The sequence below is a fragment of the Pseudophryne corroboree genome, chromosome 2 (genome assembly GCF_028390025.1).
Source record: "Pseudophryne corroboree isolate aPseCor3 chromosome 2, aPseCor3.hap2, whole genome shotgun sequence".
NCBI lineage: Eukaryota > Metazoa > Chordata > Amphibia > Anura > Myobatrachidae > Pseudophryne > Pseudophryne corroboree.
The window spans coordinates 127,413,013-127,485,101 of NC_086445.1; positions in this window are offsets into that span (position 1 = coordinate 127,413,013).

Below are 72,089 nucleotides of genomic sequence, written 5' to 3' on the forward strand. Positions count from 1 at the left end.
CCTTGCGACCGATCAACTCGGAATGAGGGCCTATGTTTTGATCCACTGTATAAAGAGCCAGCTGCATGCCAGGTCACTATCACAGACTCTGAAGGTCATCTACCCTGATGACTGAGGACCAGACTGGGAAGCACAGGCGAAATTAAACACGTATGTACCATTGACTGTAGCCATTATTCTATTGTATTGTATTGCATTGTTATTGTAACCCCCTTTCAGTAATTATATGTTGGTGTGCCGGAACCCGGCATTTTAAATACAATCTGGTGTCGTGTTTCCTTTCCCTGCTAAGGTTTAAAGTGAATTTACAGCCACTCGGGCTGCTGCATTGTGCTAACAGCGTATAGGCCTGTGTACGCAAACTGTGTAGTCGCTACGCCCTTTAGGCGTACGTATGCAGAGTGGGTACACTGTGCGACCTTGTGTACGTAAGGTTTGTGAATAATATAAAGGTGAAAGGTTAATTACTGCGGCCGCAGCGGCTCAATAATTAAAGTGTATCAAGTGTGTTTAAGGTATATGCTTTTAGTCCTGTAAGTAAACTAGCGTTTACAGAGTAATTCCTGAAGATCCGGATACCAGCCCTCCTTGACCAGTCTGGAACAATGAGGATCACCTGAACCTTTGTTCTTCTTATGATCTTTGGAAAGAGTGGAAGTGGAGGGAACACATAGACCGACTGAAAAAACCCACTAGGGCGTCCACCGCTATTGTTTGAGGGTCCCTAGACCTGGAACAATATCTCTGAAGTTTCTTATTGAGGCAAGACGCCATCATGTCTATTTGAGGAATTCCCCAATGACTTGTCACTTCTGTGAAAACCTCTTGATGAAGACTCCACTCTCCTGGATGGAGAACGTGTCTGCCGAGGAAGTCTGCTTCCCAGTTGTTTACACTTGGAACGAACATCGCAGCGGAAAATCTTTCTGGCTTCTGTCATTCCTGCTCCGTTTTCGTTTGTAGGAAACCGTTATAAACGGCCCTTAACTCTAGACCGTTAATGTGGTGACAAGTATCCTAACTTGACCCTCTTTCTTGGAAGTGTTCCTCCTGTGTGACAGCTCCCACGCCTCGGAGACATGGATCCGTGGTCACTAGGATCCAGTCCTGGAACCCGAACCTGCGCTTAAGAAATGAGAACTGTGCTGCCACCACAGGAGTGAGATTCTGGTCTTGAATAACAGGATTATCCCAGGTGGGAACCGGACCACTTGTCCAACTGGTCCCGCTAAAAACACCCTGGCATGTAACCTGCCCACTGAACGGACTCGTAGGCCGCAACCATCTTTTTTAGCAATTGAATTGATGGATTGACACAGTTGCAGGTCTGAGCAGACTCTGGATCCTCAGAGCCTTTTCCACTGGAAGAAAACAACCATTTGGTTACTTGACCTTGCCGTAATCAGGCGAGCGTCCCCGTACAGAACAATAATGACTCCTTACTATCGAAGGACAACCATCATACCGCCCTCACCTTGGTGAAATTGGTAATGACAATCCTGAATTGCAAACCTCAGGTAAGCCTAATGCGAAAGGAAACCGTAGTTAGACCTCCTTCCTCCTTTTTCAGATTGGAGATCCCTGCCATGAGAGATTCCATCTTGGATTTTAACTTCTTTAAGCAGAAATTTTTGGATATAGGATTGGTCTGACCGAGCCGTCCGGCCTTGGGAGCACGAAAAAGCTTGGATAACAGCCCTTTTTTTTTTGTGTGTGACCGTGACACCAGGACAATGGCCTGATCCTAACACAACTCTCGTATTGCGTCGCATACTACCTCCCCGTCCGGAGGAGAATCGGTAAGGTCGATTTGAAAAATCGGTGAGGGGAAATGTCTGGAAACTCCAGTATGTCCCCCTAGGGACTCTATTCTTAATACTCACTGGTCCATGTCCTTTCCAGGACTGACTGAGAAGTTTTAGACGTGGTCCCACCGGTGTGGGCTCCCGCAAGATAGACCCAACGTCATGCGGTGGATCTTACCTTCCTTTTACCTGTAAAGAAAAAGGGGAATCCGTATCTATTCGCACAAAATGACTGCATCCTACAATAATGCGTCACCAACCGTTGTGAGGGAACATAGGGCACGAACATAGACTTACCAGTGGCATCTGCCGAGATCAACTTAACAAGGCCAACACCAAACCGGGCTTCACCTTCATAGGGAAGAGACTCCATTTCTTCTCGGAGTCAGCATCAGCATTCCATTGGTGAATCCACAACGCCCTCCTAGCCGAGACTGCCATGGAATTGGCCCGCGAACCCAAGAGTCCCATACCTCTTGTAGTCGCACGGCAGTATGCTGCAATGTTCTAGATATGACCCAACTTAAGGAGTATCCCATCTCTCCCCAGGGTAATTATATCAGATGACAAGGTAGCCGACCATTTCTGAATACAAGCATGTAATGCAAGTATAATCAAAGCATATAATTAAAAATAAGAATTTACTTACCGATAATTCTATTTCTCATAGTCCGTAGTGGATGCTGGGGACTCCGTAAGGACCATGGGGAATAGCGGCTCCGCAGGAGACTGGGCACATCTAAAGAAAGCTTTAGGACTATCTGGTGTGCACTGGCTCCTCCCCCTATGACCCTCCTCCAAGCCTCAGTTAGGACACTGTGCCCGGACGAGCGTACAAAATAAGGAAGGATTTTGAATCCCGGGTAAGACTCATACCAGCCACACCAATCACACCGTATAACCTGTGATCTGAACCCAGTTAACAGCATGATAACAGAGGAGCCTCTGAAAGATGGCTCACAACAATAATAACCCGATTTTTGTAACAATAACTATGTACAAGTATTGCAGACAATCCGCACTTGGGATGGGCGCCCAGCATCCACTACGGACTATGAGAAATAGAATTATCGGTAAGTAAATTCTTATTTTCTCTAACGTCCTAAGTGGATGCTGGGGACTCCGTAAGGACCATGGGGATTATACCAAAGCTCCCAAACGGGCGGGAGAGTGCGGATGACTCTGCAGCACCAAATGAGAGAACTCCAGGTCCTCCTCAGCCAGGATATCAATTTTGTAGAATTTTACAAACGTATTTGCTCCTGACCAAGTAGCTGCTCGGCAAAGTTGTAAAGCCGAGACCCCTCGGGCAGCCGCCCAAGATGAGCCCACCTTCCTTGTGGAGTGGGCATTTACAGATTTTTGCCTGTGGCAGGCCTGCCACAGAATGTGCAAGCTGAATTGTACTACAAATCCAACGAGCAATAGTCTGCTTAGAAGCAGGAGCACCCAGCTTGTTGGGTGCACACAGGATAAACAGCGAGTCAGATTTCCTGACTCCAGCCGTCCTGGAAACATATATTTTCAGGGCACTGACAACGTCTAGCAACTTGGAGGCCTCCAAGTCCCTAGTAGCCGCAGGCACCACCAATAGGTTGGTTCAGGTGAGACGCTGAAACCACCTTGGGGAGAAACTGAGGACGAGTCCTCAATTCCGCCCTGTCCGAATGGAAAATCAGATAAGGGCTTTTTCAGGATAAAGCCGCCAATTCTGACACGCGCCTGGCCCAGGCCAGGGCCAACAGCATGACCACTTTCCATGTGAGATATTTTAACTCCACAGATTTAAGTGGTTCAAACCAATGTGACTTTTGGAACCCAAAACTACATTGAGATCCCAAAGTGCCACTGGAGGCACAAAAGGAGGCTGTATATGCAGTACCCCTTTTAAAACGTCTGAACTTCAGGGACTGAAGCTAGTTCTTTTTGGAAGAAAATTGACAGGGCCGAAATTTGAACCTTAATGGACCCCAATTTCAGGCCCATAGACACTCCTGTTTGCAGGAAATGTAGGAATCGACCCAGTTGAATTTCCTCCGTCGGGCCTTACTGGCCTCGCACCACGCAACATATTTTCGCCAATTGCGGTGATAATGTTTTTGCGGTTACATCCTTCCTGGCTTTGATCAGGATAGGGATGACTTCATCCGGAATGCCTTTTTTCCTTCAGGATCCGGCGTTCAACCGCCATGCCGTCAAACGCAGCCGCGGTAAGTCTTGGAACAGACAGGGTCCTTGCTGGAGCAGGTCCCTTCTTAGAGGTAGAGGCCACGGATCCTCCGTGAGCATCTCCTGAAGTTCCGGTTACCAAGTCCTTCTTGGCCAATCCGGAACCACGAATATAGTGCTTACTCCTCTCCATCTTATCAATCTCAGTACCTTGGGTATGAGAGGCAGAGGAGGGAACACATACCCTGACTGGTACACCCACGGTGTTACCAGAGCGTCTACAGCTTATTGCCTGAGGGTCCCTGGACCTGTCGAGTTTTTAATCATGTGGAAGACTTCTGGGTGAAGTCCCCACTCTCCCGGGTGGAGGTCGTGCTGAGGAAGTCTGCTTCCCAGTTGTCCACTCCCGGAATGAATACTGCTGACAGTGCTATCACATGATTTTCCGCCCAGCGAAGAATCCTTGCAGCTTCTGCCATTGCCCTCCTGCTTCTTGTGCCACCCTGTCTGTTTACGTGGGTGACTGCCGTGATGTTGTCCGACTGGATCAACACCGGCTGACCTTGAAGCAGAGGTCTTGCTAAGCTTAGAGCATTGTAAATGTCCCTTAGCTTCAGGATATTTATGTGAAGTGATGTCTCCAGGCTTGACCATAAGCCCTGGATATTCCTTCCCTGTGTGACTGCTCCCCAGCCTCGCAGGCTGGCATCCGTGGTCACCAGGACCCAGTCCTGAATGCCTAATCTGTGGCCCTCTAGAAGATGAGCACTCTGCAACCACCACAGGAGGGACACCCTTGTCCTTGGTGACAGGGTTATCCGCTGATGCATCTGAAGATGCGATCCGGACCATTTGTCCAGCAGGTCCCACTGGAAAGTTCTTGCGTGGAATCTGCCGAATGGGATTGCTTCGTAGGAAGCCACCATTTTACCCAGAACCCTTGTGCATTGATGCACTGAGACTTGGCTCGGTTTTAGGAGGTTCCTGACTAGCTCGGATAACTCCCTGGCTTTCTCCTCCGGGAGAAACACCTTTTTCTGGACTGTGTCCAGGATCATCCCTAGGAACAGAAGACACGTCGTCAGAACCAGGTGCGATTTTGGAATATTGAGAATCCAATCGTGCTGCCGCAACACTACCTGAGATAGTGCTACACCGACCTCCAACTGTTCCCTGGATCTTACCCTTATCAGGGAATTGTCCAAGGAAGGGATAACTAAAATTCACTTCCTTCGAAGGAATATCATCATTTCGGCCATTACCTTGGTAAAGACCCGGGGTGCCGTGTACCATCCATACGGCAGCGTCTGAACTGATAGTGACAGTTCTGTACCATAAACCTGAGGTACCCTTGGTGAGAAGGGTACATTTTGACATGAAGGTAAGCATCCTTGATGTCCCGAGACATCATGTAGTCCCCTTCTTCCAGGTTCGCAATCACTGCTCTGAGTGACTCAATCTTGAATTTGAACCTCTGTACGTAAGTTTTCAAAGATTTTAGATTTAGAATCGGTCTCACAGAGCCGTCCGGCTTCGGTACCACAACAGTGTGGAATAATACCCCGTTCCCTGTTGCAGGAGGGGTATCTTGATCACCTGCTGGGAATACAGTTTGTGAATGGCTTCCAAAACTGTCTCCCTGTCAGAAGGAGACATCGGTAAAGCCGACTTTAGGAAACGGCGAGGGGGAGACGTCTCGAATTCTAATTTGTACCCCTGAGATATCACCTGAAGGATCCAGGGGTCTACTTGCGAGTGAGCCCACTGCGCGCTTAAATTCATTGAGACGGGCCCCCCACCGTGCCTGATTCTGCTTGTAAAGCCCCAGCGTATACTGAGGGCTTGGCAGAGGCGGGAGAGGGTTTCTGTTCCTGGGAACTGGCTGATTTCTGCAGCCTTTTTCCTCTCCCTCTGTCACGGGGCAGAAATGTCGTTCGGGCACAGAGATCTAACTGAGGCTTGGAGGAGGGTCATAGGGGGAGGAGCCAGTGCACACCAGATAGTCCTAAAGCTTTCTTTAGATGTGCCCAGTCTCCTGCGGAGCCGCTATTCCCCATGGTCCTTACGGAGTCCCCAGCATCCACTTAGGACGTTAGAGAAATATCACTTAGCTTCCTGTATACGATCCTTTGTGACAGGGCCACGTGCAGGACAGGGGTTGACTCTCACTTTATTCTATCCACGGTGGGAAAAGAATAAACACTCGGACTCCTCGTGAGGATTTGAAACCATCTTGTCATGGCTGACCTAGAGCTTTTTCAACAGAGCGACCAGCACATGAGAAGGAATAACTTTACATCAGCATTCATTATAAATTTTAATATGAATATACACATTTAAATACACATATACACACATATATCGATATATATATATCTCATATATATTTTTGTCAGGAACAGCAGGATCCCTAGTGACGTTCTTAATGTGTATGAAACATGTACTGAATGCCAATGTTGTGGATCTAATCAGGAAACATCATGGTTGACATAAGAAATAGTATTCGTGTCGATATCAGGGAGTAGTAACTGGGCAAAATAAAATTTTTGCGACCCCGAGGGGTCTGAGGGAAATAATAGGATTTTGATAGCCTACCGGTAAATCCTTTTCTCCTAGTCCGTAGGGGATGCTGGGGACAACATCAAGACCATGGGGTATAGACGGGATCTGCAGGAGACATGGGTACTCTAAAGACTTTTCATTGGGTGTGAACTGGCTCCTCCCCCTATGCCCCTCCTTCAGACCTCAGTTGTAGGAACTGTGCCCAGGGAGACTGACATTTCGAGGAAAGGAATTACTTAACTAGTGGTGAGATATCTACCAACTCACACCCTCAACCATGCCGCACACATGGCATTCAAAATAACACACGCCAACAGGCATGAACTAATTGCAGCAACATGCTGAAACCAAGATAACACAACTTGTGTAACTGTAATAACTAAACTGCAGGTAAAGTACGCACTGGGACGGTCGCCGAGCATCCTCTATGGACTAGGAGAAAAGGATTTATCGGTAGGTTATCAAAATTCTATTTTCTCATACGTCCTAGAGGATGCTGGGGATGCTTCAAGAACCATGGGGTTTATACCAAAGCTCTAGAACGGGCGGGAGAGTGCGGATGACTCTGCAGCACCGATTGACCAAACAAGAGGTCCTCATCGGCCAAGGTGTCAAAATTGTAGAACTTAGCAAATGTGTTTGACCCTGACCAAGTAGCTGCTCGGCAAAGTTGTAATGCCGAGACCCCCCGGGCAGCCGCCCAGGATGAGCCCACCTTCCTAGTGGAGTGGGCCTTTACCGACGTCAGTAACGGCAATCCAGCCGTAGTATGAGCTTGCTGAATCGTATTTCTAATCCAACGTGCAATAGTCTGCTTGGAAGCAGGACAGCCAATCTTGTTGTGATCATACAGGACAAACAGAGCCTCTGTTTTCCGTATACGAGCTGTTCTAGCAACATAGATTTTCAAAGCTCTAACCACATCTAGAGACTTTGAATCAGTGAATGTATCAGTAACTACTGGCACCGCATTAGGTTGGTTTATGTGAAAAGCAGAAACCACCTTATGAAAAAAATGTTGTCGAGTTCGCAACTCTGCCATATCTTCATGGAAAATCAGGTAAGGGCTCTTGTGAGACAAGGCCCCCAATTCAGACACCTTGCGGATGCCAATGCCAAAAGCATCACCACTTTCCAAGTGAGAAACTTCAACTCTATCTTTTGTAGGGGTTCAAACCAATCCGATTGAAGGAACTGCAATACCACGTTATGGTCCCATGGTGCCACTGGAGGCACGAATAGAGGCTGGACGTGCAGAACCCCTTTCACGAAGGTCTGAACCTCTGGAAGAGAGGCCAATTGTTTTTGGAAGAACACTGACAAGGCCGAAATCTGGACCTTGATTGATCCCAATCATAGGCCCGCCTCCACACCATCCTGCAAAAAATGTAGAAAACGTCCTAAGTGAAACTCTTCCGAAGGAGCCTTCTTGGTTTCACAGCAAGACACATATTTTCTCCAAATACGGTGGTAATGTTTTGACGTTACTCCCTTTCTGGCCTGAATAAGGGTGGGGATGACCTCCTTAGGAATACCCTTCCTGGCTAGGATACGGCGCTCAACAGCCATGCCGTCAAACGTAGCCGCGGTAAGTCTTGGTACACACACGGCCCCTGCTGCAGCAGGTCCTCCCGAGGAGGAAGAGGCCGAGGATCTCCTATGAGTAACTGCTGAAGCTATGGGTACCAAGCCCTAATTGGCCAGTCTGGGGCAATGAAGATTGCTCGAACCCTTGTCTTTCTTATGATCCTGAGTACTTTTGGGATCAGCGGAAGTGGAGGGAAAACATACACTGACGGAAACACCCACTGGGTCACCATTGCATCCACTGCTACTGCTTGAGGTTCTCTCGACCTGGAACAGTATCTCTGAAGCTTCTTGTTGAGACGAGACGTCATCATGTCTATTTGAGGAAATCCGCAAAGACTTGTCACCTCTGCGAAGACTTCTTGGTAGAGGCCCCACTCTCCTGGATGGAGATCGTGTCTGCTGAAGAAGTCTGCTTCCCAGTTGTCTACTCTCGGAATTAATATTGCCGACAGAGCTTGTAGATATTTTTCTGCCCAGTAGAGGATTTTTGTCGACTCTGCCATTGCCGCTCTGCTTTTCGTTCAACCCTGCCTGTTTATGTATGCGACTGCTGTTACATTGTCCGCCTGGATTTGCACGGGACGGTCTTGAAGAAGATGTACCGCTTGTTGAAGGCCGTTGTAAATGGCTCTTAGCTCCAGAACGTTTATGTGAAGGCAGGCTTCCTGTTGTGACCAACGTCCCTGGAAGTTTTCTCCCTGAGAGACTGCTCCCCAGCCTCGGAGACTTGCATCCGTGGTTACTAAGACCCAGTCCTGAATCCTGAACCTGCATCCCTCTAGCAGGTGAGAGCTGTGCAACCACCACAGGAGCGAAATCCTGGTTTTTGACGACAGGATTATCTTTGTGTGTATGTGTAGGTGTGACCCCAACCATTTGTCCAACAGGTCCCACGGGAATACTCTGGCATGGAACCTGCCAAACTGTATGGCCTCGTAGGCCGCCACCATCTTTCCCAACAACCGAATGCACTGATGGATCGACACACTTGATGGTTTCAATATCTGTTTTACCATTTTCTGGATTTCCAGACCCTTTTTTAGTGGAAGAAATACTCTCTGAACTTCTGTGTCCAGAATCATCCCGAGGAAAGATAACCTTGTCGTCGGTTCCAACTGTGACTTTGGGTAATTTATGATCCACCCGTGTTGTTGGAGTATTGACAGGAAGAGGGATATGTTTTGTAATAACTGCTCCCTGAATCTCGCCTTTATCAGGAGGTCATCCAGATAAGGGATTATATTGACTCCTTTCTGATGAAGGAGGACCATCATCTCCGCCATCACCTTGGTGAATACCCTCGGCGCCGTGGACAGACTGAAAGGTAACATCTGGAATTGGTAATGGCAATCCTGAATAGCGAATCTCAGATAAGCCTGGTGAGGAGGATAAATGGGAACATGCAGGTAAGCATTCTTTATGTCCACCGACACCAAGTCCCCCTCTTCCAGACTGGCAATCACCGCCCGAAGTGATTCCATCTTGAACTTGAACCTTTTCAGGAAGAAATTCAGATCTTTTAGATTTAAGATCGGTCTGACCGAGCCGTCCGGCTTCGGAACAACAAAGAGGCTTGAATAAAAACCCTGCCCTTGTTGTGACAACGGTACCAGGACTATGACCTGGTCTTGACATAATTTTTGGATTGCCGCTGTTACTGCTTCTCTCTCTGGCGGAGAATCTGGCAAGGTCGATTTGAAAAATCGGCATGGGGGAACGTCTTGAAACTCTAGTTTGTATCCCTGGGATACTATTTGCAACACCCAGGGGTCCAGGCCAGAAAGAATCCAATCCTGGCTGAAGAGTTTGAGACGTGCCCCCACCAGAGCGGCCTCCCGCAAGGGAGTTCCAGCGTCATGCTGGGGATTTGGCAAAATTAGGGGTAGACTTTTGCTCTTGGGAACCTGGAGCCGGTGTGGGCTTCTTTCCCCTTCCCCTACCTGCAAAGAAGGGGGAACCTCTCGTCTTTTTGTATTTATTGGGCCGAAAGGACTGCATTTGCGGGTGATAGGTCTTTTTTGCCGGTGCAGGCGCAGAGGGCAAAAATGTTGACTTACCTGTGGTAGCCGCCGAGACTAATGCATCCAGGCCATCGCCAAATAAGGCCTCACCTTTATATGGGAGAGCCTCCATGTTTCTTTTGGAATCTGCATCCGCGTTCCACTGGCGAATCCATAAGGCCCGCCTAGCCGATACTGCTATGGTAGCGGCTTGTGAACTCAAGAGTCCAATATCCTTCATTGCTTCCAGCATGTAGGCGGCAGCGTCCTTGATATTCCCTAACTTAAGGAGTATCTCATCTTTATCAATCGTGTCAATTTCTGATGACACGCTTTCTGACCATTTTTCAATAGCACGACTCACCCATGCGCAGGCAATAGTGGGCCTGAGCAGTGTACCATTGGTAACATAAATGGGTTTCAATGTCGTTTCCATTTTGCGGTCTGCCGGCTCTTTAAGAGAAGCCGTATCAGGAGCAGGGAGAATTACCTTCTTTGTCAACCTGGAAAGTGCACTGTCTAACACATGGGGTGACTCCCATTTTTTCCTGTCTTCAAGCGGGAAAGGATAAGCTATGTGAATCCTTTTGGGAATACAAATTTATTTATCAGGATTCACTCACATCCCTTCAAACAGAGCATTTAGTTTGTGTGAAGGAGGGAACGTGACTTTGGATTTCTTTTCCTTACATAAATAAGCTTTCTCCTGAGGTACAGGAGTGCTTTCTGTAACCTCCAACACGTCCCTTATAGCCACAATCATATATTGTATACTTTTTGCCAATTTATGATCTATCTCTCTGGATTCACTATCGTCGACACAAGAATCAGAATCCGTGTCGGTATCAGTGTTTACAACATTTGCAAATGGTCTCTTATGTGACCCAGAGGGGCCACCCGCATAAGAAATAACAGCATCCTGAAAAATTACATCTTCCACAGATTTTCTCCAGCATGCAGCCTTAGATTCAGACTTATCCAGTCTACGGTTAATCAGACGCATACTGTCACGTAGCTCTTTCACTCATGCAGGCTCTTGGTGTGCCGGTAGCGCCACCACATTACAACTCTGTGTCCCTAAAATGGCTTCCTCCGGGGAGGAACTCCCTGCCTCAGACATGCCTCACACTTGTACAGCAGTCACAGACACACTGGACCTTATTTGGGGACAGACCCACAGTAAAATCTGTCAGAGGGACACAGTATTGAAGCAGCCAGCTCACAACCCCAGTGCCTGTATTTAATGTCTGTGAACACAGAATGCCCACTGACATGCAGCGCTCTTTACACAGTAAAACACATTTGTAAAGCACACAAATCGCTTTGTGCCCCCCTTATTTAAACCCTGAATACTTGTAGTCAGAAGTGGAGGAGGACCAGCTATATCTCTGCAGCCTGAGGAGAGAGAAAATGGAGCTGAGCAGTGTGCTGGCTGCATGAGGAAGAAGCTCTGCCCTTTTTACCTCAGAGACTGTTTGTAATATTTATACTGGCGGGGGTAGGGCTGTGCCTGGGCATCTTATGCCCCCTATTAGCCAGTTTATAGAGGTATTTTGCTGCCCAGGGTGCCCCCCCCCCCCCCCGCGCCCTGCAGTTCCTGTGTGTGTGGGCAGCAATGGCGCACTGCGCTCCCGCCAACCGCGTCGTACCTCAGCCGTCACTTGCTTGATTGAAGTTCAATCTTCTCATACTCACCTGTCTTCTGACTTCTGGCTCTGTGAGGGGGGTGACGGCGTGCTGTGGGAGTGAGCATCTAGACACGGCTAGCGTTCAGTTCCCTTCAGGAGCTAATGGTGTCCTGTCAGCCAGAAGCAGAGCCATGAAACTCTGAGGAAGTTGGTTCTGCTTCTGCCCCCTCAGTCCCACGAAGCAGGGAGTCTGATCTCCCTGAAAATAAAAAACCTAACATAAGTCTTTTCAGAGAAACTCAGTAGAGCTCCTCAGAGTGCATCCAGTCGACCTGGGCACATTTCTAAAACTGAGGTCTGGAGGAGGGGCATAGGGGGAGGAGCCAGTTCACACCCAATGAAAAGTCTTTAGAGTGCCCATGTCTCCTACAGATCCCGTCTATACCCCATGGTCTTGATGTCATCCACAGCATCCTCTAGGACGTATGAGAAATATTATTAATATTACGCCCCCCACAAAAATTACTACATCTGTGTACGAGCCACAGATCTATGCAACCGCACCATACATACATATATATATATATATATATATATATATATACATACAGGTATAGCTTTTTGAAATGCATCACATTATCATGTCAATTTTTACTCAGTCAGATTTGTTGGTGCCGACAGGGTCACCCACACACGTCTGTGTCTCCCATATAGTTTTCTCTTTGGAAAAGCATACATCTACTGATATGTTGACACTTATTTACATGAACCAAGTACCATCAGGAGTCGGCGGTGCCGACAGAGACATTCCCATAGCCGTTTGTGGCAGAGCACTCAGCCTCAGACATGCCGACTATAAGGGATAGACCCCAGTACTTTCTGTCAGGGAAACACAGAAGATGTTTACCAGCTCTTTTACACCACGCTCATTATATATTGAGATTTATTTTAACATATATTGCACTAAACAACTGTGCCCCCCCCTCCCCCCCCTGTTTTTCACTGTGATCTGTTCAGCAGTGCTTTGGCAGGGCCAGCGTCTCTGAGGAGAAAATGGCGCTGGTTAGAGCTGTGAGAGCTAAGCCACGCCTGTTTTGTTCATATGTTTGGAAATCCAGTCATCAGGACACAGAGACATGTGAGTTCACTGCTGTGCTGTTTTTATTCCATCACCAACTCCAGACACACTGCACACTGGACCACCCACTTCCCAGCATCCCCCTGGTCCCAGGGACCATCACTGAAGATTCAGGCTTACACAGATTAGTAAGGGAGTGTCTGCAAATATTAAGCATTCTAATACACTAACATCACATCCTCTTTTCTTTAAAGATAAGCCCTATACGCTTCAATGCAACAATTAACAATGTCATATTAAGAACATCATCTAACACGTTTCAATGAGTCTCTCAGGTCTGCGTATTTCCCTTTTGGGTATTTCATACACAGTCTGTGTTTCATCAACCATGTTGGACCTTTCTAGAATCATGGTTGGTTCACCATTATCAGGATCATCATACATGTCAGATGAAGGGTATTCTTCAGTCATGTTGTCTTCATTATGGTTAGGTTGAGATCTTAAATCCACCCGATTTTTTCTTACTCCGTTCCACGCTCTGTACGTATAGTATAAGATCTTGGTGCTACTTGTGCTTGCACAATACCTTTCTGCACCCAAATACCTTTCTCGTGATCTCTGGGATGGACTTGGTCACCCGATTTTAGATCAGATAAGCTTTTTGCTTGCCTGTCATGGAACAGTTTTTGTTTCGCCTGTTGACGTTCCTTACTCAGTCTGACCAACGCTGAGTTATGTGTATTAAGCAGTTCATCATGTATCAGGAGATTTGCTCTAATCCTCCTTCCCATCAGCATTTGTGCAGGAGAAAGTCCATTCTGTAAAGGTGTACTGCGGTAGATTAAAAGACTTTTGTAGAAATCTTCTTTACCTTCTTGAGCTTTTTTCATAAGACTCTTTACAGTTTTTACTGAACTTTCCACCAACCCATTTGAACGTGGATAGTGGGGACTTGACGTAGTATGCACAAATTCCCACTCATCAGCAAATTGTCTAAATTAAGCACTGGAAAACTGAGGACCATTGTCAGTGAACACTTCCATAGGAACACCATGCCTTGCAAAGATTGACTTCATGCAATTGATTACAGCTTTACTAGTAGTTGTATGTAGTGTCTTCACCTCAGGGTAGTTAGAGTAATAATCAGTCATGACAATGTACATTTTCCCATTACAATCAAACAAATCTGCGCCAACTTTCTGGTACGGTCTCTCTGGCACTGCATGAGGACTCAGTGGCTCGACTTGTAGTTTCGGTCTATACGTAAGACATAATTCACATGTAGCTGTAGTCTGTGCTATGTCTTGGTTCATTCTTGGCCAATACATAACTTCACGCGCTCTCCACTTACATTTTTCTTCTCCTAAGTGGCCTTCATGTATCTTGCACAGCATAGTTTTTCTTAGTCGTGCAGGTATGACAAACCTATTGCCTTTGTAAATAATACCATCAACAACTGTAAGGTCACTGCGGTACATCCAATAATCATGGATAGACAGCGGGCACGCATGTTTTTCTGCTGGCCAACCTTTCAGAATGATATCTTTCAACACTTTCATTGTGTCATCTGTCTCAGTTTCTTTCCTAATCTGTTCTTGTCTTGCAAGAGACACTGGTAGAGAAGCTATGATCAAATTAACATAGGCTTCTATCTCTTCATCCATCAGACTTTTGGAGCCTTCACTTTTGTCCACAGCACGAGAAAGTGTATCAGCAATGTACCTGTATTTGCCGGGACAGTACAGCAAGTGTACATCATATTTCTGTAGTCTGATAAGCATTCGTTGAATTCTCATGGGACAGTCATGTAATGATTTAGTCATGATAGCTACCAATGGCTTGTGGTCAGTTTCCACTGTAAATGTTTGACCATACACAAACTGATGAAATCGCTCACATGCATAAGTGATCGCTAGAAGTTCTTTTTCTATCTGAGCATACCTTGTTTCAGTACTTGTCAGTGCTCTTGATGCATAGATTACTGGTTGCCATGTATCCTCATGTTCTTGTAACAGCACTGAGCCTAGGCCAAATTGCGAAGCATCTGCTGAAATTCTTATTCTTTTCGCATTACAATACGGAACATTACCACTACTTGATTTGCTTTTCACCACTGCAATCTGGGTCCTTGAGGCATATATATCAAAGCTTGGTGAGACATAAAGTGGAGGGAGATAAAGTACCAACCAATCACCACCTGTCATTTTTCAAACAAGTCTGTAAAATGACAGGAGCTGATTGGTTGTTACTTTATCACTCTCCAAACTTTGATGATACTGTACAATTTACTTACAGTACAACAATCAAACCAAGAGATGTCCCCTCTGAAGTGTTCACTTCACTCCAATTACGAGGTCCAACAGCATCCTTCACAAGGGGTCTGCACTTCCTTACCTTGTGGTCGATGCTAATTTGTCCTACCCGCACTGTCCCCCTACTTCTGGAAGGTTCCGGTATGAATGGTCGACCATGTTATGGTCGACAGTCATTAGGTCGACCACTATTGGTCGACATTGACATGGACGACATGTTCGACACATGAAAATGTTCGACACATGAAAGGTCGACATATGAAAAGGTCGACATGAGTTTTTTTTACTTTTTTTGGTGTCGTTTTTTGCGTAAAGTGACTGGGAACCCCAATTAGTGCACCGCGTCCCCTCGCATGGCTCGCCATGCTTCGGGCATGGTGCCTTCGCTTCGCTCGGCACACTTTACCGTTCCAATCGTAGTCCATGTGGATCGTAAAGTATGGAAAAGTTCCCCAAAAGAAAAAAAAGTTAAAAAAATCATGTCGACCTTTTCATATGTCGACCTTTCATGTGTCAACCATTTTCATGTGTCGACCATGTGTCCATGTCGACCATGTCAATGTCGACCAATAGTGGTCGACCTAATGACTGTCGACCATAACATGGTCGACCATGTGAACGGATACCCTTCTGGAAGGAAGGCGACACGCAGCACATTGGCAGACCTTACCTTGCAGTCACATAACTGCTGCCGTCAGGAAGGTGGTAAAGTATGTACAAGCAAGGCTCTCCTATATAGGCCTCATTCTGGCTTTTGCAGACTGCCAAAGTGTTATGCTGGGCGATATTTCGGCCATTTGGTCAGCGGGTGTATACACTCGATATGTCTGTGAACAGTGTTGTTCACAGAAATGTTGTGTTAGCTGTGCAGCACACTTGCTACAGGGCCTAAAGTCAAAGCAGGGGAGGCTAATTTGAAAGCCTGCCAAGCTGTGACATCACAACGACACTATGAACGGCCAATCGGTAAGTGTATACTCCTGTGTTTTTCCCAGCTTGTTCTCTGACCATTCTAAGTTATATCCCTATGGTTTTCTCAAGACTTCTCTGTATAGCAGATTTAGGCTTGTTTTCTGACCTAACAGTGCATTATCCCATGGTTTATATGTGGCAGCTCAGTGTACCAGTCCAAGGCTTGTTGACCATTCTATTACATTTACAATACCAGCCTATCATTATAGGAAACAGGGTAGGTGTCCCTGAAGAAGACCCACATTGCATTTGACTCTGCTCCTGGCAGTGCAACTTCCAGTCACAATACAAATCCTACACAGTTCAGTGACAATAGTGTGGTATTTATACAAATTCTCCCAGCGCTCGCTTAAAGACTAGAGAATTCAAACACTAGTGTTAATATATACACACATATATATATATATATATATATATATATAGACAAAGTATCCTTCCCAACCTGTGGCTCAGGTATTATGCGGCGAAGGAAACAGGCGGCACTCCAAGGACTTGTGTAGAAACTTGTTTTTGTATTCAAAGCATAGTGAAAAAAACAAAACAAAAATACAGGTATCTTACATATATATATGTAGCCCTATTCCACAGTGGGCCCTATTATGTGGGTAATGCTTTCAGGATTTAGTGCCTCCACCCAAACGTGGGTACCCTGGCTTGCTTGGGAAAGCCTTCCAGTAAGGGACTATGTGTTCAAATAGAACAATGAGGGCAACGGATGGTATCTATCAAAATAGCAAGAGAGTGAGCAAATTATTCCCAAGTACTCGTTGGTTATAGTGTGATGCGACAGCTATTACCTTTTTTTTTCTTTATGTTTAGTAAGTTACCTTGTGGTTTTCTTTTAGGTCCAACCGCTCCCCTCCGTCCAGGATGACCAACTATGTTACGTAAGTAAAATAAGATTTTTTTTTTTTAAATTGTTTATTTTAATCTTCAGGTTATAGATAATACAACAGCTCCCCACCTCACGTGGGGTGAGCTGCTCCGTGTAACAATATACTACCAGAGGCAGAAATATAACCTTAATACAAAGAACATGCGGTTCCCAACATGCGAAAAGAGAGAAAAACAAAAAAAACAAAAAACAAAAAACAAAAAAAAAAACAAATAAGAGCCAATACCCATAAATTTTTAGCGCGAGGAACAGCAGTAAATTATGCTTCGGGGGGAATAGAGGCTATTCAGTCGGGTTGGGAGCCGGGGGTTAAACTCGTGACTATAGCAGTATGAGGAAAAAGACTAAAGAGAGAGAGAGCATGAAGAGAGAGAAGGAGAGACGGGAAAGACGAGGAGGGAATAGAGTAGGGGGGGAGAAGAGACAGGGTTGGAGGGACCGCCGGTGCGCCCCCGGATTCTGCTAACCTCGTACAGGGCGCTAGTACAAAAAGGAAAGTGCTATTTGAGGGACACAAAGAGGACATATTTAGGGCGAGCCCATATCTACTCGTCTGGGTAGGGGATTACAGAAATCATAGAAGGAGAGCCATCGAGCCCCCGGGGGGTCGTAATCCACTTGCGGGAGCCTGAGAGTCGAACCATAGTTCCCAGCTCAGGAGAAACTGGAAAGATCTATTATGAAGGTATGCAGTGATTTTTTTCCATGCTTGCGAGGTACCATACTTTGTTGATGACCTGTTTAATAGGGGGGGGGGGCTCCTTCTGTTTCCATTGGAGGGCAATTGAGCACCGGGCAGCGTTTAGAATCTGTGTCAGTAGTTTACCGGATTTTGGAGGTGCGTTAGCAATGGGGAGGCCCAGTAGGAAGGACCAAGGGTCTTTTTTTACCTGGGTCTGGAGCACTGCGCTCAACAGGCGTGTGACTGCGTCCCAAAATAGCATGATTTTAGGGCATGTCCACCATATGTGGAGGAAAGAGCCATATCCGCCGCATCCTCTCCAGCACATGGACGATGAGGAGGGAAACATTTTGTGGAGTCTAGAGGGGACAAAATACCACCTATATAAGATTTTATATGCGTTTTCCTTTACTAGGGTTGAGATAGAGAACCTCGCGGCCGCAGTGAAGACATCCGCCCAATCATAGTCATCAGGCACCGGAGTATGAAAGCCGGGGGTCGCCGACTGGTCCCATGTCTGGAGAAGGGAATACAGTAGGGAGATGATTCCTCGAGCGAGCGGTTTGTGATAGCAGTAGGACTCCAGAGTGGAAAGAGGTTGGAGCGGGGACGAGTTCGAAAAAGAAGTGACAAAATGTCTTAGCTGGAAATAGGTAAAGGGGTTCGCTTCCGGGAAGTCAAATTTCGTTATGATATCCGGTAAAGGTGCACAGGCACCCTCGGACAGCACGTCCAGAGCAAAGCGTATATTCCGTTCCAACCATGGACGCGAGCGGGTCTGAGAAAGACCCGGGGCGAAAGAAGGGTTGTCCCACAAGGGGGTAAGCGCCGAGGGAGATGTCAGCAGGTGAAAGCGACGTGTACAATAGTCCCAGATCTGGCAAGTGAATTCCAGCACCGGGTGCAGTTGTAAATGAGGAGATCTAGTTCTAGGAGGGGATAATAGTAGGGACGACAAAGATGGAATGTGACTAAGCGCCGTCTCCAACTGGAGCCAACGTATGGACTGCATAGGGGCGAACCAGGTCACCGCTTGGTTGAGGTGAGAGGCCAAATAGTAAAGACGGATATCTGGAAAGCCTCTACCCCCGTCTTGTACTGGTTTGCGCAAAGTAGAGAAACCTATCCTAGGGACCTTGTTTCTCCACACAAAGCGGAGCAACCATGAGTGGACTTGTGCCAAAACAGAGTCCGGAACTTTCACTGGCAGCGTCTGAAACAAATAAAGTAGGCGGGGGACAATGTTCATTTTCAGAGCTACAATACGTCCCAGCCAGGAGATAATTAATGATTGCCATTTATGGAGGTCGGCCTTAAGGTTTTTAAACAATGGCGTGAAGTTTTCCTTATATAAGTCTCCGTATCGGCGCGCAATAAAGATCCCCAAGTAACGGATTTTAGAAGCGCACCAGGAGAATTTAAAGTTGTTTTGCATGTGGGACCGTCGGGGAGGGGGAATGTGGAAGGGGAGAGCTTCCGTTTTGGACCAATTGACCCTGTAACCCGAAACATGTCCATATTCAGACAGGAGGTCAAAAAGGTTCGGCAAAGAAGTGTGTGGCGAGGAAAGCGATAGTAGGACATCATCCGCGAACAGGGAAATCTTGTAAACAGAGCCCCCCACCTCTAGCCCTCCAATGTCGGGCGAGGCTCGTATGCGGGCTGCCAATGGTTCTATCACTAAGGCAAAGATCAGGGGCGAGAGTGGGCAGCCCTGTCTGGTATCGTTGGAGATGTCCAGAGGGTCCGACTGCACTCCATTCACAGATACTCTGGCGGACGGGTTCGAGTACAAGGCCTGGATTCCCGTGAGAAACTCCCACTGGAAGCCAAAATGAGCAAGAGTTTCGAACAAAAAGGGCCAACCTATCCTGTCAAACGCTTTCTCTGCGTCCAGAGAAAGCAAAAGAGCAGGAGTGTGTGTGAGGTTGATGTGGTGAGCAAGGCTAACAACGCGCCTCGTGTTGTCTCGGGCCTTGCGGCCGGGGATAAATCCCACCTGATCATTATGGACAAGGTGGGGTAAAACACTGTTCAAGCGAAGGGCTAGGATTTTTGCGTATATCTTGATATCCGAATTAAGTAGCGAAATAGGTCTGTAGTTGGCGCAATTGGATGCGTCTTTGCCGTCCTTGTAAAATAAGATTTTACTCACCGGTAAATCTATTTCTCGTAGTCCGTAGTGGATGCTGGGGACTCCGTAAGGACCATGGGGGGATAGACGGGCTCCGCAGGAGACTGGGCACTCTAAGAAAGATTTAGTACTACTGGTGTGCACTGGCTCCTCCCTCTATGCCCCTCCTCCAGACCTCAGTTAAGGAAACTGTGCCCGGAAGAGCTGACATTACAAAGAAAGGATTTTGGAACCCAGGGTAAGACTCATACCAGCCACACCAATCACACCGTATAACTTGTGATAAACTTACCCAGTTAACAGTATGAACAAACAACAGAGCATCAACCAATGGATGCCAACATAACATAACCCTTTATTAAGCAATAACTATATACACGTATTGCAGAAAGTCCGCACTTGGGACGGGCGCCCAGCATCCACTGCGGACTACGAGAAATAGATTTACCGGTGAATAAAATCTTATTTTCTCTAACGTCCTAGTGGATGCTGGGGACTCCGTAAGGACCATGGGGATTATACCAAAGCTCCCAAACCGGCGGGAGAGTGCGGATGACTCTGCAGCACCGAATGGGCCAACACAAGGTCCTCCTCAGCCAGGGTATCAAACTTGTAGAGTTTTGCAAAGGTGTTTGAACCCGACCAAGTAGCAGCTCGGCAAAGCTGTAATGCCGAGACCCCTCGGGCAGCCGCCCAAGAAGAGCCCACCTTCCTTGTGGAATGGGCTTTCACTGATTTTGGATGCGGCAATCCAGCCGCAGAATGAGCCTGCTGAATCGTGTTACAGATCCAGCGAGCAATAGTTTGCTTTGAAGCAGGAGCACCCAGCTTGTTGGATGCATACAGGATAAACAGCGAGTCAGTCTTCCTGACTCCAGCCGTTCTGGTTACCTAAATCTTCAAAGCCCGGACTACGTCAAACAGCTTGGAATCCTCCAAGTCACAAGTAGCCGCAGGCACCACAATAGGTTGGTTCAAATGAAAAGATGACACCACCTTTGGCAGAAATTGCGGACGAGTCCGCAATTCTGCCCTGTCCAAATGGAAAACCAGATAGGGGCTTTTACATGACAAAGCCGCCAATTCTGACACACGCCTAGCCGAAACTAAGGCCAACAGCATGACCACTTTCCACGTGAGATACTTTAGCTCCACAGTCTTAAGTGGCTCAAACCAGTGGGATTTCAGGAAACCCAACACCACGTTAAGATCCCAAGGTGCCACCGGTTGCACAAAAGGGGGCTAAATATGCAGCACTCCCTTAACAAACGTCTGAACCTCAGGCAGTGAAGCCAGTTCTTTTTGAAAGAAAATGGATAGGGCCGAAATCTGGACCTTTATGGACCCTAATTTTAGGCCCATAGTCACTCCTGACTGTAGGAAGTGCAGGAATCGACCCAGCTGGAATTCCTCTGTAGGGGCCTTCCTGGCCTCACACCAAGCAACATATTTTCGCCATATACGGTGATAATGCTTTGCTGTCACGTCCTTCCTAGCCTTTATCAGCGTAGGAATAACTTCATCCGGAATGCCTTTTTCCGCTAGGATCCGGCGTTCAACTGCCATGTCGTCAAACGCAGCCGCGGTAAGTCTTGAAACAGACAGGGCCCTTGTTGCAACAGGTCCTGTCTGAGAGGCAGAGGCCATGGGTCCTCTGTGAGCATTTCTTGCAGTTCCGGGTCCTTCTTGGCCAATCCGGAACAATGAGTATTGTTCTCACTCCTCTTTTTCTTACAATTCTCAGCACCTTTGGTATGAGAGGAAGAGGAGGAAACACATAGACCGACTGGAACACCCACGGTGTTACTAGTGCGTCCACAGCTATCGCCTGAGGGTCCCTTGACCTGGCGCAATACCTTTTTAGCTTTTTGTTGAGGCGGGACGCCATCATGTCCACCTGTGGCAGTTCCCATCGATTTACAATCTGCGTGAAGACTTCCTGATGAAGTCCCCACTCTCCCGGGTGGAGGTCGTGCCTGCTGAGGAAGTCTGCTTCCCAGTTGTCCACTCCCGGAATGAACACTGCTGACAGTGCGCTTACGTGATTCTCCGCCCAGCGAAGAATTCTGGTGGCTTCTACCATCGCCACCCTGCTCCTTGTGCCGCCTTAGCGGTTTACATGAGCCACTGCGGTCTGACCGGATCAGAACCGGTTGGTCGCGAAGCAGGGTCTCCGCTTGACTTAGGGCGTTGTATATGGCCCTTAGTTCCAGGATATTGATGTGAAGGCAAGTCTCCTGCCTTGACCACAGCCCTTGGAAATTTCTTCCCTGTGTGACTGCCCCCCACCCTCGGAGGCTTGCATCCGTGGTCACCAGGACCCGGTCCTGAATGCCGAATCTGCGACCTTCGAGAAGGTGAGCACTCTGCAGTCACCACAGGAGAGACACCCTGGCTCTGGGGGATAGGGTGATTAACCGATGCATCCGAAGATGTGATCCGGACCACTTGTCCAGTAAGTCCCATTGGAAGGTCCTCCTATGGAACCTGCCGAAGGGAATGGCCTCGAATGAAGCCACCCTCCTTCCCAGGACTCGAGTGCAGTGATGCACTGACACCTGTTTTGGTTTTAATAGATTCCTGACCAGTGTCACGAGCTTCTGAGCTCTCTCTATCGGGAGATAAACCCTTTTCTGGTCTGTGTCTAGGATCATGCCTAGGAGAGGCAGATGAGCTGTAAGAACCAACTGCGACTTTGGAATATATAGAATCCAGCCGTGTTGCCTTTTCACTTCCAGAGAAAGTGATACGCTGTTCAGCAACTGCTCTCTTGATCTCGCTTTTATGAGGAGATCGTCCAAGTACGTGATAATAGTGACACCTTGCTTCCGCAGGTGCACCAACATTTCCGCCATTACCTTGGTGAATATTCTCAAGGCCGTGGAGAGACCAAACGGCAACGTCTGAAATTGGTAATGACCATCCCGTGCCGCAATTCTGAGGTACGCCTGATGAGGTGGATAAATGGGGACATGAAGGTATGCATCCTTTATGTCCCGAGTCACCATAAAATCTCCCCCTTTCAGGCTTGCAATAACCGCTCTTAGCGATTCCATCTTGAACTTGAACCCTTTCAGGTATATATTCAGGGATTTTAAATTCAATATGGGTCCGACCGAACCGTCTGGTTTCGGGACTACAACATGGTCGAATAATAACCCCCTCCTTGTTGAAGGAGGGGAACCTTGACCACCACCTGTTGAAGATACAATTTATGAATTGCTGTTAACACTGTTTCCCTCTCGTGGGGGGAAGCCGGCAGGGCCGTCGGTGAGGGGGCATCTTCTCAAAGTCCAGCTTGTATCCCTGAGACACAATATCTATTGCCCAGGGATCTAACAGGGAGTGAACCCACTTGTGGCTGAACTGACGAAGGTGTGCCCCCACCGGGCCTAGCTCCGCCTTGCGGTGGATTTTTGTAGAGGCCAGGGAGGACTTCTGTTCCTGGGAACTAGCTGTGTTGCGCAGCTTCTTTCCTGTGCCCCCGCCTCTGGCAAGAAAGGACGCACCTCAGACTTTCTTGTTTCTTTATTCGAAAGGCTGCATTTGATAATGTCGTGCTTTCCTAGGCTGTGCAGGAATATAAGGCAAAATATCAGAATTACCAGCTATAGCTGTGTAGACCAGGTCCGAGAACCCTTCTTTACACAATCCTCAGCCTTCCACATGCCTCTTAAGTCGGCATCATCTGTCCATTGCATATTCTACAGGACACGTCAAGCAGAAATCGACATAGCTTTGACTCCAGGACCCAGTATACTCATGTCTCTTTGGGCATGTTTTATATATATATATATATATATATATATATATATATATATATCACTTAAGACAGCATCTTTAATATATATATATATATATATATATATATATATCCAAAATTTGCCCCGGCACTCCTCCTAGTAACTGGCTGAGGTGCCCTTCCTTGTGGACATGCTAGTCCACCAACATGCAGCAAAGAGAAACAGGTGGCACTCACAGACTTGAAAGAAATGTTGAACAAACTCCACTCCGTGAAGCGTTTAATGGAAACAACAGGTGACGTTTCGGGGACACATCCCCTTCCTCAGACATCAAAACAGTGCAAACAAAGTGTATTTATAACATAATATGACCCCACTTACCCCCACAATCACGACTCCCAGCTGCGTGGACCACGGAGTGCCCAGGCGTCTCCCGTCCCGCACTTCCGGTCTCGGCTCCACGGCCCGGCCGGAAGTGACGCAATCAGGCCTGCTGGTTCCTATGGCAACGCGCTGGGAGCCCTGAAGTAAACAAAGCAAAACAGAATATCATCGTGACTCCATAAAATATACCAGACAGGCACACAAATATATATTGCGCTCAATAGAGCTAGAGTGTGCCTAATAAAACTCATCTAACATATCATAACACATGTGCAAAAACTGCAATAGAAAATGTTATATGTTAAAATCGACCTGTGTGTAATCCGCAACCCTGGGAACAGCATGATCATAATGTCTATACTATTTAAACCCTCTAGTATATAAGAAGAGTACATTTTAATATCAACATCTCTAGAGGCCATTTAATGTGGAAGGCAAATCAACCGAGGGGATGGTAGAGAAATGCACCGTCCCCTACCTAGTATAACCTCTCGACTGGACCCTAACCTGCAATAGATATAAATAATGATAATGGGGTGAAACTGCACCGCATTTGTGGTCCCAACCACTATGCATATAGTTTGTAAACGACTCTCTAAGATAACAATTATAAACGAAAGTGAAAGTTGCAGTGACATCAACAAGATATTTTTATAGAAAATTAATGAGTCCCAAGGACTCATTTAACCCCCTAGGGGCCAGACAATCGAGGCGAAAAATCCACCTGGATTCAAGTTGGAGTAATTTTCTCCCCCTGTCGTTCCCCCGTGTAGATGCTGGCACATGGTCAATGGCCCTGTATCTCAAACTAGCCAAACTGTGTTTATGTGTGGCAAAGTGTCTTGCCACTGGCTGCTCACTAGTCCCTGTAATCAGGGCAGCACGAATAGCCGACCTATGTTGAGTTAACCGTACTTTCAATTGGCATTCAGTTTTGCCCACGTAATAGAGCCCACATGGGCAAACTATCACATAGACTACGAACCGAGATGTACAGGTTAATGGCCACCTGATTTTTAACCGTTGGCCCGTGTGTGGATGCGGGAATGACTCACCCACAATAAAAAAGGAACAAGTAGTACATCCTAGGCATTTAAAGCAACCATTTCTCTTGCTTAAAAAATGCCTGGATGCATTCTTGGCGTCAAAACCTGTGATGTCAGTTTTGACTACCAAGTCTTTCAAATTCCTGCCCCTAGAGTAACTCGGCATCAATTTGCTGTTTTGGAAACACTTCAGATCGGGGTCAGAAGTGACCATCTGCCACATCCCTTTGACTTGCTTCACTAAAGCCGGACTATTAGAGTTGTATTCAGTCACCCAAGGTATGGTCTCGTTAGGTAATGCTTTAGAATGATGTTTGGGTTGCTTCTGAAAATTGCACAGAGCTCTCTCTCGTGCTGTTTTCAGTTCCGATAGAGAATATCCTCTCTCAGAGAATTTCAATATCATCTCATCTAATTGTAACATCCGTGTACCTGGATTAGTGTTATTCCTGCATACCCTGAGTAACTGAGAATAAGGCAAACAGCGGATCATTGCTTTGGGATGTGAACTCTCAGCCCGGAGCAGGGTGTTCCTGTCCGTGGGTTTTTTATAAAGAGTCGTCCCCAACTGTCCCTCTTTCAACTGTATACATACGTCCAAATAGCAAATCTCTGACTCACTATGGTTCCAGGTCAGTTTAATGGGACTATCTGAGTTGTTTTGTCTATTGATGATCTCAATCAAAATCTGAATGTCGCCATTCCAGAAAATGAGGAGATCATCAATATAACGAAAATAAAGCAAAATGGTTCCTGAAATGCTCGAATCTTCAAAAAACAACCCCCTCTCTACCTCCCACATAAAACAGTTGGCAAACGACGGGGCCACTGGGGACCCCATCGAGCAACCCGTCAGTTGCTTGTAATACCTCCCATTAAATAAGAAGAAATTATGTGTCAGTGTGAAGGCTAAGAGCTCTATAAACAAATCCACATCTGGGCCTGTATATAGCCTATTACCCGTGATTAGCCGTCTGACAGCCTCCAACCCCGCCTCATGGGGAATACACGTGTAGAGGCTGGTGATGTCCAATGTCATCATGGTCATGTCACTGGGGACTGATCCTAGTCTAGCTAATCTATCTAAGGGTGGTCTTCTGTATGCCGGCGGTCGGGCTCCCGGCGCTCAGTATACCGGCGCCGGGAGCCCGACAGCCGGCATACCGACACTTATTTTCCCTTGTGGGGGTCCACGACCCCCATAGAGGAAGAATAAAATAGTGTGGCGCGCGTAGCGCGCCACCGTGCCCGTAGCGTGGCGAGCGCAGCGAGCCCGCAAGGGGCTCATTTGCGCTCGCCACGCTGTCGGTAAGCCGGCGGTCGGGATCCCGGCGCCGGGATGCTGGTCGCCGGGAGCCCGACCGCCGGCCAGCCGTAGTGAACCCCTATCTAACAACATTTTGGTGTCTTTTAAGTAGGAGAAGGAATCCTGGATGCATGGCTGCAGATAAGTGTCCAAGAACACTGCGATTGGTTCGCACAGAGACCCCCGGGCAGAGATAATGGGTCTCCCCGGAGGTCTCTGTGCGTCCTTGTGAATCTTGGGGAGGGTGTAGAATAGTGGGACCACAGGCCATTTTGTGGACAATTTATCGCTAATTACCTGTGATAACAACCCCTCACTGACTGCATGTTTCAACAATAGATCAAGCTCCTGTTTAAACCCAGGAGTAGGGTCTTTATCCAGTCGACAATAAGTATTGCCATCACTAAGTAACCTGTCACATTCCGCGGCATATGAGGACGTGTCCTGGATAACAATTGAGCCGCCCTTATCTGCGGCTCTCAAGACAATATCAGTCCTCTGTTGTAGATTCCTTAATGCTTGTCTTTCATCACTGGGAAGGTTATGCTTCACAACTGGAACTCTGTCCCCAATGGCATTGTCCATTAGTCTGTGGAAAGTTTTAAGAGTGGCATTATTTGACTGTGGGTCAAATCTGGAGCGGTTCCCCAACTTGGAAATCCGACCAGGTAATGTTGATTCCGTGTTCACCGTGGGATGCTTGGAAAAATGCTCTTTGATTTTTAATGAACGTGCTAATTTGAACGACTCTACCTTCCATTTAAATGGATCCGCAAAATTAGTGGGTATAAACGAGAGTCCCTTGCTAAGGAGTCGTTGCTCAGACTCCTGGAGAGTATACGAGGATAAGTTGAAGATTAAGTGGCTCTGTGCTTGGGCGGCCTTCCAACTGTTCTGCCTCCTCGCTTGGCCTCCCCTTCTCGTTTTGCTCTTCCCCGGGTGGAGGCCCCTGCCCGGGTGTTTACCACAAAAGGGGTCACCGTATGTCTAGCCTCAACCCCAGCTCCCCCGGCTTCATCATTGTCGCTTGCTGAAGTGCTTGAGAAGCGGACCCGTTGTGGTTTTCTCACGTTTCCCGCACCCCGGCCGCGTCCCCGGGACTGATTTGCTTGACTGAGCCAGGTGTACACCCTGTGTTGGGCATAATCTGTGACTACCTTCCTGTGTTTCTCTTTTTTATATTTCAATAGATTATTTTTATACTCATCCAATTGGGTTTGTAGTTTAGATAGCCAATCTGTGGATTTGTCAGATGTCATCGTCGTCAAATGTTCCTTTTCAAACTCGCTGATCTTCTGTGATGTTAACCTCAGCTCCCTTGTGGACTCCTCGATGACCAATAAGATGAGGTCCATGGAGCATTTATTGAGTATTGAGATCCAGCGTTTGCAAAAGGCAGTATTGTATCTACCTATCGTGGGTATATTATGTATCCTGAACCCCCGGGGTATTTGTTTTGCCCGATGGTAGTCAGACAAGGTTCGACCGTGGTAGAGAAAGTCCATCTCCCGCTTTTTTAATTTAAACAATTCACGGTAAACGTCATCGCTGGAATCAACATATTCATCAGACAAAGCTACGTCCTTATGTAGAATTTTTTCAGCATCCACGTCAGAGAAACTGAGAGTCTCATAGTTGTCACATTCCAATAAAAATGACGTGAAATCGCCTTCGCCCTCAGAGGTTGCCATCCTGTATCTTAGCTGTCCTCAGGGTGCGGAAGCACACAGAATACATAAAATATAAGTGTCACTAAAGTGCCAAGTGCGTGCAAACAAAGTGCTGAATGTGCATTAAAAAACAGTTAAAAAAGAGGGAGGTGGTCCTGTGGGAAGGTGCCCTGGGCTGGTTCAACGACCTTATCCACCGCAGCAGAGCGTGGAACCATGTACATCCAAAATTTGCCACGGCACTCCTCCTAGTAACTGGCTGAGGTGCCCTTCCTTGTGGACATGCTAGTCCACCAACATGCAGCAAAGAGAAACAGGTGGCACTCACAGACTTGAAAGAAATGTTGAACAAACTCCACTCCGTGAAGCGTTTAATGGAAACAACAGGTGACGTTTCGGGGACACATCCCCTTCCTCAGACATCAAAACAGTGCAAACAAAGCGTATTTATAACATATGACCCCACTTACCCCCACAATCACGACTCCCAGCTGCGTGGACCACGGAGTGCCCAGGCGTCTCCCGTCCCGCACTTCCGGTCTCGGCTCCACGGCCCGGCCGGAAGTGACGCAATAGCCGACCTATGTTGAGTTAACCGTACTTTCAATTGGCATTCAGTTTTGCCCACGTAATAGTGCCCACATGGGCAAACTATCACATAGACTACGAACCGAGATGTACAGGTTAATGGCCACCTGATTTTTAACCGTTGGCCCGTGTGTGGATGCGGGAATGACTCACCCACAATAAAAAAGGAACAAGTTTTAAATAAAAAAGGAACAAGTTTTGCAGTTTTTGCACATGTGTTATGATATGTTAGATGAGTTTTATTAGGCACGCTCTAGCTCTATTGAGCGCAATATATATTTGTGTGCCTGTCTGGTATATTTTATGGAGTCACGATGATATTCTGTTTTGCTTTGTTTACTTCAGGGCTCCCAGCGCGTTGCCATAGGAACCAGCAGGCCTGATTGCGTCACTTCCGGCCGGGCCGTGGAGCCGAGACCGGAAGTGCGGGACAGGAGACGCCTGGGCACCCCGTGGTCCACGCAGCTGGGAGTTGTGATTGTGGGGGTAAGTGGGGTCATATTATGTTATAAATACACTTTGTTTGCACTGTTTTGATGTTTGAGGAAGGGGATGTGTCCCCGAAACGTCGCCTGTTGTTTCCATTAAACGCTTCACGGAGTGGAGTTTGTTCAACATTTCTTTCAAGTCTGTGAGTGCCACCTGTTTCTCTTTGCTGTATATATATATATATATATATCTATATCTATATATACATATATATATATATCTATATGCATACTAGGGTCTCAATCTCTGCTGATAAGGTACCTGTCCACGCTGCCACAGCGCTATAAACCCATGCCGACACAATCGCCGGTCTGAGTAGTATACTAGAATGTGCACGCTATCTGCAGGATCCCTGAGAATAGCTAGTGCTACCTTCTGTGCAAACAGGACACCGAAGGGGAAGATTCCCAACACATCCTGGCCCTAGTGGGGAAAGGATACTGCCTGAGAATTTTTTGTGGGAAGCTGCAGTCTCTTGTCTGGAGATTCCCGCTCTTTTTCCTCATGAGAGGAGGGAAATTTACCTCAGCTTTCTTCCCCTTAACATGTGTACCCTTGTGTCAGGGACAAATGAGTCATCAGTGATATGCAAATCATCTTTTATTACAATAATCATATATTGAATACCTCTCAGCCATCTTGGCTGTAACTTTGCATTATCGTAGTCGACACTGGAGTCAAACTTCGTATCGATATCAGTGTTTATTATTTTGGATAGTGAGCATTGTGAGACTCTGAAGGTCTCTGTGACATAGGGACAGACATGGGTAGATTTCCTGTCTGTTCTCTAATCTTTTGTGCAATAAATTCACCTCAGCACTTACACATATCCAAACAGGTGTCGGCGTTGTCGACGGAGACACCCTCTCACACACATATTTGCTCTATCTCCTCCTTAGGGGAGCCTTTTACCTCAGACATGTCGACACACACGTACCGACACACCACACACACAGGGGATGCTCTATTTGAAGACAGTTCCCCCACAAGGCCCTTTGGAGAGACAGAGAGAGAGTATGCCAGCACACACCCCAGCACTATATGACCCAGGAATCACACAGTAACTTAGTGTTAACCCAGTAGCTGCTGTATATATTGTTTTTACGCCAAATTTATGTGCCCCCCCTCTCTTTTTACCCTCTCTATCGTGCAGGGGAGAGCCTGGGGAGCTTCCTCTCAGCGGAGCTGTGGAGAGAAAATGGCGCTGGTGAGTGCTGAGGAAGAAGGCCCCGCCCCCTCAGCGGCGGGCTTCTCCTGCAATTTTGTGTAAAATTAATGGCGGGGGCTCATGCATATAACAGTGTCCAACTGTATATATGCTGCTTTTGCCAGGAGGTACTTAATTGCTGCCCAGGGCGCCCCCCCCCCCCCACGCCCTGCACCCTACAGTGACCGGAGTGTGTGGGTTAGTGTGGGAGCAATAGCGCACAGCTGCAGTGCTGTGCGCTACCTCATGTGAAGACAGGAGTCTTCTGCCGCCGATTTTGATGTCTTCTTGCTTCTGCCGGCTTCTGTCTTTGCGAGGGGGACGGCGGCGCGGCTCCGGGAACGGACGACCAAGGTTAAGATCCTGTGTTCGAACCCTCTGGAGCTAATGGTGTCCAGTAGCCTAAGAAGCGCAACCTCACTAGCGCACGCAGGGGGGGTTTCCAAGTACCCAGAAACCCCCACTGACAGGCTGATTTTCTTTTAAATAGCTGCCTGCGGGCCCCGATCTCAACCCCGCATGCACACACACAGTAGGTAAACATAGGCTGCTGGACCTGGCACTGCAGGGGTTACTTTTACTTCCCCCTTCATCTGCTTCAGACAGTGTGCTGGGAGATAAGAATCGTCTGACCATGGAGGACGATCTGATTGGATAGTATGGGGGCAGGTGGAAGGTGTACTGTACTGTGCCTTGCTGAACACTGTTTGCAAGTGAAGCGGGAAAGGTCCCATCCAGAGAGATTCAACTTGTGTATTTTAGTCCGGACCGGCACAGTGTACTGGACGTGGATGGTACACTTAGAGGTTTGAGACCGCAAACACAGACGTGACCAGTACATTAAGGAGTCCACTGCCAGAAGCGGGGAACGGCATTGATTTTCTGAGAAACGTTGATCAAAAGTGGTTATGAGACCACTTCACACGGTACACCTCTAATTTTAGGGTGTTCTTGGTGGAGGTACACTATATTGTCTATATTGCACTAGGGGCGCCTCTCTCATTTGTTTTTCTAGAATTATCGAAGATCTGCCGGAACAGCGGATCATTTTGGAGAATAGGCTGCCACCCCAGAGGACATAGGGGAAGTGCTCTGGACATTTTAAGAATTTATTGTAAAAAACATGGACTTTTAGAGGAAGGTTTATTGCGCCAATTATCACTTCTTTTATTTCCATATATATATATATATATATATATATATATATGGAAACCCCCCTCAACAAATCCTGCGTTTGCCCCTGCAACCTAGCCGCAGTTAGTAGGTTTGCTTCTCTCCCCTCAGTCCCTCGTAGCAGAGAGTCTGTTGCCAGTAGAAGCTCTCTGAAAATAAAAAACCTAACTAAAATACTTTCTTATTAGCAAGCTCAGGAGAGCCCACTAAAAGCACCCAGCTCTGGCCGGGCACAGATTCTAACTGAGGTCTGGAGGAGGGGCATAGAGGGAGGAGCACACCAGTAGTACTAAATCTTTCCTAGAGTGCCCAGTCTCCTGCGGAGCCCGTCTATCCCCCCCGTGGTCCTTACGGAGTCCCCAGCATCCACTAGGACGTTAGAGAAATTTTATTGAGAATTACAGCATTCAACAATTTTATCCCACATGAAAGTATAAGGCAACATATCAGAGCACATATAATAAACAATCGTAGACCCTGTAATACCCCCTACCTATATTCCCTTACCTGGCCTATTTTACAATACGGTTGCATGCAATACAAAAAATATATAACCTTGGTTACTTTTACCATATCACTCAGTTTATGGACACCCGTGGTTTGGTAAATGGCTGCGCAGTGGGTAGTTTTCCCAAGGTCTATAACAATAAAATGATATAAAGTCGGGAAAATTATAGGAGAGCTCTCTAGATAGAATTCTATAATGATGAAACTAAGGTGGTCTGGGTTACCGAATCAACTCAGGAGAATAGACAAGTTTCTTCTGTGGGGTAGTCCTCGGCGAGAGGGGATCCTATGTCACGAGATAGTCGGCTTTAATCTGGGGTAGCTTCCCAATAAAACTATAACAAGTGGGTTCATGAACTTGGCCACATAAGATTATTGCTATTAACAGCCCTGGTCACTCAACAAGGCCTTTTCGGTAACTGTAGTTTCTGTAGGTGGCAACGAAATGTGGGGCAGATGTATTAACCTGGAGAAGGCATAATGAAGTGATAAACCAGTGATATGTGCAAGGTGATAAAGGCACCAGCCAATCAGATCCTAACTGTTAATTTACATCTTGGAGCCTTTATCACCTTGCCCATATCACTGGTTTATCACTTCCTTATGCCTTCTCCAGGTTGATACATATGCCCCTGTATGTCACAGTATGATTGGAGATTGCCGGATTGCCGGATTAAAGTTCACCGTTCACTCAGGGATAAAGGTGTCCCGAGTATAATTTCCCGTTCCCTGTAGGTATAGTCTCAACTACCCTCAATGCAGTCCCTGTTAACTCCAGAGGAGGATCGCTGAACACTGGGGGTTATAAAGAGATAAAGAGGCTCTCCATCCGTAATTATCTACTTGGTGATAAGTATCTGGACGTACATCAACCCCTAAGCTCAGTAGGGAAATTTATTTTATCCTAGGTGAGTACGAAAGTCCATCACTGGAGATGTGTCCTGTCTCAGACTAATGTGATGATCCACTGCGGGGTATACGTTCATCAGTATGCGGCTCCTGCGCTGGGGAAGGGAGCCTGAGCACATAAACAGGGGTCTCTGCGCGTTAGGGGCCTCAGGTTTACACAGTTACTATGGGGCGGTCTCAATATGTGACTATTCACTTTAGTGTTAAAAGAGACTCGCAGCGTTGAGAGTTTCTGTAATTTATGGCAGGTAGAAGACCCCCCCAATGTATTGTCTATGGCTGCGACTCAGGGTAGCAGGGGGGAAAAGTACCCTGCTCTCGGACCACTTGGGAGTCTGTTATCTCCTCACTAACTTGGTACCTTATACCTAATGGCAGGGGACAGTATATATCATTTATCTGTTCGGTATATATGTAGAGATGAGCGGGTTCGGTTTCTCTGAATCCGAACCCGCCAGAACTTCATGTTTTTTTTCACGGGTCCGAGCGACTCGGATCTTCCCGCCTTGCTCGGTTAACCCGAGCGCGCCCGAACGTCATCATGACGCTGTCGGATTCTCGCGAGGCTCGGATTCTATCGCGAGACTCGGATTCTATATAAGGAGCCGCGCGTCGCCGCCATTTTCACACGTGCATTGAGATTGATAGGGAGAGGACGTGGCTGGCGTCCTCTCCGTTTAGAATTAGAATAGATTAGAGAGACACTTGATTTACTAATTTTGGGGAGCATTAGGAGTACTCAGTAGTGTACAGTGCAGAGTTTTGCTGATAGTGACCAGTGACCACCACTTTTATTTATAATCCGTTCTCTGCCTGAAAAAAGCGATACACAGCACACAGTGACTCAGTCACATACCATATCTGTGTGCACTGCTCAGGCTCAGGCCAGTGTGCTGCATCATCTATTATCTATATATAATATTATATATATCTGTCTGACTGCTCAGCTCACACAGCTTATAATTGTGGGGGAGACTGGGGAGCACTACTGCAGTGCCAGTTATAGGTTATAGCAGGAGCCAGGAGTACATAATATAATCCGTTCTCTGCCTGAAAAAAGCGATACACAGCACACAGTGACTCAGTCACATACCATATCTGTGTGCACTGCTCAGGCTCAGGCCAGTGTGCTGCATCATCTATATATATTATATATCTGTCTGACTGCTCAGCTCACACAGCTTATAATTGTGGGGGAGACTGGGGAGCACTACTGCAGTGCCAGTTATAGGTTATAGCAGGAGCCAGGAGTACATAATATTATATTAAAATTAAACAGTGCACACTTTTGCTGCAGGAGTGCCACTGCCAGTGTGACTAGTGACCAGTGACCTGACCACCAGTATATAATATTAGTAGTATACTATCTCTTTATCAACCAGTCTATATTAGCAGCAGACACAGTACAGTGCGGTAGTTCACGGCTGTGGCTACCTCTGTGTCGGCACTCGGCAGCCCGTCCATAATTGAATATACCAGTGACCTAACCGTGGTTTTTTTTTCTTTCTTTATACATACATACTAGTTACGAGTATACTATCTCTTTATCAACCAGTCTATATATTAGCAGCAGACACAGTACAGTGCGGTAGTTCACGGCTGTGGCTACCTCTGTGTCGGCACTCGGCAGCCCGTCCATAATTGTATATACCACCTAACCGTGGTTTTTTTTTCTTTCTTTATACATACATACTAGTTACGAGTATACTATCTCTTTATCAACCAGTCTATATATTAGCAGCAGACACAGTACAGTGCGGTAGTTCACGGCTGTGGCTACCTCTGTGTCGGCACTCGGCAGCCCGTCCATAATTGTATATACCACCTAACCGTGGTTTTTTTTTCTTTCTTTATACATACATACTAGTTACGAGTATACTATCTCTTTATCAACCAGTCTATATATTAGCAGCAGACACAGTACAGTGCGGTAGTTCACGGCTGTGGCTACCTCTGTGTCGGCACTCGGCAGCCCGTCCATAATTGTATACTAGTATCCAATCCATCCATCTCCATTGTTTACCTGAGGTGCCTTTTAGTTGTGCCTATTAAAATATGGAGAACAAAAATGTTGAGGTTCCAAAATTAGGGAAAGATCAAGATCCACTTCCACCTCGTGCTGAAGCTGCTGCCACTAGTCATGGCCGAGACGATGAAATGCCAGCAACGTCGTCTGCCAAGGCCGATGCCCAATGGCATAGTACAGAGCATGTCAAAACCAAAACAACAAATATCAGTAAAAAAAGGACTCCAAAACCTAAAATAAAATTGTCGGAGGAGAAGCGTAAACTTGCCAATATGCCATTTACCACACGGAGTGGCAAGGAACGGCTGAGGCCCTGGCCTATGTTCATGGCTAGTGGTTCAGCTTCACATGAGGATGGAAGCACTCAGCCTCTCGCTAGAAAACTGAAAAGACTCAAGCTGGCAAAAGCACCGCAAAGAACTGTGCGTTCTTTGAAATCCCAAATCCACAAGGAGAGTCCAATTGTGTCGGTTGCGATGCCTGACCTTCCCAACACTGGACGTGAAGAGCATGCGCCTTCCACCATTTGCACGCCCCCTGCAAGTGCTGGAAGGAGCACCCGCAGTCCAGTTCCTGATAGTCAGATTGAAGATGTCAGTGTTGAAGTACACCAGGATGAGGAGGATATGGGTGTTGCTGGCGCTGGGGAGGAAATTGACCAGGAGGATTCTGATGGTGAGGTGGTTTGTTTAAGTCAGGCACCCGGGGAGACACCTGTTGTCCGTGGGAGGAATATGGCCGTTGACATGCCAGGTGAAAATACCAAAAAAATCAGCTCTTTGGTGTGGAGGTATTTCACCAGAAATGCGGACAACAGGTGTCAAGCCGTGTGTTCCCTTTGTCAAGCTGTAATAAGTAGGGGTAAGGACGTTAACCACCTCGGAACATCCTCCCTTATACGTCACCTGCAGCGCATTCATAATAAGTCAGTGACAAGTTCAAAAACTTTGGGTGACAGCGGAAGCAGTCCACTGACCAGTAAATCCCTTCCTCTTGTAACCAAGCTCACGCAAACCACCCCACCAACTCCCTCAGTGTCAATTTCCTCCTTCCCCAGGAATGCCAATAGTCCTGCAGGCCATGTCACTGGCAATTCTGACGAGTCCTCTCCTGCCTGGGATTCCTCCGATGCATCCTTGCGTGTAACGCCTACTGCTGCTGGCGCTGCTGTTGTTGCCGCTGGGAGTCGATGGTCATCCCAGAGGGGAAGTCGTAAGCCCACTTGTACTACTTCCAGTAAGCAATTGACTGTTCAACAGTCCTTTGCGAGGAAGATGAAATATCACAGCAGTCATCCTACTGCAAAGCGGATAACTGAGTCCTTGACAACTATGTTGGTGTTAGACGTGCGTCCGGTATCCGCCGTTAGTTCACAGGGAACTAGACAATTTATTGAGGCAGTGTGCCCCCGTTACCAAATACCATCTAGGTTCCACTTCTGTAGGCAGGCGATACCGAGAATGTACACGGACGTCAGAAAAAGACTCACCAGTGTCCTAAAAAATGCAGTTGTACCCAATGTCCACTTAACCACGGACATGTGGACAAGTGGAGCAGGGCAGGGTCAGGACTATATGACTGTGACAGCCCACTGGGTAGATGTATGGACTCCCGCCGCAAGAACAGCAGCGGCGGCACCAGTAGCAGCATCTCGCAAACGCCAACTCTTTCCTAGGCAGGCTACGCTTTGTATCACCGGTTTCCAGAATACGCACACAGCTGAAAACCTCTTACGGCAACTGAGGAAGATCATCGCGGAATGGCTTACCCCAATTGGACTCTCCTGTGGATTTGTGGCATCGGACAACGCCAGCAATATTGTGTGTGCATTAAATATGGGCAAATTCCAGCACGTCCCATGTTTTGCACATACCTTGAATTTGGTGGTGCAGAATTTTTTAAAAAACGACAGGGGCGTGCAAGAGATGCTGTCGGTGGCCAGAAAAATTGCGGGACACTTTCGGCGTACAGGCACCACGTACAGAAGACTGGAGCACCACCAAAAACTACTGAACCTGCCCTGCCATCATCTGAAGCAAGAAGTGGTAACGAGGTGGAATTCAACCCTCTATATGCTTCAGAGGTTGGAGGAGCAGCAAAAGGCCATTCAAGCCTATACAATTGAGCACGATATAGTAGGTGGAATGCACCTGTCTCAAGTGCAGTGGAGAATGATTTCAACGTTGTGCAAGGTTCTGATGCCCTTTGAACTTGCCACACGTGAAGTCAGTTCAGACACTGCCAGCCTGAGTCAGGTCATTCCCCTCATCAGGCTTTTGCAGAAGAAGCTGGAGGCATTGAAGAAGGAGCTAAAAGGGAGCGATTCCGCTAGGCATGTGGGACTTGTGGATGCAGCCCTTAATTCGCTTAACAAGGATTCACGGGTGGTCAATCTGTTGAAATCAGAGCACTACATTTTGGCCACCGTGCTCGATCCTAGATTTAAAGCCTACCTTGGATCTCTCTTTCCGGCAGACACAGGTCTGCTGGGGTTGAAAGACCTGCTGGTGACAAAATTGTCAAGTCAAGCGGAACGCGACCTGTCAACATCTCCTCCTTCACATTCTCCCGCAACTGGGGGTGCGAGGAAAAGGCTCAGAATTCCGAGCCCACCCGCTGGCGGTGATGCAGGGCAGTCTGGAGCGACTGCTGATGCTGACATCTGGTCCGGACTGAAGGACCTGACAACGATTACGGACATGTCGTCTACTGTCACTGCATATGATTCTCTCAACATTGATAGAATGGTGGAGGATTATATGAGTGACCGCATCCAAGTAGGCACGTCACACAGTCCGTACTTATACTGGCAGGAAAAAGAGGCAATTTGGAGGCCCTTGCACAAACTGGCTTTATTCTACCTAAGTTGCCCTCCCACAAGTGTGTACTCCGAAAGAGTGTTTAGTGCCGCCGCTCACCTTGTCAGCAATCGGCGTACGAGGTTACATCCAGAAAATGTGGAGAAGATGATGTTCATTAAAATGAATTATAATCAATTCCTCCGCGGAGACATTGACCAGCAGCAATTGCCTCCACAAAGTACACAGGGAGCTGAGATGGTGGATTCCAGTGGGGACGAATTGATAATCTGTGAGGAGGGGGATGTACACGGTGATATATCGGAGGGTGAAGATGAGGTGGACATCTTGCCTCTGTAGAGCCAGTTTGTGCAAGGAGAGATTAATTGCTTCTTTTTTGGGGGGGGGCCAAACCAACCCGTCATATCAGTCACAGTCGTGTGGCAGACCCTGTCACTGAAATGATGGGTTGGTTAAAGTGTGCATGTCCTGTTTTGTTTATACAACATAAGGGTGGGTGGGAGGGCCCAAGGACAATTCCATCTTGCACCTCTTTTTTCTTTTCTTTTTCTTTGCATCATGTGCTGATTGGGGAGGGTTTTTTGGAAGGGACATCCTGCGTGACACTGCAGTGCCACTCCTAGATGGGCCCGGTGTTTGTGTCGGCCACTAGGGTCGCTAATCTTACTCACACAGTCAGCTACCTCATTGCGCCTCTTTTTTTCTTTGCGTCATGTGCTGTTTGGGGAGGGTTTTTTGGAAGGGACATCCTGCGTGACACTGCAGTGCCACTCCTAGATGGGCCCGGTGTTTGTGTCGGCCACTAGGGTCGCTAATCTTACTCACACAGTCAGCTACCTCATTGCGCCTCTTTTTTTCTTTGCGTCATGTGCTGTTTGGGGAGGGTTTTTTGGAAGGGACATCCTGCGTGACACTGCAGTGCCACTCCTAGATGGGCCCGGTGTTTGTGTCGGCCACTAGGGTCGCTAATCTTACTCACACAGTCAGCTACCTCATTGCGCCTCTTTTTTTCTTTGCGTCATGTGCTGTTTGGGGAGGGTTTTTTGGAAGGGACATCCTGCGTGACACTGCAGTGCCACTCCTAGATGTGCCCGGTGTTTGTGTCGGCCACTAGGGTCGCTAATCTTACTCACACAGCTACCTCATTGCGCCTCTTTTTTTCTTTGCGTCATGTGCTGTTTGGGGAGGGTTTTTTGGAAGGGCCATCCTGCGTGACACTGCAGTGCCACTCCTAGATGGGCCCGGTGTTTGTGTCGGCCACTAGGGTCGCTAATCTTACTCACACAGCTACCTCATTGCGCCTCTTTTTTTCTTTGCGTCATGTGCTGTTTGGGGAGGGTTTTTTGGAAGGGACATCCTGCGTGACACTGCAGTGCCACTCCTAGATGGGCCCGGTGTTTGTGTCGGCCACTAGGGTCGCTAATCTTACTCACACAGTCAGCTACCTCATTGCGCCTCTTTTTTTCTTTGCGTCATGTGCTGTTTGGGGAGGGTTTTTTGGAAGGGCCATCCTGCGTGACAGTGCAGTGCCACTCCTAGATGGGCCCGGTGTTTGTGTCGGCCACTAGGGTCGCTAATCTTACTCACACAGCTACCTTATTGCGCCTCTTTTTTTCTTTGCGTCATGTGCTGTTTGGGGAGGGTTTTTTGGAAGGGCCATCCTGCGTGACACTGCAGTGCCACTCCTAGATGGGCCCGGTGTTTGTGTCGGCCACTAGGGTCGCTAATCTTACTCACACAGCTACCTCATTGCGCCTCTTTTTTTCTTTGCGTCATGTGCTGTTTGGGGAGGGTTTTTTGGAAGGGACATCCTGCGTGACACTGCAGTGCCACTCCTAGATGGGCCCGGTGTTTGTGTCGGCCACTAGGGTCGCTTATCTTACTCACACAGCGACCTCGGTGCAAATTTTAGGACTAAAAATAATATTGTGAGGTGTGAGGTATTCAGAATAGACTGAAAATGAGTGTAAATTATGGTTTTTGAGGTTAATAATACTTTGGGATCAAAATGACCCCCAAATTCTATGATTTAAGCTGTTTTTTAGTGTTTTTGGAAAAAAACACCCGAATCCAAAACACACCCGAATCCGACAAAAAAAATTCGGTGAGGTTTTGCCAAAACGCGTTCGAACCCAAAACACGGCCGCGGAACCGAACCCAAAACCAAAACACAAAACCCGAAAAATTTCAGGCGCTCATCTCTATATATATGGCCAGTCCTGAGCTGCTCCCCACTACAGAGGTTAGCTCCTCTATCCCCCTGGTATGAATGTGTAGGTGCTTGTCACTCACGATTTATCCTGCCCTCACTGTGGCAGACACTGGAGAATGCGGAGGCTGTGTCTCTGAGGGGGATGGTTCTTTATGCTGGAGACCACTCCCGCTGGGCAGCTCCTGCGGCTGTTGCTCTAACCGCGGACCAGATGATGCAGACAGAGAGGCTGTGTGAGCCGCGGGCCTCCTCCTATTGGGCGGCCCCGTTCAGCGCTACTCCAGCTTCAGTTCCGTTTGGAGAGGGGTGGTCGGGACCTCCATCAGAGATCTCCCCGCACTGGGCTGCCCCAAGCACTGCTGCTGTAGCCGATGATCAGCCGCTCCTAGCAGCCGTTGAGGTACTACATCTCTCTCCCCCGGCTCTGCGATTGCGTTTTTTTTTTCCGGCCGGTTCCTCAGCCTCCTCTCACTGTCGTCGCTCTCCCTTCCCGCGGGTCCTCTCTCCTCTCCTCCCGTTTTTTTTCTCGCGCTGCCAACGGTCCTCTCGTTTTCATTCCCCCCAGGGCGCCGCGTGCCGGTGTGGCAAGGGCCAGTGTACTCGTGCGGTCACTGGCCCTGCTACTAACATGCGTGTCCCTCCTCGTCTGGGACGGCCCGGCGCCGTCCCATGGGGCGGGAGGTAGCGCTGGCTTCGGGCGGTCTCCACCTGCCCAGCTGAATGCAGAGTTCGGCAGCGGGCGTGGGGGCGGCGGTGCATATCCACCGCCGCTCCACGCGGGTGATGGCGGCGGGCCTGCATCCTCCGGGACGCAGACCCCGCCAATCGCCGCGCGGCATTTTGAATTTGGGGCCAGCCGCGAGCCAATCACGGCTCACGAACTGGTGGCCAATCAGGAGTAGCGGCGGCGAGCCAATCCCGGCTCGCCACGTCATAGCCCCGCCCCCTGACACTGGCTTGTTTTAGCCAGCGCCGGGCGCGAGGGCTCAGATTCGTCGGCCGAGAGGGAGCAGAGAAGAGCTCCTGAAGACGGAACCAAGAAGACGGCGCCGGAAGTCCTGGAGGGCGGCGGCACATGCGAAAGAGCTGCTACACGCCGCCGCCCGCCGGGTGAAGACGTCGGAAGCCCTGGGCCAGCGGTGTGCAACGCAAAAGAGCTTGCACAGGCCACCGCTGCCCAGGTGAAGTCTCCAGGAAGCCCGGAGGTGGTGGGAGCCATCCCTCCTCCGGCGAAGACAACGCGGTGGGCGTGGCCGGACCAGGCTTGGTCCAGCCGTTGCCCTTTGGACGGGTAAGTGCAGGTGGTGCCACCCTCCCCCCCTAGACCACCAGGGATTCGGGCACTAGGCCCGTGGGGCATGGCAGGCACTAGGCCTGAGGTGCATTAGGCGGGCGCTAGGCCCGGGGGACCAAAGGGGGCATTAGGCCCAGCAGGCCTGAGGTGCATTAGGCGGGCACTAGGCCCATGGGGGGTACTTCTAGGTGGTAGCCCCTCTTTCCCCCTAGACCACCAGGGATTCGGGCACAGAGGCGTAGCTAGGGTTTTTGGAGCTCAGGGCAGGATCAATAATGGCGCTCCCCCCCACACACACACAAAAAAAAAAATACAAAAGGAAAGTATGTGCAGACGCCACCGGTGTCACTGTATATAAAGATGTCTGGGTGTGTATGTATAGATGTAGGTGCAATTGTTGAGGTTGAATTTTTGAAGGTGGAATGAGAGTGTAGATAGCAATTATGCTCCGGAAAAGGGGCGTGGTCACTCAAAAAGGGCGTGTCCTTCAGTGTAGTAGGACCCCTTATCAGTGGCGTAACTAGAAATTTTTCTCCCCCAAGCCAAAAAATCCTTCGGCGCCCCCCCCCCATAACCCCCATAATTGGCACTAGTAAAGGGACAAATATGTGCCGCCAAAAGGGGTGTGGCTTCGTTGAAATGGGCGTGGCTTCGCGTAAAGGGGCGTGGCATTGCAGGAAAAGACTACCTTATACCCCAGTTTTGCAACCTGCACGCCCAGACGTTAGCCACCACAGGAAAGAAAAATAATCCTGATTCATGCCTCTTACATTATTTGTCATTTTTCCTCCTTATAGTAATGCCCAGTATACATTATTCCACATACTGCAATGGCCTTAGCCATTATGCCACACACAATAATGCACATGACACAATATGCACACTGTAATGCCCCCGACACATTATGCCACACACCGTAATGCCTGCGACACATGACTGGAATCGCAATGCCCGTTATACATTATGCTACACACTGCAATGCCCCTGATACATTATAGCACATACAATGTCTGTGACACAGTATGACACACACCACAATGATCCTGAGACATTATACCACATACCACAATGCCCGTGATATAGTATACAACACACCGTAATGCCTGACACATTATGACACACACCGCAATGTCCGTGATACATTATGCCACACACCGTAATGCCCATTACACGTTAAGTTCTACAGTAAGGCTTCTAATTACTTTTAAATTACCTGCTCGTTGCCAGGGGTTTCATGCTCTTGGTTCCATGCACGGTGCCAGGGGTTTTCATGCTCAGGGTGTCATGCTCGTTGCCAGGGGTTTCATGCACTGGGTGTCATGCTCGTTGCCAGCGGTTTCATGCTCTTGGTTCCATGCACGGTGCCAGGGGTTTTCATGCTCAGGGTGTCATGCTCGTTGCCAGGGGTTTCATGCACTGGGTGTCATGCTCGTTGCCAGGGGTTTCATGCACTGGGTGTCATGCTTGTTGCCAGGGGTTTCATGCACTGGGTGTCATGCTCGTTGCTAGGGGGTAGTGCTTGTTGCTAGGGCCATGCTCCCAGTGCCACATATGCCCCCACAGTGCCAGGTATATGCCCCCAGTGCCAAATATTCCCCCACACTGCCAGGTACATGCCCCCAGTGCCACATATGCCCCCTCAGTGCCTGCTCCCCACAGTGCCAAATATTCCCCCACAGTGCCACATATGCCCCCTCAGTGCCTGCTCCCCCACAGTGCCAGATATTCCCCCACAGTGCCAGGTATATGCCCCCAGTGCCAGATATTCCCCCACAGTGCCACATATGCCCCCTCAGTGCCTGCTCCCCCCAGTGCCAAATATTCCCCCACAGTGCCAGGTATATGCCCCCAGTGCCAGATCTTCCCCCCCAGTGCCAGATCTTCCCCCACAGTGCCAGGTATATGCCCCCAGTGCCAGATCTTCCCCCACAGTGCCAGGTATATGCCCCCAGTGCCAGATCTCCCCCCACAGTGCCAGGTATATGCCCCCAGTGCCAGATCTTCCCCCACAGTGCCAGGTATATGCCCCCAGTGCCAGATCTTCCCCCACAGTGCCAGGTATATGCCCCCAGTGCCAGATATTCCACAGTGCCAGGTATATGCCCCCAGTGCCAGATATTCCCCCACAGTGCCAGGTATATGACACCAGTGCCAGATATTCCCCCACAGTGCCAGGTATATGCCCACAGTGCCACATATGCCCCCTCAGTGCCTGCTCCCCCCAGTGCCAAATATTCCCCCACAGTGCCAGGTATATGCCCCCAGTGCCAGATCTTCCCCCACAGTGCCAGGTATATGCCCCCAGTGCCAGATCTTCCCCCACAGTGCCAGGTATATGCCCCCAGTGCCAGATATTCCCCCACAGTGCCTGCTCCCCCCCCCCCCCCCCCCCGCTCCTTTGTGTTGGAGGGCCACGGAGCGCATAGCGCGCCTCACCTGTGTCCCTCCTGGCTCTCCTGCCGGTCTAATAAAGGAAGTGCCGGTTCGTGAGCCAATCAGAGCTCACGAACGGCCCTTCCTTTATTAGACAGGCCGGGGGAGAGCCAGGGAGGGACACAGGAGAGGCGCGCGATGTGCGCTCCGTGTCCCTCCTTACAGCAGCGGAGGGAAGGAGACCGCAGATTGACATGCGGACGCTCGTCCGCATGTCAATCTGCAAAGTCAGTGGCGCCCCTCGCCCCCAAGCCACCGCGGGGACTGCGGGGGCAGTAGTTACGCCACTGCCCCTTATACTATCTAGTACTGGTGCCCCTTTCACATTATAGCACACGGTATGAGCCGAAATTCCCATTACCCCACACGGTATGGGCCAAAATTCACATTATAGCACACAGTATGAGCCGAAATTCACATTATAGCACACGGTATGAGCCGAAATTCACATTATAGCACACGGTATGAGCCGAAATTCACATTACAGCACACGGTATGAGCCGAAATTCACATTACAGCATACGGTATGAGCCGAAATTCACATTACAGCACACGGTATGAGCCGAAATTCACATTACCCCACACGGTATGAGCCTAAATTCACATTACCCCACATGGTATGAGCCGAAATTCACATTACCTCACACGGTATGAGCCGTAATTCACATTATAGCACACGGTATGAGCCAAAATTCACGTTACAGCACATGGTATGAGCCAAAATTCCCATTATAGAGTGAGGGGATCCTACCCCCTTAATTAACTAATCCTGCGGGGCACTGTGGTGAGGGGAGCCTACCCCCTTAATAGACTAATTGCAGAGTTTAGCAGCGGAAGGGCTGCAGCGGTTTCTCACCCCAAGCTGCGGCGCTTCTGCCACCTCCGACACTCCACATCTTTGGCGCCATCCGGGATGCAGAGCACCGCACCGGGGATGCACCCTTTTCAGTGTGGTCTGCTGCGCTCCGAAGGGGTTCTTCTCTCCTGCTGCAGGATCCCGATGTGCGCCGTCCTCCCCGCTGTTACTGCCACGGTAAGCATTAGTATCGTTTACCGCAGAGGCCATTTACTGAGGCATATGTGTTAAACCTCGGGAACTGAGATGCCCTTCTCACCATACAGCTGTGTGGCCGGGCGGGGGGACAGCCAGCAGCATGCCGGATATCAGCAGCCGAGGGTGCGGGCTGTACATACTTGAGGCAGCTGGATATTCAACAGTGCTGAAAGCCTCCGGAGCCCGCACCCCCGGAGCTGCAGTACACCGGCAGAGGACACCCATCCCCCGAACCCTGCGTAACCTAAAGCCGGAGATCGACAGCAAGTTGAACGCGGAAGTAGAAGCCGCTTATTGCCGGTCAACATGCTGCTGATCTACGGCTTTGGGCTCCGCACGTGCCTTACAGTCCGCACCCTCGGCTGCTGATATCCGGCATGCTGCCCCTGCTGCTGACTTTCCACCTGCCCGGCTCTCCCACCCAGCTGGATGGTGAGTGAGAAGGGCATCTCAGTGCCCGTGGTTTAATACATATCCCTCTTCGGTAAATGGCCATTAGTACATCCCGCCCACACAAACAGACTGCCCGACCCACTTACTTACACACACGCTGTAGACTACACACACACAGACTGGCCACCCCCAAACCCCACACACACCCACTTAGACTACACACACATTCTCATACTTTCCCCTCCCCCACACACACTGGACTGCAAAAATTTACACACACTCACACTGTCCCACACACACTCACACAATTAACACACACTCACACTGTCCCACATACACACGCACACTTTCCCACTCTCCAGTGGCGTACGGTGAGGTTAGTGGCTGGTGAGGCACTACAGCCATAATGTCCGCCGAATCCTGCCGATGACCCCTACCGCCACCGAGCCAATTGCCGCCACTGCCTCTGAGCCGATGCCCGCTGCCACCACCAATGGCTTACAAACCCGCCCACCATCAACTGACCCAGCCCTCCGCCACTAATTTGCATCTCAGTCCGATGCCGCCAATGCCCGCTCATCATACTTGTGATATATTGTACATTTTTATAGAAAAAAATAATAATTAGTGTTTGGGACTGGGAAGGGAGTGGGAGGAGGACATGAATGCAATTTTGTTGTCCAGGGCTTCCATTATCTTAATGGAGAAGGGTCTGAATGGATTAAAAAATGTACAAAAAAAAAATGCGTGAGGTCCCCCCTCCTAAGTATAACCAGCCTCGGGCTCTTTGAGCCGGTCCTGGTTGTTTAAACACTGGGAAAAAATTGGACAGGGGTTCCCCGTATTTAGACAACCAGCACCGGGCTCTTATTCCGGTCCTGGTTCCAAAAATACGGGGGACAAAAGATGTAAGGGTCCCCTGTATTTTTAAAACCAGCAGCGGGCTCCACTAGCCAGGGACATAATGCCACAGCCGGGGGACACATTTATGTAGGTCCCTGCGGCCGTGGCATTACCCCCCCCAACTAGTTACCACTGGCCGGGGTTCCCAGGAGGAGTGGGGTCCCCTTAAATCAAGGGGTCACCCCCCCTCCAGGCACCCAAGGGCCAGGGGTGAAGCCCGAGGCTGTCCCCCCCATCCGTGGGTGGTGGATGGGAGGCTGATAGTCATGTAATTAAAAAAAAGAATATTGTTTTTTGTTGTGGAACTACAAGGCCCAGCAAGCCTCCCACGCTTGCTGGTACTTGGAGAACCTCAAGTACCAGCATGCGGGGAAATAACGGGCCCGCTGGTACCTGTAGTTCTACAACAGAAAAAATACCCAAATAAAAACACAACTCGCACACCGTGACAGTAAAAATTTATTAAAACAAACTTACACATACTTACCTATATCCCACGCCGGTCACGTCCACTTGTCCAGTAGAATCCAATAGGGGTACCTGTAAAAATGAGAGACAGATTACTTACCTACATCCCACGCCGGTCACGTCCACTTGTCCAGTAGAATCCAATAGGGGCACCTGTAAAAATGAAAATGATACTTACAAACTTCAATCCACAGGAGGAGAGAGGGGGGGGGGGGAGAGAGACTAACCTGCTGCTGCTGGGGAGACCGGCACACACTGCAGGGCCACGACGGGAGGACGGAGCCGGCGGAGGAGGGGGAGAGCCGCACAACACCGCTCCTGGCAGCGGAGGAGGACGGGGGGGGAGGGGGCGCACACTGCAGACGCCAATCACCGCCGGGACAATTAACACACACGCACACTGTCCCACACACACACACACAATTGACACGCACGCACACTGTCCCACACACACACAATTAACACACACGCACGCACACTGTCCCACACACACACAAATAACACACACGCACACTGTCCCACACACACTCACACTGTCCCACACACACACACACAATTAACACACATTCACACTGTCCCACACACACACACACACACACACACACACACACACACACAATTAACACACTCACACTGTCCCACACACACAATTAACACACACTCACACTGTCCCACACACACAATTAACACACACACACTGTCCCGCACCCCCCTCTCCCGACAGAAAAAATATATAAACATATGTAAAGCCCGCTCACCTGTTAAGGCCGCGCGCGCGCGCGTACCTCTGAGGTCGCGGTCGCACGCGATCGCGTACTGTACAATGTGCAGGGAGGAGGGGGGGGGATGAGGGGAGGCTCCTGGCTGCCGCTGCCTGTCCAGTGTGACAGGCACAGCAGCCGGGGAGACAGGGAGAGCGCCGCAGGTAGTGCCGGCGGAATCCCTGTCGCATGGGGTGAGCGGGCCGTGCCGGTGGCGCCCCCTCTGTTGGGGCTTCCACGGTGCCCAGGGCACGTGCCCTGCTCGCCCCGTGCTAGATACGCCTCTGTTCGGGCACAAGGCCCGTGGGGCAAAAACAGGCACTAGGCCTGGGCAGCAGAGGGCGTTAGGCCCCCCTTTATCCCCACAGATAGGCAGACATAGGCAAGGGGCATCCAGGGCAAGGAGGCCCAACGCTATGGTGTGTACAGTAAGTCGGCGTTAGGCCGCAGGTTGCTGAAGTCGGCGCTAGGCCGCAGGTTGCTGAAGTCGGCGTTAGGCTGCAGGTTGCTGAAGTCGGCGCTACGCCGCAGGTTGCTGAAGTCGGCGTTAGGCCGCAGGTTGCTGAAGACGGCGTTAGGCCGCAGGTTGCTGAAGTCGGCATTAGGCCGCAGGTTGCTGAAGTCGGCGTTAGGCCGCAGGTTGCTGAAGTCGGCGCTACGCCGCAGGTTGCTGAAGTCGGCGTTAGGCTGCAGGTTGCTGAAGTCGGCGTTAGGCCGCAGGTTGCTGAAGTCGGCGTTAGGCCGCAGGTTGCTGAAGTCGGCGTTAGGCCGCAGGTTGCTGAAGTCGGCATTAGGCCGCAGGTTGCTGAAGTCGGCATTAGGCCGCAGGTTGCTGAAGTTGGCGCTACACCGCAGGTTGCTGAAGTCGGCGGTAGGCCGCAGGTTTCTTAAGGCGGGAGCTAGGCCGCGGTTCGCATAAGTTGGCGCTACGCCGCGTGTGTGATGACTCGGTTTTCCCCACAGCCAGGCCCCCATGGAAGGTAGGCTGTCGGAAGTACGCGTTGGTGAGTACCACAAGGTTGAAACAGTATTACGGTGTCGTGCTATAACCTCTGTATAAGTGTCTCTCCGTCATAAAGCGTAAGCAGCGCCACGTCCTGTGGGCTGTATTGTGTGTTCTCTTACAGGAGCAAAGAGGAAGGGCCAGTCGTCTGGCGGAAGTCGAGTATATAGCTGGTGAGCATAAAGGTGTTTCGTGTGTGTTTGTGGTGTATGTTGCCCCCTCCCCCACCTCCCCTTTGGGCGTTTTCGTTCAGGGTCGCCCCTGGTGCTTCGCACCACTACGGGGGCACCCAGTCTGAGGCCACAAGTGCCAATGGTGACCCTTCACTGAGCCCAGGGTAGGCCACCCCTGCGTAGTGTGTCCCCCATTCGTTTCAGCTGACCCAGGAAGTTCTCTCCGTGTCTGGGCGTGTGCCAGTATCGTCTGAGCTACCTCGACGGACTGAAGGTGGAGGACGGGAGGCGTGAGGTACGTAGGCCTGGTAAGTGAGCGCTCCGTATTCCTTCCGCAGGGCCCCAACCCCGTGCCTCTTACACCGGTGCTGCTGGAAGCTTCCCTCCAGCTCACGCTCCCCAGTGCCTTCATGCACCAGATACCCCTATACAGCATAACAATAACAGCAGTACTATAAAACAATAGTGATATACAGGTTGAGTATCCCTTATCCAAAATACTTGGGACCAGAGGTATTTTGGATATGGGATTTTTCCGTATTTTGGAATAATTGCATACCGTAATGAGATATCATGGTGATGGGACCTAAATCTAAGCACAGAATGCATTTATGCTACATATACACCTTATACACACAGACTGAAGGTAAATTTAGCCAATATTTTTTATAACTTTTTGCATTTAACAAAGTGTGTGTATATTCACACAATTCATTTATGTTTCATATACACCTTATACACACAGCCTGAAGGTCATTTAATACAATATGTATAATAACTTTGTGTATTAAACAAAGTTTGTGTACATTGAGCCATCAAAAAACAAAGGTTTCACTATCTCACTTTCACTCAAAAAAGTCCGTATTTCGGAATATTCCGTATTTCGGAATATTTGGATATGGGATACTCAACCTGTAATACAAATACACACAAAATTGCCTGTAGTTAAATGCAACTCTCTTAGCCCAATTTTGGTAATAATACACACATAAGTTAGTACAGAGTGGTTTCTCTTAGTAATTCAGACAGTTGTTCCAATGGATCATTCAGAAATTGACACAAATTCTTCACTATATCTTGTAACTGCATTGGAAACCTAGGACATAACAGCAATACATATAGAAAGAGGTCTCAAGATGCCCCTTCAGCCACTGTTTCCTATGTCAGAGACGATGGAAAGTCAAATCTGCTGCCATTTTCATGAAGACCATTCACAGAGGATATCTTCGGTATTATAATTGTCAAAATGTTGCTTTCTGGATAACATGTTTCCTGATTACAGATCCTCCATGCTTATATATGATGTATATTTCATTTACAATGGTTGCTATCCATATAGTGTACAAGCTGCACACAATAACTAGAATTATTAAGAACACAAAAGAAGTGTCTCCATGTTGTGTGCTCACCTGCCACTACCTGTGTTAGGAAGATGAATAGAGCTTCTTGTCACTGACCAGATGAGAAGGGCAATATATAGAATCACTGGAGGATATATGTAATGCACAGATAATACAAATGTGGTGTCAGCACAGCAGCTGTTACCCTTAGGAGGAAAATTATACTTTCCAAAGCGGGTGAATGACTAATGTGACATTGATTTGGTGCTCACTGCTCACAATATGTGATGAAGTTCACAGTCATGTTTTGTATAGATTTTCAAAATATATTTTAGTTGTCAAATTCCTCTTGTGTTTTTTTTTAATTCTGAACATTTCCAACAATATTTTATCACTGCTGCTTAATTGAGCTATTTCTCAAGATAGTCGTTCCTGTCTTTTGTAGATCAGATACTCCCTATTTGAACGTCTGTTTGTTTTGGATAAATTAATGCTCTACTGTGTTTTTTTTCCTGCTGTTTTCTGTACCTTTACTGTGCTCGAAAATACTGTATGTATATTTAAAAAAAAAAAAACAGTTTGAAAAAAAATAATAATTTGTGAACATTTCCTTTATCTAATGTCTAATGTGTTTTATTATGGAAAACCTGTCAGATTATAGGTAGCATTTACATGCCCAGCAACAGTGGGGGTCAAAGGGGACACCTATACTGGGCCCCAAGGATACGCCACTTAGTGCCCAGCAGGGATGTGAGCCATCTTATCCAAACAGGGTGTGGGCGCAGCCTCAGAGTGACAGGAACCTCTCACACACAGTGACTGTGTGGCACGGGTGTGTGCACCCGCTCTTTCGGGTTCAGCTCTGTTGCAGGCAGTTATGGAACATGGCGGCAGCTCCACTGGCCAGGATTCCCATGCCCTGTGCTGACCTCTTCAGGTTGGGTGTGAGGGGCGCATGGTACCTGCTGTGCGGTGTGAGGGTCTGGATACTAAGGGAGTGCAGCGAAGGTGAGTCTCTCCCTGGGGTAAGAGTGGATTGGTGAGGAGATAAAGGGATTAGGGAGAGACAGATTGTGGGGTGTGTGGGAGGAAGGAGAGAGGGAGACACAGACTGTGGTGTGTGTGGGGGAAGAAGGAGAGATATACATATTTATATATGTTTATAGACAAATAAAAAAATATATATTTATTTATTTATTAACAGTTTCTTATATAGCGCAGCAAATTCCACTGAACTCTAATAATTTTATATATATATATATATATATATATATATAAATAAAAGAAGATTCAGAGTGCGCTAATATATGAGATGCTTGAATGATAGTCAATTCATTTACGTAATAGTAGGTTCTCTTGAGGTCTGTTTCTCTCAGAGACTTCCCAGTTGGGGCCAACAGAAAACCCACTCACCAGAGATAATCACCCGACAGAACAAATTAATAACAGAAGTTTGTTTAAAAGTTTTTAATACATAGTTTCGTGCAACATAGTCACTTTTTAAAATTACAACCAATTGGACATACACCAGATTGCTAAGATGTTGAAGCAAGAATGATCTCCTCACCTAAAAGGTGTGCGCTCAAAGGTGGACACTCAGAGCAAGAGGATGATGTACAATGATCGATGAACCCTACGCGGTTTCGTCCTCAACGGACTTCTTCAGGGGATAAAAATACTGTCTGGGTAAAAAAAAGGGGAATATATATTTATGAAAGGAGGGAATTATGAAGAAGGGTGGGGATTCATACTTATAGAGTGAATACCCAACTAAAAAATTTGACCTATTGATGTCCACAGAGGGAACTATCGGAAGATCTTTGAAACCGTAGAATGCCCATACACAATATGTTGCGGGATCTATTAAATACAAATTAATGTTAACGGAGTTATAATCATAAATAGATGTATCAAAGAATAATAAAGTAACTTTACTAACCTAGAAACTCAGGTGTGGTTGATCGTATTACCCAAATCATGCTAACCTTCGGGGTTAATTGTTAATAACACCTCTATAATAAAGAAAAATGTTATTACTCCTCTATAATACAGGAGAAATAATACATTTTTATTTTTTTGGTATTTTTTAATAATACTGACCTAAACTCTAATGAAGGTAATCCAAAGTTAGTGTGGTTCACTGAATTGTGTGACCTGTGATGATTGTGAATATCCACCTCTAAATGTAAAGAGGATATATAAAGTGAATATACTTGACTTAAGTGAAAGAATGAGATTAATAATAATTAAATATTACCTATAAGTGATCCTCAAATGATCAACGCTATCGTGGTCCATTGTGTTAGTGAAACTACGGTGATTATGCGGTAACCGCCTCCAATAACTAAAAAAGAAAGAGTGAATATATGAACTCATGTGTATCTTAGTGTCAAAAGTTCTGATATTGGTAATTAATTCATACCTATAGAAGATCCACGCTGATTGTAACACCCAACGTAGTTCTGAGCCTGAACAAAGTAAAAAATTTGAATACACCCTCTCCAGGGTGAGTGGGTTTTCTGTAGGCCCCAACTGGGAAGGCTCTGAGAGAAACAGACCTCAAGAGAACCTACTATCACACGGATGAATTGACTATCATTCAAGCATCTCATATATTAGCGCACTCTGAATCTTCTTTTGTGTTTTCAATTCTAAAGTCCCTATATATATATATATATATATATATATAGTAATTCCAGCAGATGCCCGGCACTCCCCAAGGGATAATAATTTTACTTGCTGTGCTGCCCTCTTAAGCTCTTGACGTGCTACATATATATAAAATCTGAGGGGGCCCCCAGAGATGGCACCACGAATTCTGTTGCCGGCCCTGCGCATTTATGATGATAGTGCCTAGTCTATTTTTTATTACTGGTCTTACAAGTCACAAACTGGGGTACAACACGAAGAGAAGAATGCAGTAGAGTGACATTTTAGAAGTGAGTCCAAACTTGCCCCTGAATCATTGGATGATATATCGGTTTACTCTATAGACATTCAGGTAATCAGAAGCAGTCATTTGTTGTCAGTAATGAAAGAGCACTCCTCATTGGCTGCCCATCCATAAAGTAGGCAGGATTGCCAATCTAGACTCATTGATGTTTTTATTCCTTATGCACTTTGACTACTAAATCAGGGACATAAGTTCATCCCAGTTGCCCGGGTGCAAGTTGGAGTTTGGTAACCCTTATAACAAGAGGGAAAACAAATATGGTTTGTATGTGTGTATGGGGTCTATTCATGAAGCAGTGAAAAGAGTGGTGAAAAGGACTAGTGGAGATGTTGCCAATGGCAACCAATCGGCTTTGAAGGAACCCTTTATCAAGTTCATTCTATAAAATGTAAGGGAGATGCTGATAGATTGCCATTGGCAACTTCTCCATGTCACAACTGAGGGCCTGAGCTGACGGGAGGCAGCCTCAGTTGTAGGGGCTGAGATGTACCGGAACCTGGGAGGTTGTATCAGACCCCTGGACATGTAAGTAACATGAATAATAACTGCCCGAAGGCGTGACCACGACAACTTGGATAAAAGTCAATGATGTTTATTATGACAACTCCGCAACACAGCAGCAGTAAAAGAAAACGTAAAAGTCAGCAAATAATAAATACAGTTCCTGGGTACTACAGGATGGCAGGAGCCACAGGGCACTGGTAGTGTGAGATAGTTCTTATGATCTTCTAGATGGAAAGTCCTTACCAGGCCCGACTGTAGCAATGGAGATAACCCAGGATTGTGCCAGCTGGTGTTCCAGGAAAAGCTGGGTTGCTGAAGGTAAAACAGCTGCTGTGGATACTGGCTGGAACCAGACTGTTGTTAGCACGGAGTGGATACTGGCTGGAACCAGTTAAATAATAGATGAACTTGGGAGCGATGAAATATGAACTGAAATGTAGAACTTGAGAGCGGAGAAATAATAATACCGGTGGAGAGTGGTAAAGTGTAGAAAGGACACCGGCCCTTTAAGGGAAGCTGTACTCTGCTGAAAGCTGAGCTGGAAGCAGGTAATGATGTAGCTGGAAACATGAATCCACAATGGATTGGAGAGTCAGGCTACACCGCAGGTGGAATGCTGGTGCGGGTCTCTATGGTGGAAGTCTTGAGACAGGAGCTGGAACCTGGAAGACAATCACAGGAGAGAGACAAATAGGAACTAGGTTTGACAACCAAAGCACTGACGCCTTCCTTGCTCAGGCACAGTGTATTTATACCTGCAGCAAGGAAGGGATTGGCTAGGCAATTATGCAGATTATCAATACTGAGAACAGATTGGTGGAAATGATCAGCTGACAGAATCCAAGATGGCTGCGCCCATGCAGACACTTGGAGGGAAGTTTGGTTTGTAATCCATGTGGTAATGAAAACAGTAATGGCGGCGCCGGCCACCGGAGACAGGAGGCGCCAGGCTGACAGATGCACATCCAACCACGCGGACACAGCGGAGGCCGCGGCTGACGTAATCGCCACTCAGACACTCTGCATGCAGAAGTTCAGGGACGGCGGCGGAGGCCGCGGGAGACGCCATGCCAGGTGTAATATGGCGTTTACTGTGACAGCGTCCCAGAGTGACAGGAGAGGATACAGGAATGTACACATCAGGATAACAGATGGAATCCGGTCCTGGAGCGCTGAGCCAGCCTTAGGAGGCATCTGATGGGTAAGAAATGGCGTCCAGATACCCGGATCGTGACAGCACCCCCCCCCCCCCTTTAGGAGTGGCCCCAGGACACTTCTTTGGCTTTTGAGGAAACGTGGAATGGAATCTCCGGACCAAGGCAGGAGCATGGACATCAGAAGCATTGGTCCATGAACGTTCCTCAGGACCATAACCTTTCCAGTCAATAAGATATTGTAGTTGACCGTAACGGTGACGTGAGTCCAGGATCTTGGCCACTTCATACTCAACGCCTCGTTGAGTTTGGACTTTCGGAGTTGGAGGAAGTGAGGAATGAAACCGATTCAAGATCAGCGGTTTCAACAGGGAAACATGGAATGTCCTGGGTATTTTTAAGAAGGGAGGCAACTGGAGTCTGTAAGCAACAGGATTGATGACTTGTTCAATCTTGAAAGGACCGATATAGCGAGGTGCAAACTTCATACTGGGAACTCTTAACCTCAAATTCTTCGTGGATAACCATACCCGATCACCCACCTTGAGAGCAGGAACTGCTCGACGCTTCTTATCCGCAAACTTCTTGTACCTGAACGATGCCTTGAGCAGAGCTGATCGTACGCTCTTCCAGATATTGGCAAACTGATGCAAGGTGATATCCACTGCGGGAACAGAAGTTGCTGGAAGCGGTTGGAACTCAGGGACTTTAGGGTGGAATCCAAAGTTAGTGAAGAATGGTGTTGAAGCAGATGAAGAATGATACTGGTTGTTATGACAGAACTCGGCCCAGGGAAGTAATTGAACCCAGTCATCTTGAGAGGAGGACACATAGATGCGGAGGAAGGCCTCCAAGTCCTGATTCACCCTCTCGGTTTGACCATTGGTCTGAGGATGGTAAGCCGTGGAAAACTTTAGCTTGACTTGGAGGACTTGACATAAACTTCGCCAGAATTTGGCTGTGAATTGAACTCCTCGATCTGAGATAATTTCTTCAGGAAGACCGTGGAGTCGGAAGACCTCTTGTATGAATACTTGAGCCAACTTGGAAGCTGACGGAAGACCGGTGAGAGGAATGAAGTGTGCCATCTTGGTGAACCGGTCAACTACCACCCAGATGGTATTGAACTTGTTGCACATGGGTAAGTCTGTAATGAAATCCATCGACAAGTGGGTCCATGGTCGACGGGGAACGGATAGTGGAACCAGTTGCCCCGCAGGCGACTGGCGGGATACTTTATGTTGGGCACACTTTGGGCAAGATGCAATAAACTCCAAGTTGTCTTTTTTCAGAGTTGGCCACCAATAGGACCTAGAGATAAACTCCAGGGTTTTTTGGATACCTGTATGTCCGGCAAAACGGGAAGCATGGGCCCAATGCATGAGCTTCTTCCTTAGCATCGGCTTCACAAAACTTTTCCCTGATGGGGGCGTAGAGTCCATCCCTACCGTGGAAAATGCCAACGGATTTATAATAGGATGCTTGTCTGAAGACTCTGACTCATTTTCTTGCTCCCATGAGCGGGAAAGGGCATCGGCCTTGCGATTCTGAGAGCCCGGACAGAACTGGAGTTTAAAGTCGAACCTGGAAAAGAAAAGTGCCCATCTGGCCTGACGAGGGTTGAGACATTGGGGTAAATTTACTAAGATTCGTAATTTCCGAAAAAAGGTCAAAGTTCAATCACGAATGACATCGACAGTGTAAAACTGCAACTTTTTGAATTGATTACGATGGATTTACTAAGCTGTCGTATTCGGGTTTTTCTTTTCTTCCGATGTCGATGTCATTCGTGGTTTTTTACCTATTTTTACGGCAGTGATTAGCAAAACACTGCCGACTTTTTTTACAATCAATCTCGGCCGGATCTGTGTGATCCGTGCTGGGGTTTATTTTATTTATTTTTTTAAATTAAACACTGTAAAATAATAAAAAAAAATGCGTGGGGTCCCCCCTCCTAAGCATAACCAGCATCGGGCTCTTTGAGCCGATCCTGGTTGCAAAAATATGGGGGAAAAAATGACAGGGGTTCCCCCATATTTAAGCAACCAGCATCGGGCTCTGCGCCTGGTCCTGGTCCCAAAAATACGGGGGACAAAAAGAGTAGGGGTCCCCCGTATTTTTAAAACCAGCACCGGGCTCCACTAGCTGGACAGATAATGCCACAGCCGGGGGTCACTTTTATATAGTGCCCTGCGGCCGTGGCATCAAAAATCCAACTAGTCACCCCTGGCCGGGGTACCCTGGGGGAGTGGGGACCCCTTCAATCAAGGGGTCCCCCCCCCCAGCCACCCAAGGGCCAGGGGTGAAGCCCGAGGCTGTCCCCCCCCATCCAATGGGCTGCGGATGGGGAGGCTGATAGCCTTTGTTGTAAAAGAAAAGATATTGTTTTTAGTAGCAGTACTACAAGGCCCAGCAAGCCTCCCCCGCATGCTGGTACTTGGAGAACCACAAGTACCAGCATGCGACGGAAAAACGGGCCCGCTGGTACCTGTAGTACTACTACAAAAAAAATACCCAAAAAAAGACAAGACACACACACCGTGAAAGTAAAGATTTATTACATACATCCACACAAACATACATACATACTTACCTTATGTTCACACGCAGGTCGGTCCTCTTCTCCAGTAGAATCCAAGGGGTACCTGTTGAAGAAATTATACTCACGAGATCCAGGGGTCCAGGCTCCTCGGGAAATCCAGGGGTAATCCACGTACTTGCATAAAATAAGAAAACGGAAAGCCGAGCCACGAACTGAAAGGGGCCCCATGTTTTCACATGGGACTCCTTTCCACGAATGCCAGAAACCCACTCTGACTGATGTCTAAGTGGGTTTCTTCAGCCAATCAGGGAGTGCCACGTTGTAGCACTCTCCTGATCGGCTGTGTGCTCTTGTCCTCACTGACAGGCAGCACACGGCAGTGTTACAATGTAGCGCCTATGCGCTACATTGTAACCAATGATGGGAACTTTCTGCCCTGCGGTTGACCTAAAGTGACGTCACCGCTGAGCTGAAAGTTCCCATCATTGGTTACAATGTAGCGCATAGGCGCTACATTGTAACACTGCCGTGAGCTGCCTGTCAGTGAAGACAGGACCACACAGCTGATCAGGAGAGTGCTACAACGTGGCGCTCCCTGATTGGCTGAAGAAACCCACTTAGCCAGAAGGCAAAGTGGGTTTCTTGCATTCAGGGAAAGGTGACCCATGTGCAAACATGGGTCCCCTTTCAGTTCGTGGTCGGGACACCGTTTTTTTATTTTTGGCAAGTACGTGGATTAACCCTGGATTTGCCGAGGAGCCTGGACCCCTGGATCTCGTGAGTATAATTTATTCAACAGGTACCCTTGGATTCTACTGGACAAGAGGACCGACCTGCGTGGGGCCATAGGTAAGTATGTATGTATGTGTGTATGTAAGTAATAAAATTTTACTTTCACGGTGTGTGTGTCTTGTCTTTTTTTGGGTATTTTTTTAGTGGTAGTACTACAGGTACCAGCGGGCCCGTTTTTCCGCCGCATGCTGGTACTTGTGGTTCTCCAAGTACCAGCATGCGGGGGAGGCTTGCTGGGACTTGTAGTACTGCTACTAAAAACAATATCTTTTATTTTACAACAAAGGCTATCAGCCCTCCCATCCGCAGCCCATTGGATGGGGGGGGACAGCCTCGGGCTTCACCCCTGGCCCTTGGGTGGCTGGGGGGGGGGACCCCTTGATTGAAGGGGTCCCCACTCCCCCAGGGTACCCCGGCCAGGGGTGACTAGTTGGATTTTTGATGCCACGGCCGCAGGGCGCTGTATAAAAGTGACCCCCGGCTGTGGCATTATCTGTCCAGCTAGTGGAGCCCGGTGCTGGTTTTAAAAATACGGGGGACCCCTACTCTTTTTGTCCCCCGTATTTTTGGGACCAGGACCAGGCGCAGAGCCCGATGCTGGTTGCTTAAATATGGGGGAACCCCTGTCATTTTTTTTCCCATATTTCTGCAACCAGGATCGGCTCAAAGAGCCCGAGGCTGGTTATGCTTAGGAGGGGGGATCCCACGCAATTTTTTTAGCAAAAATAAGCACTTTCACACCCCTTCCCACTGATATACATGCACGGATCTCATGGATCCCTGCATGCATCTCAAATCACGGATAAAAAAAGCAGGTCTGTTTTTTTTTAGGACTTTTTTACGAGTTGTAATTTTTCACGGCAGTGTTTTGTGTTTTTTTGCTTTGCACTTCTTAGTAAATGACCGAGATTCATACTTAAACAGCCGCGTTTTGACCGATGGTGTATTCATTCGTAATTTTTTACCTGAACTAGCAAAAAATTACGAATGCCCTCATCACTGCCGTGATTAGTGTTTAGTAAATGACCGAGATTTACCGAGATGACACTTTGATGAAAAAACGGCATCTCGGTCAAAATCGGGAGCTTAGTAAATATACCCCATTGTGCGCCCTTCAGGTATAAAAGGTTCTTGTGGTCTGTAAGTATGGTGATTAAATGAGAAGCTCCCTCCAACAGATACCTCCACTCTTCTAGAGCGAGCTTGATGGCTAGCAACTCCTGGTCGCCAATGGCATAGTTGCGCTCAGCTGGGGAGAACTTCCGGGAGAAGAAACTGCAAGGATGTAAATGGCCATCTTTAGCCCTCTGAGATAACACCGCTCCTACTCCAATGGAGGAGGCATCCACCTCTAGGATGAAAGGAGAGTCGATGTCAGGCTGTTTCAGGACAGGCGCAGAGATGAACCTCTGTTTTAAAAGATGAAAAGCTTGCATGGCTTCTTCAGACCACTTGGACGGGTTAGCACCCTTCTTGGTGAAAGCAGTAATAGGCGCCACAATGGTGGAAAAGTCTCGTATAAACTTTCGGTAATAATTGGCGAACCCTAAGAACCTCTGGACCCCTTTGAGGGTTAAGGGTACCGGCCAATTCTGAATTGCTTGTAGTTTCTCAGGATCCATCTCTAGTCCGGAACCGGACACAATGTACCCTAGAAACGGAATGGACTTGACTTCAAAGACGCATTTTTCTAATTTGCAATAGAGATGATTGACACGGAGACGGGACAGAACCTCTTTAACCCAAAAACGATGTTCCTCTAAATCGTTGGCAAAAATGAGGATATCGTCTAGATAGACCACGACATGACGGTATAGAATGTCTCTGAAGATCTCATTGACAAAATGCTGGAAGACAGCTGGAGCATTGCTCAATCCGAAGGGCATGACGAGGTACTCATAATGTCCGTCACGGGTGTTAAAGGCGGTCTTCCACTCGTCACCCTCACGGATCCGGATGAGATTGTATGCACCTCGCAAGTCCAGCTTTGTAAAGATGGTAGCTCCGCTAACTCTGTCAAAGAGCTCAGTAATCAGGGGTAAAGGATAACGGTTCTTGATGGTAATGTCGTTCAAACCTCTGTAGTCGATGCACGGCCGCAGACCACCATCTTTCTTTTTTACAAAAAAGAAGCCTGCGCCGGCTGGGGAAGAAGAAGGTCGAATGAACCCCTTTGCTAGGTTCTCTTTAATGTATTCCTCCATAGAATGCGTCTCAGGCAGAGACAACGGATAAGTTCGGCCTCGAGGTGGAACCTTCCCTGGAACGAGATCAATCGGGCAGTCCCATTCTCTATGAGGAGGAAGGATATCAGCAGAAGCTTTACTGAACACATCCGTGAAATCTTGATATGGAGGAGGTGGAACATCAGACGACCTGGGGGAGGAAGAACAGACAGGCAATACTTTAAACAAACATGTCTCTGCACAGGAGGAACCCCATGCCAGGATTTGCGTAGTCGTCCAATCAATTGTAGGATTGTGAAGACGGAGCCATGGAAGGCCCAGGACCACAGGATGTGTGGCTCTTGGAATCACTAAAAGTGAAATAAGTTCGGAATGAAGAACTCCCACTCTCAGACGAACTGGTAGAGTCCTTAGAGCAATAACAGTATCAAAAATTTTACTGCCATCCACGGCAGTTAAGGAAAAGGAGGAAGGAAGTCTCTCGGTGGGTAGGGACCACCGTTTAACATAGGCTTCAGTAATAAAGTTCCCAGCTGCTCCGGAATCAAGGAGGGCAATGACGTTCCGATAACGTTGAGCAACTTGAAGCGAGACTGGGAGATTACAATCATGAGGAGATGGAGAGGAGATCATTACTCCTAGCCGGCCCTCTCCTGGGCGAGCTAGGGTTTGGAGTTTTCCCGGACGTTCGGGACAGGCATTGATGGTGTGAGACGGAGCTGCACAGTAAAGACAAAGACTCAGAGAGACGTCTTCGGCGCTCAGCAGGAGTTAAACGGGAACGGCCAATTTGCATGGGCTCATCTTTAGATGGTGACAGTTGACGAGGAGGAGGAGCAGAAGATTTTGGAGCAGATGATCTTCCACGCTCAGTTGCTCTCTCTCTGAAACGTAAATCAACTTTCGTGCAGAGTGAGATTAGCTCATCTAACTTAGAAGGTAAGTCTCTGGTAGCTAACTCATCTTTAATAAGCTCAGATAAGCCATGCCAGAATGCAGCATACAGGGCCTCGTCGTTCCATGCCAGTTCGGATGCCAGGATCTGGAACTGTATCAGATATTGTCCTACAGTACGTGACCCCTGGCGTAAACGGAGAATCTCGGATGAAGCTGAGGTTACCCGGCCTGGCTCGTCGAAGATGCGCCTGAATGTTGACACGAATGCAGTGTAAGAAGATAGCAGGGTGTCGGACCTCTCCCATAACGGTGATGCCCAGTCAAGGGCGGAGCCACTGAGAAGAGAGATGATGTAGGCAATTTTTGTACGGTCACTGGGAAAATTGCCAGGTTGTAGCTCAAACTGAATCTCACACTGGTTGAGAAATCCCCTGCAGAATCTTGGAGATCCGTCAAATTTTGCTGGCGTTGGAAGATGAAGACGTGGAGCAGAAATGGGTAAGGTGGGTGGGGTTATAGCTGGAGTCACTGTGGTTGACGCACCAGATGCGCCTGATCCACGGAGAGTTGTCTGAATCCCATCCAGCCGAGTAGAGAGATCCTGGAGACAGCGGATGATGTGGCCCTGTGCAGCCTCCTGATGTTCTAGTCGGGCTGCCAGTTCTTGCATCGGCCTGGCCGCTTGATCCTGGTCTCCGGCTGGATTCATTAGGTCAGTGCTTACTGTCACAACTGAGGGCCTGAGCTGACGGGAGGCAGCCTCAGTTGTAGGGGCTGAGATGTACCGGAACCTGGGAGGTTGTATCAGACCCCTGGACATGTAAGTAACATGAATAATAACTGCCCGAAGGCGTGACCACGACAACTTAGATAAAAGTCAATGATGTTTATTATGACAACTCCGCAACACAGCAGCAGTAAAAGAAAACGTAAAAGTCAGCAAATAATAAATACAGTTCCTGGGTACTACAGGATGGCAGGAGCCACAGGGCACTGGTAGTGTGAGATAGTTCTTATGATCTTCTAGATGGAAAGTCCTTACCATGCCCGACTGTAGCAATGGAGATAACCCAGGATTGTGCCAGCTGGTGTTCCAGGAAAAGCTGGGTTGCTGAAGGTAAAACAGCTGCTGTGGATACTGGCTGGAACCAGACTGTTGTTAGCACGGAGTGGATACTGGCTGGAACCAGTTAAATAATAAATGAACTTGGGAGCGATGAAATATGAACTGAAATGTAGAACTTGAGAGCGGAGAAATAATAATACCGGTGGAGAGTGGTAAAGTGTAGAAAGGACACCGGCCCTTTAAGGGAAGCTGTACTCTGCTGGAAGCTGAGCTGGAAGCAGGTAATGTTGTAGCTGGAAACAGATGAATCCACAATGGATTGGAGAGTCAGGCTACACCGCAGGTGGAATGCTGGTGCGGGTCTCTATGGTGGAAGTCTTGAGACAGGAGCTGGAACCTGGAAGACAATCACAGGAGAGAGACAAACAGGAACTAGGTTTGACAACCAAAGCACTGACGCCTTCCTTGCTCAGGCACAGTGTATTTATACCTGCAGCAAGGAAGGGATTGGCTAGGCAATTATGCAGATTATCAATACTGAGAACAGATTGGTGGAAATGATCAGCTGACAGAATCCAAGATGGCTGCGCCCATGCAGACACTTGGAGGGAAGTTTGGTTTGTAATCCATGTGGTAATGAAAACAGTAATGGCGGCGCCGGCCACCGGAGACAGGAGGCGCCAGGCTGACAGATGCACATCCAACCACGCGGAGGCCGCGGCTGACGTAATCGCCACTCAGACACTCTGCATGCAGAAGTTCAGGGACGGCGGCGGAGGCCGCGGGAGACGCCATGCCAGGTGTAATATGGCGTTTACTGTGACAGCGTCCCAGAGTGACAGGAGAGGATACAGGAATGTACACATCAGGATAACAGATGGAATCCGGTCCTGGAGCGCTGAGCCAGCCTTAGGAGGCATCTGATGGGTAAGAAATGGCGTCCAGATACCCGGATCGTGACACTCCAATGGTGTGTTTCTCCACTGTTTTCACCGCTTCATGACTAGACACCATGGGAGATATTCAATTGTTTGAAATGTCGATTGGGTGTCTGGTTTTTTCCTGTCTATTAGATAGAAAGAACAGACACCCAACTGACTTTTCAAACAATTGAATACCCCCCCATGTGTGTGTATATATATCAGCCGGTCTATAGGGACCAGAGCCCACAGTGAATTGGCAGGGCTCCAGCTACACTGTGACAACGGTCAGTGGGTCAGACTCAGACTCAATAGATTCAGCCATCTGCAGCATGCAGAATCAGCGTTCACCGGTGGGTCCCATCTCCCAGTCCAGCAGCAACGGTGGATGCACTTCCGCTTGCTGCAGTGCAGGTTGTGTGATAACAGACGGGAGCCATCCTGTCTCCTATTGCAGGTGTTAGCAGAGCTCCCGGGATAGGGCCGATTGACTATGCAGCAACAGCAGGTGCGCCACAGAGCTCCATTGGAGGAGCAGCGGTCACACTTGGATCCCGCTGTGAACCACACAGGTGCTGCTGTACATGCAGGTGTCGGTCCCTTCAGAGCTTGGAGCCCAGAGGCAGGCATCTCCATAGTCTCTGGGAATTACGCCCCTGAGAAAAATTGAGATAGGTAAGTATAAGTCCCACTACACTACAGAAAAAATGTGGGGAACCTATAAATAATGTGATACATAAGCTCTGAAATAAAATATGGGACGCATATTATCAATTCAGAATAGTAAGTGGGTACAGTTTATGAATATAGAAAATAAATGGGGTCGCATATTATAAATGACACATAAAAAGAGAAGCATGACCGGTAAGAACGCTATATAGGGTGCAGCTTTCTCTGTCACAACTACCTCTTTTCTTCTGTGATTCTTTATCAGCATGTTTAGTGGAGAATTTCAAACCTGCCTTTATTATTACCATCAGCCTTTGCCTATAACACTGAAAAAAATGGATTTTAATTACCTACCGGTAAATCCTTTTCTCGTAGCCCGTAGAGGATGCTGGGGTCCATATTAGTACCATGGGGTATAGACGGGTCCACCAGGAGCCACGGGCACTTAAAAACTTTGATAGTGTGGGCTGGCTCCTCCCTCTATGCCCCTCCTACCAGACTCAGTCTAGAAACTGTGCCCGAGGAGACGGACAACTTTGAGAGAAGGATTTTATACAGATAGTGGCGAGATTCACACCAGCTCACACATACAAGGCAAACCAAGCTAACCAGCTTGAAAACTCAGTAATGGCTGAACAATATTACTTACCAAGTAACATAATACAGTACGTAACCAAAAACAAAGCAGCACTGAACGAAGTAACCACTGCAGGATCACGAAGCGCTGGGCGGGCGCTCAGCATCCTCCACGGACTACGAGAAAAGGATTTACCAGTAGGTAATTAAAATCCTATTTTCTCTTACGTCCTAGAGGATGCTGGGGTCCATATTAGTACATGGGGATGTACCAAAGCTCCCAGTATGGGCGGGAAAGTGCTAATGTTCCTGCAGAACTGACTGACCAAACTGAAGGTCGTCAGCAGCCAAGGTGTCAAACCTGTAAAACTGAGCAAACATGTTTGCCCCTGACCAAATAGCTACTCGGCAAATTTGCAACGCCGAGACACCCCGGGCAGCCACCCGGGAAGAACCCACCTTACGAGTAGAATGGGCCTTAACAGATTTGGGACAAGGCAATCCTGCCGTAGAATATGCATGCTGGATAGTGACCCTGATCCAGCGAGAGATCGTCTGCTTAGAAGCAGGACACCCAATTTTCTTGTGATCACACAGAACAAATAGAGAGTCCAATTTTCTGTGATGAGCAGTCCTCATCACATAGATTTTCAGAATCCTTACAACATCCAAGGACTTTGACGTAATTGAGGAGTCAGTAGCAACTGGCACCACAATAGGTTGGTTGATATGAAATGCCGACACAACCTTTGGAAGGAACTGCTGACGTGTCCAAAGCTCAGCTCTATCTTCATGGAAGATCAAGTAGGGGCTTTTACAAGACAAAGCCCCCAACTCCGACACACGTCTAGCAGAAGCTGAGGCCAGCATAGTGACAGCCTCCATGTGAGAAACTTGACCTCAACCTCCTGTAGAGGCTCAAACCAATACGATTGGAGGAACTGTTACACCACGTTAAGATCCCAGGGTGCCGTAGGCGGTACAAAGGGAGGCTGGATGTGCAGAACCCCTTTCAAGAAAGTCTGAACCTCAGGGAGGGAAGCCAGTGGTTTCTGGAAGAAAATGGATAAGGCCAAAATCTGGACCTTTACGGATCCCAAACTCAGGCCCATATCCACACCTGCTTGCAGGAAGAGGAGAAACCGTCCCAGTTGAAACTCCACCATAGGAAACTACTTGGATTCACACCAAGATACATACTTTTTCCAAATGCGATGGTAATGTTTAGACGTTACTCCTTTCCTAGCCTGTATCAGGGTAGGAATAACCTTGTTCGGAATGCCCTTCCGAGCTAATATCTGGCGCTCAACCTCCATGCCGTCAAACGTAGCTGTTACGCACACCAGTGCTAACAGGAGTATACCGGTGTATGAACAGAGAGGGAAGCGAAGCAAACGAACTCACAGACAGTATAACATAACATACACAGGAGGTGATGGAATAAATAATAAACACAAAGTGAACGGAGAAGCCCAAAGGCTCAGGAATTGGGTGTCTCCCTAGTGTCAGGAATGCTCAGATGGAATAGAGCGGACAATGAAGCGATGTGTAGTGATTTAACATGTGGAGCACCTGAAATGATGTTGCTAAGAGCAACAGAAAAAACCCCAAAGGGTTACCAACGGGTGTGGGAATAAACTCCTTGGTCAGAGATAGAAATATAGACACAAGGAGAGTATCCACAATCCTAACCCCCACTTGCAGGGCACAGGTTCAGCTTACTGCCACTAAACTGACACCTGGACGCCCTGCACAGTGAGGGAGGATTAAGCAAGCAGGTCTGAGAGTACAGCCGCAAACCTGCTGGGTTCACAGAATAGCAAAAGAACCCCAGCAGGTCAAACAACTGACTCCAGTCTTACTGCTAGGTCCGGATTGGCAGAATGAAGTACCGAATCCCAAGGCCTATTCGCAGTAGGCAACAAGTAAATACAAAGTCACACAGTACTAGCTAACTCTCTGGAACTGACTAACAAACAAAGATTCAGCAGCATTTGCCTAGCCTGAGAGGATGGTTTATATAGCAGGTGCTGTCCACGCCCCACTCAGACCTCACAGACTGTGAGCACAAAACCAGCGCCGGATTCCCTGCCGTGCACAGAGCCTGTAACCACTGCACAGTAAAAACCCGGACCGGAGTATCAGCTGCGCTCAGGTTACTTCGCTAACACTTGCCTCCCGGTTGCCATGGCGACGTGGCAGCACAGAGCAGGAGATCCTAACAGTACCCCCCCCCCCCCCCTCTGACGAGGGGTCAAAGAACCCCTACCACCGGGTTTATCGGGGAACTGCGAGAAGAAAGAGCGTATCAGTCTGGGGGCATGAAGATCACAACTGCGCACCCACGACCGCTCCTCCGGGCCATACCCCTTCCAGTGCACCAAACATGACAGCCGACCCCGAACCATCTTGGAGTCAAGAACCCTTTCAACCACAAACTCCCTCTGACCCCGTATCAGAAGAGGAGAAGGTCTTCCACTGGAAGAAGGATTACTAACCGCCAGTTTTAAAAGGGAACAATGAAAAGTTTTATTGATACCCAATGAACGGGGCAGATCTAACTGAAATGCCACCGGATTGATAACCCTGGTGATCTTATAAGGGCCGATGAACTGGGGGCCAAACTTATGAGATGGCTGTCTCAACTTCAAATTCTTGGTGGACAACCAGACGAAGTCTCCTAATTTGAAGCTGCAGGGTCTTCTCCGCTTATCAAAACCCCTTTTGGTCACTAATGACATAGACACAAGGGCTTTCTTCACTTTCCTCCAAATACCCCTAAGGACCGAAACCACAGAGGAACCACCAGACGTGGAATCCAGGGGGTCAAAAGAATTGGCCTTAGGATGATGCCCATACACACAAAGGAAGGGAGAGATCCCTGTAGCAGAGTGAGCCGCGTTGTTATAGGCAAACTCCGCCATGGACAGATGAGCAACCCAGTCAGTTTGACACTTGGAGACATAACACCTGAGGAACTGCTCCAAGGACTGGTTCACCCTCTCAGTCTGCCCATTAGACTGTGGATGGTAGCCTGACGACAAGCTCACAGGAATCTGGAGATCAGAACAAAATGCCCTCCAGAATTTGGCCACAAACTGGGATCCATGGTCAGAGACCACATCAAGTGGCAACCCGTGGAGGCGCACAACATGCTGCATAAATAACTCAGACAGGCGTCTGGCCGATGGCAACCCAACCAGTGGAACGAAATGCGCCATCTTCGAAAACCTGTCAACGACAACCCAAATGGCTGTCATCCCCGAGGATTTGGGCAAGTCCACCACAAAATCCATGGAAATGTGGGTCCATGGCTTAGACGGAATAGAGAGTGGATGTAATGGGCCGACAGGAACCCCTCTAGGAGTTTTATTTCGGGCACAAACGTCACATGCCCGAACCCACTGATCCACATCCCTAGCCACCGAGGGCCACCACACCGCCCTAGACAGCAACTCCCGAGTTCTGGCAATACCCGGATGCCCTGCCGACCTCTTGGCATGGAATTCCAGGAACACTCGCTGTCTTAACCTAGGAGGCACAAACGAGATCTACCGGAAGGTCTGGAGGAGCCTGCTCCTGTGCTCTAAGGACTAATGACAAGAGGTCCTGGGTAATGCCCACTTTAATACATGATGGGGACACAATGGGCAATGGCTCTTCGGTGGTCTCTTGAACTGGAGCAAAACTCAGCGAGAGCGCATCAGCCTTGATGTTTTTTGACCCAGGGCGATATGTTATCAAAAAATTAAAGCGAGCAAAAAACAAAGCCCATCGTGCCTGCCTGGCATTGAGCCGCTTCGCTGACTCTAAATATGCCAGATTCTTATGGTCGGTGAGAATTGAGACCACAAACTTAGCCCCCTCAAGCCAGTGTCTCCACTCCCCGAGTGCATCCTTTATAGCCAACAATTTCCGGTTACCCACATCATAATTCATCTCGGCAGACGAAAATTTACGGGAAAAGTAAGCACAGGGATGAAGGCGATTATCAGACACCCCCATCTGAGAGAGCACTGCCCCAATACCTATCTCAGAGGCATCCACTTCTACCACAAAAGGACGCTCTGGATCTGGGTGTCGCAGCACCTTGGCCGAGACAAATGCCCTTTTGAGACGGGCAAAGGCCGCTTTGGCCTCACAAGACCAGTGAGCAACATCCGCCCCTTTCTTAGTGAGTGCCACCAAGGGGGCCACTATAGACGAAAATCCAGCGATAAACCGTCTATAAAAATTTGCAAAGCCCAGAAAACGCTGAAGCGCCTTCAAACTAGTGGGCTGCACCCAATCCAGGACTGCCTGTACCTTAGAACCCTCCATTTGGAAACCTTCTGAGGAGATAATATACCCTAGAAATGCGATTTGCTGGACTTCAAACTCGCACTTCTCCAGCTTCGCCCCAAGCTGGTGGTCTCTGAGTTTCTGGAGGACTAAGCGTACATGCTTCCGATGTTCCTCCAGGGAATGAGAGAAGATTAGGATGTCATCTAGATAAACAACTAAGAATCTATCCAAATATTCCCTGAGCACATCGTTCATGAATTCCTGGAAGACTGCCGGGGCATTAGAGAGTCCAAAAGGCATCACCAAATATTCATAATGCCCTGAGTGGGTATTAAAAGCAGTCTTCCATTCATCCCCCTCTCTTATTCGGATTAGATTGTAAGCACTGCGTAGGTCAATCTTAGAAAAAATGGTGGCAGTACGAAGCTGGTCAAACAAAACCGAAATGAGAGGCAGTGGGTACGAGTTTTTAATCGTGATACGGTTCAATTCCCTGAAGTCGATGCAGGGTCGCAACGAACCGTCCTTTTTACCCACGAAAAAGAACCCCGACCCAACTGGGGACTGTGATGGTCTGATAAATCCCTTAGCCAAGTTCTCCTGAATGTACTCTGCCATAGCCTGAGTCTCAGGACGTGACAGGGAGTAAAACCTGCTCTTGGGAAGCTTAGCATCCGGCAACAAATCAATGGCACAGTCATAGGGGAGATGGGGAGGTAGTACCTCCGCAACTTTTTTGGAGAACACATCCGCAAAATCTGCATAACATCCTGGCAATCCTGGTAAACTTAGCTGCGAGAGCCTGACTGGAAGGCTCAAGCAACTCCTGAAACAATCACTACCCCAACTAAGAATCTCCCCAGAGACCCAGTCAAATTGAGGGTTATGGGCCCTTAACCAGGGTAACCCCAAAACCAATGGGGCAAAAGAGCAGACAGTCACATAAAAAGACAATTTTTCAGAGTGTGTGGCTCCAATAAACAAAGGAATTTGGCTGGTGCAGGAGGTAATTTTACCCTGGGACAATGGTTCCCCGTTTAACCCACAGATCTCAATCTCTGATGCCAAAGGTACTGAGGGAACAGAGTGTTCCAGGGCGAATTGACGGTCCATGAAAACCCCATCGGCCCCACTGTCAACAAAGGCCTCAGTCTTGACAGTTTTACCGAGGATCTCCAAAGTCACCGGAATGAGAAAAGTCTTTTTAGGAAATTCTGACTTCTGGCCTGACAGGATATTTCCCATCACCCTCAGGCCCTGAAGTTTTCCGTTTTTTCTGGGCATGATACTACAACATGACCTTTATTCCCACAGTACAAACACAAACCCTGCTGTCTCCTCCGCGTCTTCTCACGCGAGGAGAGGCGGGTAGCCCCAATCTGCATAGGCTCCTCGGAAAATTCCTCAGAGTCTGAGGTTCCCTTGGAAAAAAGGAAACTGCGGTCTCCCTTTCAAGCCTACGCTCTCTCAGCCGTCTATCCACCCGGATGGATAACTGCATGAGCTGATCTAAGCTATCAGGCGAGGGATATTGTACCAGTTGGTCCTTTATCTGGTCAGAAAGGCCCCTTCGGTACTGGTTTCTCATGGCTGGGTCATTCCACTGGGTATCATGAGCCAACCTCCGAAACTCCGTACTATAAACCTCAGCTGGCCGTCGCCCTTGCTTAAGAACCGTAATCTGAGCCTCGGCTGAAGCCATCTTGTCAGGGTCATCATACAAAATGCCCAGTGCCATAAAAAAAGCATCAACACTTTTAAGCGACGGACAGTCAGGCTGTAACCCATATGCCCAGACCTGTGGGTCTCCTTGTAGCAAGGAAATCACCATGCCCACCCGCTGAATCTCCGACCCAGAAGACTGGGGCCTAAGCCTGAAATATAGCTTACAGCTCTCCTTGAAACAAAAGAACTGCGAGCGATCTCCAGAAAAACGATCCGGGAGATTTACTTTCGGCTCCTTAACCCCTGAACTTGCCGCTGCTGCTGCGGGAGCTCCGCTAGCGGCCTGCGGGGTGTTCATTTTAATGGACATCTCATTAAATTGTCGAGTCAGGACCTGCACCTGATCGACCACCTGTTGCAAAGTATTTTGAGGGGTATGCTCCATATTCCCACAAAATTTCAACAGGAGTAAGGCTGCTGAATATGTTACGCACACCAGTGCTAACAGGAGTATACCGGTGTATGAACAGAGAGGGAAGCGAAGCAAACAAACTCACAGACAGTATAACATAACATACACAGGAGGTGATGGAATAACTAATAAACACAAAGTGAACGGAGAAGCCCAAAGGCTCAGGAATTGGGTGTCTCCCTAGTGTCAGGAATGCTCAGATGGAATAGAGCGGACAATGAAGCGATGTGTAGTGATTTAACATGTGGAGCACCTGAAATGATGTTGCTAAGAGCAACAGAAAAAAACCCAAAGGGTTACCAACGGGTGTGGGAATAAACTCCTTGGTCAGAGATAGAAATATAGACACAAGGAGAGTATCCACAATCCTAACCCCCACTTGCAGGGCACAGGTTCAGCTTACTGCCACTAAACTGACACCTGGACGCCCTGCACAGTGAGGGAGGATTAAGCAAGCAGGTCTGAGAGTACAGCCGCAAACCTGCTGGGTTCACAGAATAGCAAAAGAACCCCAGCAGGTCAAACAACTGACTCCAGTCTTACTGCTAGGTCCGGATTGGCAGAATGAAGTACCGAATCCCAAGGCCTATTCGCAGTAAGCAACAAGTAAATACAAAGTCACACAGTACTAGCTAACTCTCTGGAACTGACTAACAAACAAAGATTCAGCAGCATTTGCCTAGCCTGAGAGGATGGTTTATATAGCAGGTGCTGTCCACGCCCCACTCAGACCTCACAGACTGTGAGCACAAAACCAGCGCCGGATTCCCTGCCGTGCACAGAGCCTGTAACCACTACACAGTAAAAACCCGGACCGGAGTATCAGCTGCGCTCAGGTTACTTCGCTAACACTTGCCTCCCGGTTGCCATGGCGACGTGGCAGCACAGAGCAGGAGATCCTAACAGTAGCCATGGTAAGTCTGGATAAGCAAATGGCCCCTGTTGCAGAAGGTCCTCCCGGAGAGGACGATGCCTCGGATTTTCCAGCAGTAGATCCAGAAGATCCGCGAACCAAGCCCTTCTTGGCCAGTCTGGAGCAATGAGGATTGCCTGAACTCTTATTCTCTTTATGAGTTTTAGAATCCTTGGAATGAGTGGAAGTGGAGGAAACACGTACACTGACTGGAACACCCACGGAGTCACTAGGGCATCTACCACCAGTGCTTGTGGGTCTCTTGACCTGGAATAGTACCTTCAAAGCTTCTTGTTGAGACGGGAGGCCATCATGTCTATTTGAGGTACACCCCAAAGATTTGTCACCTCCGTGAACACCTCTGGATGGAGGCCCCACTCTCCTGGATGGAGATCGTGTCTGTTGAGGAAGTCCGCTTCCCAGGTGTCCACTCCTAGAATGAAGATTGCTGTCATTGCCAACGCGTGCCTTTCTGCCCAGAGGAGGATTCTTTTTACCTCTGACATTGCAGCTCTGCTCTTCGTTCCACCCTGTCGGTTTATGTAGGCCACCGTCATTACATTGTCCGACTGCACCTAAATGGCCCAATCTTGTAGAAGATGTGCCGCTGGCAGAAGACCGTTGTACACGGCCCTTAGTTCCAGAATGTTGATTCGAGGAATGGATTTCAGACTTGACCACCTTCCTTGAAAGGTCTCCCCTTTGGTGACTGTGCCCCAAGCTCTGAGACTTGCATCCGTGGTTAGAAGGATCCAGTCCTGAATCCCG